Source organism: Diadema antillarum, unplaced genomic scaffold (genome assembly GCF_040938485.1).
Source record: "Diadema antillarum isolate AM-2024a unplaced genomic scaffold, OU_Dant_1.0 seq00001625_RagTag, whole genome shotgun sequence".
Taxonomy (NCBI): Eukaryota; Metazoa; Echinodermata; class Echinoidea; order Diadematoida; family Diadematidae; genus Diadema; species Diadema antillarum.
Window position 1 is genome coordinate 321,965 of NW_027272334.1, and position 72,089 is coordinate 394,053.

The 72,089-nt window shown below is 43.8% G+C and overlaps 1 protein-coding gene across 3 annotated transcripts; it reads right to left on the minus strand.

Annotated features, from left to right (window-relative positions):
* Positions 1-2,698: 2,698 nt before the first annotated feature.
* Positions 2,699-51,163, minus strand: LOC139711200 (uncharacterized). 3 transcript variants are annotated; one of them, XM_071623117.1, is made up of 9 exons: positions 50,864-51,163; positions 24,588-24,614; positions 23,279-23,377; positions 21,170-21,235; positions 16,673-16,738; positions 14,926-15,052; positions 13,961-14,104; positions 13,131-13,470; positions 2,699-4,490 (listed from the first exon to the last, which is right to left on the minus strand). In XM_071623117.1, the coding sequence occupies exons 1-9, from the start codon at positions 51,065-51,067 to the stop codon at positions 3,284-3,286; spliced, it is 2,280 nt and encodes a 759-aa protein (XP_071479218.1). In that variant the 5' UTR covers positions 51,068-51,163; the 3' UTR covers positions 2,699-3,283. The 3 variants fall into 3 exon arrangements, with proteins under 3 accessions (XP_071479218.1, XP_071479216.1, XP_071479217.1); XM_071623115.1 differs by lacking the exon at positions 21,170-21,235; XM_071623116.1 differs by lacking the exons at positions 21,170-21,235; positions 24,588-24,614.
* Positions 51,164-72,089: the final 20,926 nt, after the last annotated feature.

The window sequence follows — 72,089 nt, forward strand, 5'->3', positions numbered from 1 at the left end:
GAAAAAATAACTGTTCACCGAATACTCTGACCCCCCACAGAATCTAAACATAAAGTGATTTCTGTTTGATACGCAACTAAACAGCAGTGAACACTAAAGCCCTACAGTAGTGGTGCCAGAAGTGTACTATCCCATCTGAAAGCGATAATAATCACTGACAATGGCACGGCGCCCTCTCCAGGTCAGTTGCACCACATCCCGCTTTTCAAACCATTGTCAAAGCCGGTTTAGAAAGTATGACCCGTTGATGATTAAAGCCGCTAGTTTCAGAACGTCTCCTAATGAGGTGAAGTGAAACAAAAGGGAAGAAGCTCCAGCCCAAATTCAATTTCCCCACCTTATCTATCAACCCAATTGCAAATTGAATTCAGATTCAATCAAAATCACTTGTTTGTTTTCTCTGAAGGAAAGTATATCATCACTCAGCAGTGCCGTGATGGGAGTCGATGTGATTGTTTGTGACAGTTTTAAGTCCAGACAACCTATCCAAAACATGTGGAACTCATGTGGACCTCCGCCGTTTGGAAAAGTTTTGCTGAGATTAAGACCAACGAAAAAACAAGCAGGCGGCAAAAAAAAAAAAGAAAAAAGGAATTATAGAGAGTTGAATTACGGCCACCGGCTGACGGGGGTCTCGGACAGGAGAATGACTCCGCGGGTTGGGAGAGGAACTGAGGAGGGTGGGCAGCGGAACCACACGGCACGGGGTGTGCGTCACTCCCTCCCTGAGGGAGCGGCGGTGGAGCCGCGGACTGGAGCGGGGTTCTAACTGACAACAGGAAATTGGATGCGCACAATGGGGAGAGAAGGAAGTGCTCATCTTCACAAGAGGGGAAGGCATAAAATAACTTGAGGGACAGAGACGGGCTCTCCCAGATGCCTATCTCCTTCCCCCCCCCCCCCCCCCCATCCTATTCATCTCTACAACAAGCCACATTATCAAGAGTGACTAGGTAGCACCAGTCTACACACAGAGTAACTCTATAGTGTCTTGCAAAATCAAAGATGTACAAGTACTGTAAAAGCTGATATTTTCGTGTACAGATATTTTTGTGAATAAGGTCACAGGCAATTTTGCGAGATGTTGTGTTCGCGTTTTGACACCGAGGCTTATTGCAAATGCACTAATGCCTGTCTATTCGCAATATTTTCACGTTTTGAAATTCACAGCCTAACAGTGACTGGCGATATTTTTGTGAAAATTAAAGCCTCATGAAAATAACAGCTTTTACAGCATATGAAGGGATAACACATTGTTTCAAAACTTCTATCAATGTGACAAGGTCAGTTCTTTTTTCTCCTTATAGTTCTTTCCAGATATATCTCCCCTTTCTTTGGAATTACTCTTCCCTTTGTCAAGACTGTATGTTAGACATTGTACTGGACAAAATCTAATTTGAAATGTTTTACCCACAAGTCCATGCTTGTCATCAATCATCTAAAGAGACTGAACAGACTTCGATAGCAACGATTTGATTTCAACACAACAAAGGACGGTATCAAAAAGAATCAAACATGTGATGTCCATCCCATGAACAGGATTCAAAATGATTGAATATGTATGTAGGACGAAAGAAATTGAAGCAAGGACCGTATACCACCGTTGGACAGATTACCACCCTTGTCTGTGTTTCATGATGTCGATCAAATAAGATAAAAAAAACATCATGAACACCTGGACAAACAAAGGGTTCTTCAAGTCACATGACACCTTAATCACGTCACATGACACCCTAATCACGTCACATGATCTGGAACATTTTCATTTTTGTTTAAATACATTTATTTCAAATCCGAAGTATTTCACATTTCATTTCAGATAATGTCTTTTGGTTAATCGCTTCCACTTCCTCATCTTTAATTTACAAATAAACAAATTAACATCAGTGAGAGAAAGTGGAGCAAAAAAAGTCTTCTATGAACTATGATTTTTAACCACCAAATTGTATATCTATACATAATATATTTATAAACTCATGATCACATCTCTTCTTGTGTGTTGTCTTCCTTGTCTATTTACTTCAAAAAAGGAACAACAGAAACATGCTTAATGGAATGTAATTGCAATCTCCTCTTTCTCAAAGATTTGGCACATAAAAAAAAAAAAAAAAAACTTCCCCCAAAACTTCGTTTGTCATGGATACGGTAAAAAAAAAAAAAAATGATGGGGCGATTTTGGGCACACTTTGTGCCAATGACAGGAACACTTTGTTTTGGTTGTTTTCTTACTGATATACAGAAGATATTCAAATGAGCACCATGTTTATCTTATGCTTGAAGGGTGGATGGTATGGATCCAGTACTAAAGTCAGGTTAGTCTGGTGCTGAATTGTATGCAGCTGTCACCAATGTATGATGTGTCTGACCTGTAGTGATGCCAACAAGTGGAATGTGCAGGTGACATTAGCTGGTCTCAAACTCGGCTTTGCATATGTTCATGATGACATCACATAATGTGAAGGGGGGGGGGGGGGGGGGGAAGGGGGTTGCAAATATGCAGAGTAAATAGATATGGCTTGCTTAACAGAATGCATGTTTGTTTGTTTGGTTTTCTGCAAAGCCTGGATTATGACTTACATGTACAATTTGTATGTCATCATTGCTCAGTTATCAACCTGTATTAGAGTGTGATGTGAGCTTTCTCAATTTGCCCCAAAACTGCATGAACAGAAGAAACTAATCATGCTAAAATCCCCCCCCCAAAAAAAAAAAAAAAAAAAAAAAAAAAAAAAAAAAAAAATCTTCACTCATTCCCCTCTTCACATACAATAGATTCAGGCTGCTACATTGAAGTTATTTCACTTCCTATGACACACAGTTACCCTTGTCTTCTACTCTATGTGATCAGCAAAAGTGAGTTTGATTTAGTTCTGTGGAAATGTGTATGTCCACACTTTTGTAGGAAAGTAGTGTCACTCTATTTATGGTGAATCTTTACAAAACAGAATAGAAGAGTCAGCTTAGAATGAGATGCATTTGTCTGACTAGGCCAAACATTCTCGCCAGTCTAGTCACATTGAGCTACTGTACACACTCTTTGAGTAGGGAGTGCACACAATTCTTTGTGAAAAAGTCATTAACACCACTTCTAACAGCCACAATATGAGTCAATCACAACATTGACATAGAAATGTGAATATCACGTTATATTTGAAAGGCTTTCACAAGTGTTGAATTTCCACATGTTTGTTTGCTTGTTTTTCTCCAGCAGGTGTGTTTGCAGAAGAATGCAGTTGTCCATGACTGTTCCAAGTGCATTTGGGTGAGCCTTCTGGACTCAATCCTATCTGGAGTGCGCGTCCTTATCAGGGGTTATCTTGCCCTTTCCAGGGGCGGAGTCTGCGGGCGAACTGTTCCTGGTGGCAGACTGGTGGGGGTTGGTGCTGGGGGAGCCCGAGTGGCTGCGGGTCCCCAGGATTCCCAGCCCCAGGGAGGGCCCATTGGTGGTGGCTGCCGAGGGCACCAAGGGCGGAGGGGGTGCTGACAGGGTGGAGGGGGGCGAGCTGTTCTTGTGCAAAGAGTTTGAGAAGATCGAGCTAGTCCTTGAGTAAGGGGGGATGCCCCCCATCATGGCCCTGTTGAGTGGGTTGAGGGGGTCAGCCCCTACGTGTATTAGCCGGCTACGCTCGGCATCCTCCCGCAGCACACGGTCGCGTTCCTCCAGGTAGCGGTGCATTCGCTCCTGTTCTATGTGGCGCAAGGTGGACTCCATGGCCAGGGGGTTGTCCCTCGAGAAGTCGTGGTGCTCCCGCTCCCGCAGCCGGTCCGGGTGCTCGATGATGGGTCCCATCGGCTGGTGCAAGGCGGAGCGCATCAGCCGGTCTCGCTCGTACTCGCGCTCGATGCGCATCTGGTGCTCCCGCTGCAGCGCCTCCAGGCTGCCCCTCCCGAATGGGTCCCAGGGGCCTGGGAGGTGGGGGTTTGGGGGCCGCTCCATGTGGTGCAGCTGGGACATGCCAAAGGGCACGTTTGGCAAGCGGCGATCCAGGAGAGACATCATAGGACTCATGTTCATGGCGGCCTGGTGCAGCGCCATCGCGTCAGGCGGTGGCAGTCTCTCTGCCATTCTCTCTGGCATCACGTCCGTTAACCGCTCTGGGATCCTCTCGGGCAGCCGCTCCGGTAACCTCTCGGAGGGCCGCTCCTTCTCCGGCTCCTTACGCTCCTCCTTGCCCGTCAGCGAGTTCACGTGCAACACATTATTAAACGCACTGTCTGACCGACTGTCGTGACTTCGTGACGCTGAATGTCTTACGTCATTACCATGGCGATTGGGGGGTGACACACGCTTAAGATCATTTGACCTACTGTCCGAGCTGCGCTCCTCTTTTCTTCTCTCATGGTCGCGATCATTGTCCACAGAACGCATGTGATTGAGAGTCCTTGATTCACACTCCCCGTGCCTACTGTCACGGTCTCTGTCATTGGACCAACCATCGGTGCTCGTATGGTTCAGTGACCTTTCACCCTTATCCAAATCCTTGCGATCTCTGCAGGGATGAAAGAACAAAAGAAATACATTTACGTAATGTGACACACTTCACAAAGAGAGCAAATCTTTGTATATCACTAAGGCAATGGGCTCATATGACTCCAGCTAGTTTCACTACTCTAAAAGTGGATATTTTCGCAAGAGTAATCTTTCATGCTTCAAATTTTTTTTATATTCCGCAGAAACAGGACACTAATTACTGGAACATATAGCATGCAAAAAGATTTGCGTGCTTTTATTTTTGTGCTAGCTTCTGGCTATGTGAAAATTGACAAACCGCAAAAATTTCCACTCTCACAGTACATGTATATCAATTTTATATTCACTCTGCCACATGAAGAAAACGTAAACATACAGACTTTACAGAACACCTCTGTCAACATTTTTCATTAATATCAAGTAGCTTGCCTAAATGTAGGTGACCTGTGCAGTCCTTTCACGGTATGCTGCACGGATAATGACGATTGCTTGATATACCACAAACATCCCAAGCTACTGCTACAGTATTAATAGCACATTATGACAATATCTGAAATTCTTTTGTCTTGGAAAAAAAAAAGAGAAGAAAATGGGGAAGGAAAAGCAAGCTTGACTCCATTTTTTCCCCCAGTATGCTGCCATCTACATCATAAATGGAACAGTGCCCTCGCGTGCCCAATCTTCAAAACACAAAGACACAGAGAAATGTGACAGAGACAAAAACAACCAAGTTGATGGAAACAGTGTGTGTGCCTCATTATCAGCTACAGTGACAAATTGCTCACTCGGGAGGCCGTGTCTCCGGCTCACAGCTCCCCCGGGATGGGACAGTGACTGACATGAGCCGTAGGGGTGGGGGGGGGGGGGGGGGGGGGGGGAGGGGGATGATGAAGTGGGGTGGGGTGGGGCGAGTACATGAATCAGCGAAGGCCAGATTCATTGCAGCTCCTCACACATGGGGAAGGGAGAGGAGGGGGAAGGTAGAGTGATAAATGAAAACACACCACTGGTCACAAACAGGTGGAATGTGACATTCCGTGCATACTTCATGAAAACAGGTGACCCTCTCTCCTAAGGACGGGAGTGACCACATCAGCAACACTCGTCTATAACTGACCCGTCTGCTTGGGCAAGGAACAATTGTTGGCTCAGTGATAAATTTCCCTTCAAACCAAGCGAATGTCTGACTACACAACATAACTAGTGAGCTGAAACTGGCTCAACATATCCGGACAAATCCATGCTTCAATGCACGGTGACTTCATCATTCAGCAAAGCAAATTCTGTTGGTAAATAATAATTTCTCATCATTTTCACTGACAAGTCGCTTTAAAAAATATGTAGGACTACTAAGGACTGAATTATCAACCTGCGTGCGATCTTCAACGGCTAATTAAAAACACTTCTTTTTTATGTGTGTACTTGAATGTGCTTCAGATCAGATTTTTAAAGAGCTCTTTAATTGACACCAAGTATGAAGAATTGAGTAGGAGACTAATGAGTTAATGGTCCCTCGTTGACAGAGGTCCTTTCAGAAAGTTAATTTAGCGACGAGGTGACTGAAAACATACCCAAAAACGTGTGTGATGATAACAATCAAATTGGAAGTGACTCCTCCGGAAGAGGGATAAACTCAGTTAAACTGCCCACTGCAACGGAGGAAATTGGTCATCCGCCTTGTCCCTCTTATACCCCTCACACATGGTCATGGCTTATACTGCTTGCGTTCTGATATTTCTCAAAAAAGAGTATCTTTCCTGTGTACTTAATGGCCATTTACACATCCATCTCATTACAACGTATCCTCTGCCCATCCGATCCTCCAAATTAAATTTCTAGCTCTCTACTTTGGGTCCCCATTACGAGGTCCGTTTTCGGTCCCCCCCCCCCCCCCCTTCCCCATCTATCATCTCCACAATGCATACACAAAGGAATTTGTCTTTTTATCTCCCTTTCTCGGAATCTTTCTCTCTCCCTTATTCATATTTTACCCCTTCCCTCTGTGACCGATGCCATATTGGAGCCAAAATTAGCACAGGAAGGCGCGAAATGAAAAACGTCTTATGTGTGTGAGAACGCTTTCCCATCCATTTAATTTGTGCTTCCCCATCCCACCCACCTCCACCCCCCCCCCCCCCCCCCCCCCCCCCCTCCTCTCTCAAAGCCTAAGAAATTATTTCTTACAGTCAATATTAGTGGTTTCACTTCCTGGAAGAAGTCTATGTTGGTTTCCGCCCGTTGGTAATGCACACTGTCTGCCTAGACTGAAGAAGAAGCTGCTCCTTCCTTGGAAAATAACAATTTCAAAACTTGCTCTGCATCTTCAGTTCTCGACTGAAATTTTTGACTCATTGCGAGTGTGTCACTACCTGATAGAAGGGTTAACACACTGAGTCCTGGGGTAATTTTGCTGCAGAAATGATCATCTTAATGTCATCAAATTGGCAACTCTGAATTTGAAAGTGTATCTTACATTTGGAGAGAGATTACATGTAACTGGTTAAAACTAATCAAATCTGCATAAATCTGACATGAATGCACAAAGTCTTTGCCAATTTTGAGAGAGCAATAGGAACAGTAATATTCCTTATATTGTCTGGACCCACTGAGGACTTTCTGACAGTTTCAGATAACACAAGACGTTAATTCTACTGAATAGTTTTGATCACTGTACACTCTTAAATGATACTACATGAAACCTAACGTCAATTCGTCACATAAACAAACCCCCGGAATCAACCTTGCTTCACTGTTCAATTTGGGTATCGCCAATATGCAAGGCATCGTTGTAGAGCCCTGTCACAGATACACTGGGATAGCTCTGTAGCACTGTTAAGTAGCATTGTCCAGCTTGCGCCTCTGTCCATAATTACATGATGCAATGCAATAAAAGCATACACCTCTTTCATTACTACTCTTTTCCTCTGTTTGAATTTGGTGTCAGAAAAAAAAGTTTACGGGTTTTTAATTTGTCTGATTTGCGGCCATTACAGTCATGGGTTGATGGTACGCAACGAAATCTTTTAAGATATCCCTGGATGAATAATGTGACCTGGGTTAATTGGTCAGCAAAATTTATATGGACGATGTTTGCGCGTTAGTCTGGCAATTGAGATGTAGCCCAGACCGGATCCAACTTTGCTACGGAGCTATCCCACAATGCACCTGAATCAGGGCTGGCCGGGAGGCATTTGCGTTAAAATCGGCGCTACCCCGAACTGAATCTGCAGGCAAAGCTTCATGCTCAGTGTGACCTTTCACATCCCAGACTCCTCAGAAGCGATACAAAGATAAATAGAAAAATAAGAAGAAAAAGAATTGAAGACTTCCAATGCCTCTCCTGAGTAAGAGGGGCAATAATCATCACAGCGGGGATAAGTTTGAAGGAATGGACATGACACCATAATCCCCCTCATCTCCCCATTGGGCTATTGCAGTCACATGTCATGAAGCTAATCACCATCCCACGTTTCAATCTTCTAGCCATCCGCCTCTTTCTATCTCTGCTTCACTTCCCCTCAGCTATCCTCCCGTCCCCCCCCCCCCCCCCCTCAAAAAAAAGTAGAGGGAGGAGATAACGGCGCGATCATAACGAGCGATGAAGCACGCTCTCCTGGGGTAAAACCAGTTATCTGCTCTAATGGGTTAGGGCTTCTCGTGATGGAAATCGCTTCTTAACGTCTAATACTTCCTTAACCCACTCACTCTCTCACATCGCCCCCTATGGCCTACTGATGCGCTCCTTAAAAAAAATAACAACAACGCACACACGCACATTTATGATTCTTGCATATATCCAATGAGTCCATGGGAAGATGATTCGATTTGTCTAGTGGTCGCTGGGGGAAAAAACGGGAGGATATAATTTGAGGCGGGATCCGAATCAGGATGTGGAAGATTAAACCTATACGCTACCAGAGGTCATTGGCGTTTTGATACTGATCTCTCGTGCAAGCTCTAATCAGAGGGGATGGCACCCTAATGTTCAATTTCTGATCAGCGCCTCGGATCTTCACATGGAAAGGAGGAACAGTTCATGCGATGACCCGAAAAATCATTCGCTGGCGAGAAGCGACAATATTCTATGTAAGAGAGAAGTGCCTGTTGATCATGTGCGGAAATACTTTTTGACAAACCTTGCTAACACCGACAACCTCTAGCCCCACTACGAGAGAGAGAAAAAAAAAATAGCAGTGTTCTACTAAGAGTCTGTTTGGTTAATCTGAAAGACATACCACGGTAGATACCTGATTGATGCAAGGAATAATAATAGGAATAATCGGCTACATATGGAAAATATTGCGGCACATCGATGTGTTCAATCCATGCCAAACCAAACGAAGAGAGATCAGAGGAGGAAATAGTCTCACCTTGTAAAGACTTATATCTAAACTGTCAATGATGTCCCATTTAACTGCTGGTTTTTGCTATAACACACATTTCCCATAGACACCTGCTCACGTATAAACAGGGCTCGTCCTCAACGGGTTACAAAGAGCGTCGACATCTTGGAATGGATTAGCGACATGTGGCCCCTCACAAAGAGACAGAGCATCATGAAGAATACAGATTAGTATAAGTCCTTTAAGACAACCAGAGGGCTATCGAAGCCTGTATATGGCTAGACGAGGAGGGCTATTTCTATGAAACCTTCTACTTTCCCCCCTCCCCACCTCCCGGTATACATGTAGTTTGTATGATTTCCAGCACTCACATGTGACTGTAGCACATTTAGGTTCTCAGTGTACTGTACTGTACTGCATAATTTACTAAGGGTCCAATTTTTTTACCTTTCTTCAGTCATGTAAGCATACACAACTCAAATCCCCACAAGAGGTTTTGATGGCTAAATAGATACAACAACGTGTGACTCAAATCTCCACAAGGTTTCAAATTAGGCAGACATACAATGTATCTCCTCTTCAGCTGACCGGGTACTAGGTGGCTGACGAAACAAACCTATGTACAAAGCTCCTCTGCTGAAATGCATCTAGCTGTAATACAGGAGAGGAGCACGAGCACTTCTTGCCATCAGACACGCTCGTTCAAACATCATCCCTGACGCAAGGAGGCAACGTTTCCTTCGGCGTCGGATTCGACTCATTTTTCATGTAAATATGATCGTACGATATTGTCAACAATACTATCAATCATTGTCAAATTCACAGAGTGAGCGAGACAGAGTGAGAGATAGAAACAGAGCAAAAGACAGAGAGACAGACAGACAGACAATATAGACAGAGAGAACGAGAGAGAAAAAGAGAGAGAGAGAGTACATGTGGCATACATGCTATCAAATACCACGCAAATCAGTAGTTGTCTCCCAGTTCCTCTTAACAAATTGCTTCTGAAATACAGTGAATAACGCACTTTCTTCCGTCTCTAAAAATATATCAGAACTGTCGGGCGGAAAATGGGAACCTACGGGTCTAAATTGATGGCGTCTATGACTGCAATTTGCAAACGCTATCGGAGAGGATTTCGAGAAGAGTCTTTGGACATTCGCAGACAAAGGAAAAGACAAGGACGATGGCAGCCTCTGACACCGTAGTGCTTCTTGGGACCAGATACGATGGCTGAACAACACTCTTTGATGACACATGCTCCTAGCTTTCATTTTCCTGCTGCCAAATTGCTCCAACATGGCAGGTCCCCTGCACACCACAGCTCTTCGGGGCGAAATTTTGTCGGGCAGGGAACGGGGGGAAGGAGGGGGCGTTAAGAGGCATTGTTATTTGCAAAACCCATCACCTGTTTTTCATAGCCTGTTTCTTCTCATTTCCCCTGTTTCCTACTCTCTTTCTTTCTTTCTTTCTGCTTTTCTATCTCTCTCTCTCTACTGGATCATCTCCCCCTTTGCTTGGAACCGTTTTTTTGGTGCGTCTTGAATTATGCCCTGCCACAACTGGTGCAAATTAAGTTATCTGCTCTCTTCGCTGGGCCATGGGGCTCTGGGTATCCGTTGTCCACCATTTGGCAGTTCCGCATGCCCCGCTATCTATTCTCATATGCCTGAAACCCCTTTTGTGTTTAACCTGTCAGTTTCAATATCCAAATTGGTCATACACGATGGAAACATTTTTTTCCATCCATTGCGTGACCAAATCATCATCTCCCCTAAAATTTGTCAATGAAGAGTGACTATGCATTTGGCCCTTTTAAGAAAATATGGGGTATAACACAGAGCATCGCTCAAAGTTCTTTATTGATGGGATTACAGCTGAAACATTACCACCCACATGACCTCGATGCCTGTAGGGTTTTTCTTGTAAAAAAAAAGAAGAAAGAAAGAAACGAAAATGTGTTGGGAAATCTTGATGAGAAGTTAAAATGATCTCTGCCTGTGACGCATGGATCCCCAAAGCATGATAAACTGGTAAATGATCAGGTCTGTAGCAGGCGGTTAAAGTAACGAACACCCTGTACCCACAGACATCCTGTGTCTGATTGTTGCTCTGATCATCTGCACTGTACACTCGTCAGCACCGAGTCTGCACATCTGTCAAACTTCATGGTATCACTTCTTCCACACTGCCTACCGGGCAGAGAATCCGGGCCACGCCCAAAGGAGGGGAAACCCCTACAGAGATTCAGAGGGGAATTCCCTCAGAGATTTGGAGCGTCAATTGATCTTTGGAATTGCACACCTACAGAGCTTTTCAACGGGGGACTTCTGTCACTGATCTTTCAAAGAGTAATACCTCCACCAAAAATACAAATTAATAGAACATAATACACAAGAATCTATATTAAGCCACCCTGTTCAGCCTTACTCTCATAATCTTCAAATAGCTACAATTTGTTTGGTATCAGTACTACACAGATATGATTTTGTCTTTCCATTGTATCTGCATGAACAATCTTACTTCATTGCTATTAGGGTCCAATAATATTAAAGCCTTCTGTTCCTATTCCACCTGCCACATTCAGAGCAAACATCCTATTCCTCATTCAAAACACTACTACACTATTGCTATACTTTAACATTTAAATTTTGAAGTGTAATAAGTCTCTCTCATTTAATAAATTTGCATGATCTTGCAAACAAGATGGAGCTATTTAGACAAAATAGTAGTTAGTACAAATTGTAGTTTACAGTTTGCTGACTTGATTCTTTGCTAGTCAGTAAGAGAAAAAGTGGACTAACTTCCCTTTACTGTAAAGCAAGAAATATTCGCAGAATGAAATTTTCACGAATTGCAACTGGCATTCAATGCATATAGTGTACACAAGAACTTTCATGTGCAGTTTAATTTCGCGAATCTTGGCTCTTGTAAAATTTGTGAAATCAAGATGCGTGCAAAAATGTATGGCTTTACAGTATTGCGCTAACAATTTCCAAGCATGTGCCAAGACAAATACAGTTCAGACTACAAGACAAGTAGAATGGAAAGCCGGATAAAATAGTCTGTCTTCATAGTGAACATTAAATTAATACACTTTAGCAACATTCTGTGATCCCTGTTCATGTCACCATCCATTTCCTTTCTCTCAAAGCAGTTTCAGCTTTCGCCCTGGCTTTCACTGATGATTGAAGTGAGAGAGAAAAGAAAAGTTGCCTTCTCACGATAAGAGCTTTACTGGCTATCTGGCCATCAGGTCTCCCTCGATAACTGCAGCTTGATTTTAAAGTCTCCTCATTCCTCCTACACAGGCAGAAAACCAGCTGCAGCCGTTTGCTCCAACACAAACACGGCCTATAACGCTTCGGAATAATGACAAAAGATGTCAACTCGAATCCATCCATTCACCGATCACTCCTCGCACATTTGGAAGTCGCCCCCAGAACTACGTAAATATGGGTATCTCATACGACAAAAGGATAATTCCTCACCGGATGCTCAAGCAAATAGCAAAATTTGCCCCCCCCCCCCCACCAACTCCCCAACCACCTTAATCCAACACTTGGCCCGGTGTCGGGGCCTAATAGCTGCCGACGACATCACAAGCCTAGAACGAGACAATAGGAAACCGCATAACACCTGTTTAGATTTGCTGGTAATTTGGTAATGACGGATTTGGCTGGGAGACCTAATCTAATTGTGAGAGATGATTAGCTGAGTAATCGTTCCTCGCTGCTCCTTGTCCAACCTCGTTAAGGTGACGACAAGGTCCCCACGTCTCTTTGACAAATTCCTGCGCTTCCGCTCCTGAGCCAAAACACTTATCAAGAACCCCCTCCATGAGAAGACGAAAGGACAAAGGGAGGCATAGAAGTCAGGCAGGAGAGTGCATATGTTCACATCACTCTCTCGTCTCTCCGTGATGAGTCTTGCTCACGATAAACAGATCAGTTTTTTAAAGCTCCTGTTTTCTTAACTGCACCGACATCTTCTCTCCCGCTGAGTCAAAATTATGATCTCTTGTTTCAGATCCATGAATCACCTGCCCTATAACATGAAGTGCATAACTTTGTTTTATTGCACTGGCTCCTGAAGATGGCACCAAACTCAATTTCCTTTCACTGTAATTTGCATTCATCACATTCTAATTGCTTTAAAAAAATAGTCATGACACCACTCCTGTAAAACATTAAATTCCCTGCAACGACAATAAAGTATAAAGAAAGTGGGCACTCAAGCTTAGACATTTAATGATGCACATTAAATAATGCAGATAGTGTGACCCCCCCCTTTTGGGAAATAATAGCAATACAAACCTGTCCCGTTCTCTGTCCTTCTCCCGCTCCCGTTCCCGTTCTCGCTCTCGTTCCCTTTCCCGTTCCCGTTCCCGCTCCCTCTCTCGTTCTCGTTCCCGCTCCCTTTCCCGCTCCTCGTCCTTCAGTCGGTCCCGCTCGCGGTCCAGGCCGAATGGGAACCCGTCCTTTGGCCGCTCCGGCTCGGGCTTGGCCCAGGTGCCCGGCGGCACCCCGGTGACCACTGGGAAGCCAGGCGGAGTCCTGTGCAGACGCCCCCATTGGCCCTGGTGGGGGCTTGCGAGACTCGGCAGACCAATGGATTCGCGGCCATTGAACATGTTAGCACTGAGTGCTGCTGCATCTAGTGAGGGTTACAAAACAAAACAAAATGGATCAGAGTTATGAAACAACAGAAACAGTAACTTAACGGCTTCCACTTTTGTGGACACATTTCTTATTTCGTAGGGTGCTTGCTATGAATTACTGTCACATGCATATCTTTTGCGCATCCTATAACATTAGCTCCTTTATCTGTCATGACAATTCAGCCTTGGAAATGGCAAATTCTGTGTTGCTGGCAACTTATTCCGTCAAGAAAAGAAAATATGTCCAACAGCTTTGCCAGAAGGATATGGCTAAACTAAATACATCTCAACATATGGGCAGGATGGTCCATGAGGGGTTTCAGCTTGTCACAGCAACATTGTAAAATTCCTGCAAACAGTGACACAAAACTATGCTGCAGTAAGAGATTATACATTCCGAACTCCTACACAACAGGGTGAAATGAGATCTCAGGCAAGACTACAACCAGAGACGAGACTGAATTACAGACAAGGTGGGTCACTCACTGGGTCCACCGAGGGGGAAGCCCAAAGTGGCTGGACCATAGCTGGATGGTCTAGGCATTGGAGGTAGGCCAAGTTGAGGTCCTGAGGGCAAGAAGGTAGGATGGTGGGGCGTGCCTTGCAGGGAAAGAGGCGTGCCCGGCGCACCTGTATGTCAAACAAGAGAGAGAGAGTGGCATCAACATGGGAGGATGCAGATGAAATCGAAACAGGTGAGATTGATGCAAACAAGGAGTGTTTGGGTCTTTCATGTCAAATTTAATACCAACAAAAGTCTTCAAGAGAGTTCATGCATATCGCAGTAGTTTCTACCAAACAATGCATTCATAATACTGTTCACTGTTACTTTACAAAGAAAATTGCTAGATACAAGTTGTTGAATAACATGTGGCATGAATTTGAGATGCTTCCAACTACGATAAATGATAACTATAACGTACTGTCTGTCCTGTGAGCAGAATACACTCTGATATATGGCTGGAAGATCTCACTGGATAAATGTAACTGCTGGAATTTCATGACACTTGGCACCATGGTACAAATCTTTGAAATAAGCTTGTTAATGTTGTCATCGTACACTAGAAATCAAACTTATATTCTACGGCTGCTGCACCGAGCCTTCAGCGACATCTCTTAGAGATGCAGACTTGTTAGACTGGTAGAATTCACTTTCCAATCAATCATAAAGAGTGTACTGTCGAGATTACTGCTTGCGCATGACGTACTGAATATTCATGCATGCACTTATCCCCTGTGCATTTTGCTAAGCCATCTTCATACGGTAATCACGACCATTTCCACACACATACACACACACACACACATACATACATCACGCATAACCCTGCCCGTCCTCAGTGCACAGGATGAGAACATGGCATGTTGTGATGTGGGTGTGTGAGCTTGCAGTGACGTGTGTCCTCACCCCCCCCCCCCACCCCCCTTGCACTTTCGACCGCTGTACTCACTGTGCGAGAATATATTGGACTGTAAGTGAAGATCGGGCGGCCGCGGGGGAGAAAATATATGAGGCCCGCCTGGCTTCCCGAGGAAGGCATCTTGTTTCAGCGGATCCTTCTGAGCATCAACTTTGGCCTGCAGGGAGGGCAACGGAGGTTGATGGGTAGAACGAGAGAAAGATGAGAGGAGGATGGAGAGAACGGCGGGTGATGGAGACAGATGGACAGAGAGTGGATGATGACAATGGATGATATTTGAGAGGATGGATGGGTAGAAGGTGGAAATAGGAATGCAATTTAAGGCAAGAAGGTGATGTGGAAAGAATACACGCGATGAGGGATGGAGATAATCAGGATAGAGGAGAAAGTTTGTGAAGATTTGGAAAGGGAGGGGGCAAAATGAAGAGCAGGAACAGAGGAAGAATAGAAAGAGGAAGACAATGAGAAAGCAGAAGGGGTTAAGGGGATGGAAAATGGAACATGTGAGAGTAAAGCGTCCAGAAATAAGGGAAAGCATAGATTGATATTAGGACAGGAAGGAGACGGGAGAATGGATTGGGGGAATGAAAGACAGGCAGAGGGGGAGTGAAAAAATGATAACGAAATATTGAATTCAACCAGTCATAAGTCATGTACTCTTCAAACAATTTCAATTTGTGTGTTTGAAGGTTGCAAACAAGCTGAAGTAATCTCAAAATTCATTCACAGTCCTAGTTACAGTCAGCCTCAGCTAAAATACCTTGTATTAAAGAAAAAAAAATGAGGAGAGAGGAATATCTCAACATGGCTTTTGTCTGACTGCTCAAAATAAACATGAATTCACTGTCAACATTAGCGACTCAGCTACTGAACTGGGGCTTGTGATTGATAACACCATTGATCCCTGGCGGATCAGGGGGTAACGGTAGAAAAACAGAGTGACCTTTTGTTTGTCAGAATTCTTGGCGATAAACTAAATCCTGCTTTCCTTTTCATGATCTCCCTGAATCATTCATACAGTGAATAACAGGAGCCTGGCTGTTTTTCTCTGTTTGTTGTTATTCAAGCAAAGTGCCAAGTCTCTCTTAATACACTGTGGTATTTGGGGTGACTCAACAAAGATATATATGGGATGGTACCTGATTTACTATCACACATTGTGCATATATGCATACCAAATTCAACTTTCGATCAAAGTAGTGGATAAGTTGACTAGCTTGTCAATAAGACACACTCCTCTCTTTACCCGTTGAAGACGAGTCCCGAGTATACTCGGGCAGAGGTCTTGTAGCAAAATCAGCCCGTCCTCAACGGGTTAATCGGAAATGATCTTGCTTTGAATGAAACTTGTGAAGCACACATATTACCACAATTCACTTTCTATGTTTAGACAGGAAATAACCTAGGTGGGAGGAGTCTGAAGAGCATCAAACAATGCTTGCTCCAGTGCAAGTCCAGTCCCACTGAGTACAGCACACAGTTACATATGAGTGGGACTGATCACTCCTATCCACAGCACATCGTTTGAGTTTTGTTTGTTTGATGTTTAATTTTGGTACTTTTGTATTTTGGTATTTTGGTAAACTGTATACACTTGTTAGTAGACAATGACCTAAACCTTTACGTTGAATTCCTGGTATATATCATTTGAATCCTTGTTGCGGACTGCAACCGGAGTTGAAAGTCTAGCTGGAATTTAATAAAGAACAGCATCCTGTCCCATTACAAATCAGTGCAATTTGTGCGGGGGATTCCCCGCCCCGGACGATCCTCTTACCTTCTGCTGGTGGTGGTAAATCAACCAAGCCACGTTCACGTGAGCAGCACACCATTTACCCGGCTTCTACAGAGAGACAAAACACAAAACACACAGTGCACAGAGCAAGTTAGCATAATGCACATTAACACTCATTTACACGTACATGAACCATCAAAATGCCCATTTCTAGGTATCAAATGATGTTTGGGCTCAAAAGCATCAGATGGAAATGGTGAAAGCAGAGCGAAGGCAGAAGCAACGGCAAGACAGCATGGATAGATTATATACAGACTACAACACAGCAGGAATGTTGGTTAGAATTATGTGCGTGCATGCATGCATCATGAGGATTGAGTTTTTTTTGTTTTTTTTTACTTTTCTCCTTTAGTTCCATCACTGCAATGTGCAAAATACTTCTTGATTAGAACATACACAGGCAAATGCTTTTTTTCCCCTCAAAGTTCTTATGAAATAAAATAAAAGGGAAAAAACAGCAAATGGGATACAAACAATGCCATGAAAACCTTAGAATGTGACAAGAACGAAGATAGCAGTAGGTGGACACTACAATAAAGCTGGCACACATGTAATAACAAAGAACCTGCAATGGAAATTTAATGCAATTTTGTTTTGCTTTTGTTTTTGTTTTTGTTATAAAATCACATTTTTCTCTGATCTACTATTTTCTTGGGGGGGGGGGGGGGGGGAGGTAAATCTGAACATGAATTTCATGAAGAAATGCATGCAAAAATAGGGAAAAGCATCACTTCTTATCAGCCACATACACCCCAATTGGTGAAAGGGATGGAAAATGTACACAGGTTTTGAGCCCAAGGGTATAATTTGTATACATAGGACTGACCAATGTGTCTAAGAGTTGAAGCGAACAAAAATTTGAAATTATTTTCTACCACAGTAGGATCTTTACTATCAGACAAATAAAAGAAGCAAACAGATATAAGAGATATATGCAGAAAAAATGCTGGCAGATTTGGATCTTTTTTTCCTTAACTAATAATGCGCTACTCTATGACTCTTTAGACCCGACTTCTCTAACAGATTTGTTTATCTCCCAAATCTAAAAGTCAGATTGATAAAATCTGCAGTAGATATGGTCGGCTGTGTCATCGATAATTTGAAGTCTCAAATCATACACGAAAACTGTGAACCCCTAGTCTACATGACAGTGACCAATTACAGTTGGAAAGTTTGAAATCTGAGTATATCTCATACCCACAAGTATAATGTCCTCTTAAGACCTATTCCTTGTGAAACTTGAAGCGGAACCAACAATTCCCCGGCAAGGGGTAGTCAAGATCTGTAAATGAGACATCCTATGTAGTTTTCCTTTGTATCTGTTTCTTACTCAGCTGTTTTTTGGGATTTTTTTTTCTTACGGGATGACGGTGCCTTGAGGGTTGTGACCACAGCATCTCCTTAGCATCTTAAAGCAGCTTCCTTACTGATTTTGCACAGACCTTCTTAGCCAATTTTCTCCCACCATAATTTGTTTCCACCCTCATTAGGGAGCTGTAATGAGGACAAAGTAATCCACATCAGTCCCTCATTTGCCTTGCATTATTGGATTTGTAAGCTCACATATTTTTCCCCCCTTCTTCTACTTCCTTCATCTTTTTTTTTCCCCCTCTCACAACACATGGCGATTGGCTAGACATACACGGTAGATTATACCGAGCCCGGATATTTGGGATTTGAGCGCCGAGACCTCTGGTTTCAGCGCTCGGTTAGCCTCAATCCATCCAAAAACAAATGGATTACGTCCCCCTCTCTCTCTCATCCTACATTTACGGGATCCACGGGGGCTTTGGAAGATCAAGAGCTCACAGGACGTTTTGTCTCCCGGTTAATCAGAGGGGAATTAGAAGAGTCTAATATCGACAATCTCCCCCACTCCTGCCCTCTTACCATATGATCTCACTGTCTCTCTGCGTTTTTCTAAAATAATATCAACGCCACATCATGGAACACAAACACCATTGTTCTGGGCTTAAGACAAGCACCACTTTTTTTTTTCCCCTCTGGTTGCTTGTGGCTTCTTGGTTGCTGGCTTTTCTATTTACCGCCAAATTAGCCTCATTTCCACTCCCAAATAAGACTCCCATTTGCAGAATTGGCCTCGGGGCAATATTAAGCGCTAATGCGGGAGGGGGAAAAACAAAACAACACTAACGTAGGGCAACGAAACTGCCCGGGTTTCGCAGCCATTATCCACGGGGACGGAATTACGCCTGGAATACGGAGTGACATCCCTAATGCGATGACTAATGGTTATTTCTGGCCTTTCCTCGGCAGGAAAATGTTCTGGGAGGAGAATCGACAGGGATACTAATGGAAAGAAACTGGATAAAGGAATATGCCACAATGCACTGTTACTGTTAAGACAGAGCATGCAAGGACCATAACCCCCCCCCCCCCCACCACCACCTCGGAAAAAAAAGAAAAAAAAAAACAGTCACATGATTGATTCAAATCTACTTGATTTTCACAATCGAGCCACATACAAATTCCTCAGTACCATTCCTCACAGCTCTCTATCACGGGGCTAAGTAATATCAATGCTGTCGCAGATTACGACTGACACATCCAAAGTGGCCAAATTGACGAATGTGCACTTTCCGCGAGGGGAAAGAGAGGGGAGGGGTGTGCGTGTGTGTAAAGCAGGCTTTCGACTTTGGGGCCGTTAATGCATTGAAGTATTGCACAATAGGAGTGGGGGAGGCATGTGTCCTAAATTGTCAATTTCCTACACAAACAAATCAAGCTCGCCCAAAAATGGTAAGACTCTTGCACGAAGTGGAGGAACGCACTGCGATTCACTGAACAGTGCATAACTAGTTCACAAGCAGGGCACTACACTGATTTGGCAGACAGTCATAGTTTGGGATGTAGGCCCCTACCGGCAGATCGTACCTGTTTTTCACCTTGGCATTCACATCCACAGTATTAAAGATAACTATCATGTGCTCATGTCTTAAGACATCTCATACTCAATGTGTCTTACAAGCCAAGCAAACACGTATGTATATCACACTTGGAGACACGATGCCTAGGTTTTTACCTGCAGCTGGCATTTATCCAAATTTAACGCACACATCCAGGGATTTGAGATGAAGATAATATGCGCATGCAGATAGCAAGCGATAATGCTCTAACCAATGCGATGCAAACAAGAACACTATCTACCAAGCACAGGTGGCATGTATGCAGTTCGACATGGCCGAGCAAAAGGGCAATCAATCCAGGAGTCAATCATACAAGCACAAGTGATTGCTACTGACAGCATAATTCATTCATCATCTATACTGTATCAATGCAAAATATCACCTAAGTCATAGAAAACATTAAACATTTAAAACACTTGGTCATCAAACCCAGAAACCAATTTGATATATTTTCCAGAAAACTCCCAAGACCTGAGAATTATTGCCACAGGAGGCAATTCCTCAAAGAAAAATCATGCAAAGCTCTTTGTCACAGATACCCTTTTGGAAAGACAGCAACAACAATAACACTTATACAATCATTAAATCCAAAACATCTATCAATCACAAAGAAATGCTACTCTTGGACAGGGGCAGGACAGACAGCATGTAAAAGAAATCAAAATTCACAAAAAGAAAGAAAAGAAAAGAGTAAGAAAACAAGCATGCCACATTTACAGTAGCCCTCATTGTTACACTGAAAGCCATGCCAATCTCCCTTTAGAAATGGTCAGACCTCCTATTGCTAAAATGTATCACCGCCTAAGAGTATTTAATGCAGGAGTCAGTGCAAAAAGGTGCAGAAAGACTGAAAGAATGATAGATGAATAGAAGCAAAGATGCCACCTTTCTGCTTCAACTACATATAATTTGGTAATTATATGAAGAATAAAATATATTTGTTCAGCATTGCTTCCCTATCTTTCAACACTATCTTGCAGTTAGCACTTGCAAGTTGCCTACACATTTCCGGACACAGTACATTTGTTGTTGTTGTTGTTCCCCCCCCCCCCCCAGTATTAGATATGTGAAAGATACAATTACACATTCATAATTTCACACAAGAATCTTATGCCGAAAAGATCAAAGCCCCAATATATGCTTTTAACCTGGATTTGCATTTTGTTTTAAAAGATCCTGGCCTATTTGCTGTGTACACAACTTAGTCTGGAGCATGCGATTCCAGGGATCCCACAAGAAAAGAAAAAGAAAAAAAGAGAACAACTGCCAGTTAAACATATACTGCACCAACAACTAGTGGGAATATACAAACCTCGCTTTCTCCCCATGGTGGTAAATGATTTTAGTAATTACTACTTTTGTATCAACCCAACTAAGAATTGGGGAATCGGGGACAATCGTTTGAATTTGATCACGAGCATAAAGAGCACAAGGGGGATGGGGGACAAGACACACAGACTTGACAACCGCATGCAAACTTGACATCATCATTATTATCATTTGTTTGTTTGTCTGTCTGTTTGTCTCTAGCTAAGGTAAAAGCGTGGGGCACCTTCATCAGTGGTTTAGTGACGCGACTGTCCAGCCGGGGCAGGGGTAAACCACCATCGGGCCAACTCTAGTAGGAGAAAAACAAGAGAGAAAAATGACACATGGAGGATAGGGGGGGTGTTTGGTGAGTAGAAAGAGACAGATAGATAGAGAGGGAGAGGGAAAAAACGAGAAAGAGTGGAATGAGAAATGGAAAGATGAATAGGAGAAGGATGTGGAATGGTTAAAAGACAAAAATCATGTTTTAACAAGAACTGGAACATGCCTTTCCTCGAAGACACAGGTCGATAACATGGTGTCCTACACCCTAGATCATGCGCCCTTCCAGTAGATTATTTTCTCTTTAAAAATTGTCAATATTTCCGAAGCAGTTTCTGATCAAAGGATATGACGTGTATTCAGCATTGTTAACAGGCTTCATATGATGATGAACAGACAGTCATCTATGCATCTAATATTTTTTTATTCTCGCTGCGAGATGCTACCGAATGCCATCTGTTATCACACCCTTCTCTGTCCGAATATTTCTACATGCAAGTTGGATTACATTCAGAAGAGATCTATCTATGCAATAGTGTCCTTGAATTTCAAATCTTTCCCTTTCTTTGTCTCTGGTGGCTGTGGAATGATGAAGTGCAACGTTTGTATGGAATAGAATGTGAACCAATTTTCCTTCCACGACACATCAGCTGAAATTCATATGTATGTATGTGTGAGTGCATGTACACATGAACTCTATAGGCATGTATGCATGCATGTATGTATGTATTATCATTATCATTATTATCAATGTACATGTATGTACGTATGTCTGTCTTTTGTATGTCTGTTTGTATGTATGCATATGTATACATGATTTGATTTAGTCTTCTCTACTAGCTGCTTTATTGCTTTTTGTTCCCTACCAATGAATACTTCTAACAAAGAAGAAAGTAATGATGGAGTGCATGTTAAACAGAACAGCAAACTTTTCAAAGTGGCATAAATTGCAAAAAAAAAATCCCCTAAACAAACATAAGTTTTACCACAACCAAGCCAAGAGAGAGCGAAAGGTAGGAACGTCTTCGCAAATGAATGAGAAGAAAAAAGAAATGCTCACAAACTAGAGAAAAATCAGGGATGGAAAAAGTGGGAGAGTGTAAACGGAACAAATGATGGATGAACTGAAGCCAGGCAATTCCAATGGAGAATACACGTGGTAAAAATTTCATGAGCATGAATTGATATATGGCATGTGTGCTCCATGCATACAAACTGCAATATGAGTGTAAATCACAGATTTAGGAGCATCAAGCTTTGTCAGTGAGATTGGAGATGTAAGATACAGGTCTTTGTCATTGCTCACAAGAGTTATATACAATTTTTTTTTCTTTTTTTTGTGGTGCTTTTTTAGCAGAGCTTTAGAGAAAAAGAGGGATTCCAAGCAGAGTGATCCCCTAAATATTTAGAGTGTTCTGAGATTATAGCACAGTATGCAGCCGATTGAAGGGAATACAAAGGGAGGGGATGGCGAGATGTACAAATGATTCTATGGATGTGGAATCAAAGTGGAAGCAATGAGAGCTGGCTTGACAATAGAGGGAGCTATACAATGCCGAGATTGTCATTACTTAATTTTTGTTGCTGTTGTTGTCGTGGTGAAGTCCCTACAAAATCTTGTAGTCATATATGTGTATTCAGCATAATGGGGGTAAATATAAACTGCACTGTATGTATGTACAGCATGGATCTAAAATATGAGCAAAGGCTGAGTTAATCAACCATATAGTCATAATCTCTGCATTTAACCATTATTTCTCACTAATCTTGCAGAAATCATTTAATGTCATCCTGTTTCAAGATTTGATCTACATTCTAAACAGAGATTTAATATATCAAAGGAGTAAATATCAATGAAAGTGGGAGATATTTTCAGAGAATTTGGCCGACCCCACCCCCACCTCAATAATCTGATGCCCTGACACAAAATGTACTTGTCCTTCTGTCTTCCCGGTTAATCCCGGCAACCACTAAATCTTCATCTTTTACCGTAGCTATCGATGAGAGAAGAGTTTTAAGGTAAAGATCTGAGATGGTGAGGATGAAGGGGAGGAAGGGTGAAAAGTTGTACCTTTGGTTGAAATGCACCGTGCGCTCCGGATCCGAATCCGCCCGGTAGACTGGTGGGCGGGAACATTGCATTCATTCCTGGGGGCACACCCATACCAAGCTGGGGACAGAAATTGGTGTCAGAGCAGAAAAGGAGGAGGAGGAGGAAGAGGAGAATGAGGCGAGAAAAGGAATGAGCAAGAAGAAGAAAAAGAAGAAGAAAAAGGAGAAGAACAAGAAGAACACAGAGAGTAGAGAAGGAAAAAAAAAAGAATCTTGTTAGGAATGTGAAGCTCATAATTGATGAAAAATCAAGAGACAACATTTATAAAACATATAACCCTTGAAGACTTCACAAAGTCATAGGTAAACGACTGTTTTGACATGTGTATCTGCAGCACTTCTAGGAAATTAACCTATATTACAAATTCATCTAATTTAACTAGATTAATATCAGAATGCAAAATGCAGCCATGCACATAAACTTCAGATATGCATGCTTGATATCTCATGAATTTTTTACACATACACTGTGTATATAATTCATATTCATAGTAGCTTGTGCACCACTACTTTCTGTGCTCCTTCAAAATATATGTCACAGCTATTAAAATGCATGTGAAGATTATATGTGCACATGTTAATGTGCTAGTGTATCCATATATATTGATGAAAAATCATTTTGATTTACAAGTTTTCTGGGTGAGGTGCAATGATTGTGAAACGTCATTCACAAATGTCCTTTTTTTTATAAGTGAGGGAAATGGAGTGTAAAAACTGCTGCATGCTTGGTGTCATCTTTTACAAGGACAAACCTCAATTTTTATCAAAGAAAAAGGAGTTTCAGTCATTCTTCACAACATTTTGAGCTTAGGTTTCTGGTGATTTTTATTTTAAGATAAATGATGCCTACGGCACCACTTTGTGGCGGAGGCATAAAGATATTGATACTGATGTGTAGACATTGATTCATATTAGCTGGTGTGTCACTACCTTTTATACCCAGAGTAATACATTGGTGATTTGTTAGTGTGGCAACCTGAGCGGTTTCATCAGCATTTGGTCCTACTCACACAGCTAACTGATGATGAAAAACTCATTTTGTTTCAGGCTAAGGAAAAAAAAAAATGGAAATTCAAAAAAAAAAAGAGCAAATAAAACTGCATAATAATGTGTCCTTGAGTACTCAAATTACTATCTTTATCAAACTTTAAAGAAATGTGCTATGTATTGTGCTAAATGCCCATGATGCAAGCATATCATGAACATAGAAAAGAGCAAGAAAGACAAGTTTATAGACATTTGGGGGTGATTCCCACTTCTTATTGTACCTTTAAGATGGGTCTGCTTGATGGGTGCTGTGAAAAATTTTGAGATGGGGGAAAAAAACAAGAACATGGCAATTTAAGGTTAATTTAATCAAATGTGAGAGAAAGAAAAGATAGAGACAGAGAGATAGAGAGAGCTAGGGTCATATTTCATTAGTGACTTGGAATAATTGTGATTCACAATAATTGCAGTTACCATAGCAACAGCTAAAAAATGCTGACAAGATATTGGCTGTTGCTAGGGCAACTGAAATTGTTATAAAATACAATTATTGCTGGTCTTTAGTGAAAATGGCCCCACTGGAGATCAGAACATCAGGTATAAATATGGACAAATATTACATGTGAGCACAAATCAGGAATTATCTATGCACAGAAAACGGTATTCACATTTCTAAGCTTACTGCGACTTGGGACAATTTTAGCACAAAGAAATACAGAAATGTTGATGAAATCTAGTGTAATTGGTCAAAATTCATGGCACATGGTCATCCGCTGTGATTAAACCCATAGGATTCTTTGAGTACCCATGACCCCATAACAGCATGGCACGGTACACATTGTGCAAAGTCCCTGGCAGAAAAAGTGTTACAAAGCACACTGTATTATGGACATACTAAATTCTTCTACTCTGAATCAGAGAACAGTAGGCATTCTTTCTGTGCGTACCAGAGGAAAAATTTGACGGGTTTAATACGGTCAAAATTAGACCTATAAATGGGATTTAACACTGAAACTAGGTCACAACTGTCAATTTCAGTGCACTGGCATGCAAAACATTTGTATTTATTTATTTATTATTATCTTTTTTATTTGAGGGGGTTAGGGGTTGGGAGCATGCGAAAGATAAAGTCATCACATTCTGGTGCCAAAGAGAGAGAGAGAAAAAAAAAAGAAATAAGGCCACAACCAAATCCAGTCATCATCTGGCTGAGAGGGGCTCATCCAACACTCCTGTCACTAAATCTCTCCCCAATCACAGTGCACAGGCTGGGATCTAAGCCTCATCCACCAGCGTGGTCGGAGACCCGGAAAACAAGGAGTCAAGTACTCGACAACAATGACAACAACAATACACAAGAGCATCATGACTTGTTTGATTAATCCCTTATCGGGCTATATGACCTATTTTTGGAGAGAAATGGCCAGACAGACAGTTTTAGATGGACGGACAACTAACTCAGTCTGGTGAAAGATAAACCTGAGAAACAGGCCAAAGGCTGCTTGTGATCTTTCCTTTTAATGTAGACTGCCGACAAATGTCATGTTTCATCATGCCAGCCATTCTAAGTCATTTCACCATGAAATTGTATGCACACTGGGCTGGGAAGAGCTTCCTTGCGACCAATATATGTCAATCCTCAACTGTTATCAAAGATGCTTTGGTTAAATGCGGAGATTCTTGCAAAAGCTCCTCTTATTCATATCAGGTGGAATGGCCATGGCAGGGGTTTCATGGTAGCATTTTTTCACAGAATTGTGTGGGTTGGAATCTGAATTCTAAGCATTTCCCCCGTCATCACTGAGCAAACTAAATGCTAGCATCATCTTCACTAAATTCCCCCCTCATTCCTGGCTGCCACACAGCCTTCTCTGGCGTTGTATCGACTCGTCTGTAACTTTAACTGGAACTGAATCTGACCGTATCTTCCCCTTGAAGATATATTTAATAAGATCTGCCCACAAACTTAAGCAGAACATGGTGCTAATGAACCCCACCTAATAAAAAGTAAATGCATAATATGCAGCATTAATAGAATTAAAGAAGAAAAAAAAAACGGCTGAAGAGGGGGAAAAAATTCCTCCAAAAAAGATTAACTTTTCTTAAAAGATCTAATTTGATAAGGGTAATGAAGGAGCCATGTGCACAAGACCCAATCGCAAATTAATAAACAAAGTTCACGGCTTGATGACGCTAATCACGCATGTTGTGTGTCCATTTACCGCGGCATGTGTGTGTGTGTGTGTGTGTGTGTGTTTATTGGTTCCAGAGGAAGGGGGAGGGCAGAACGAGCGTTCTTGATAGTGACTCTGCAAACATTTCGCCGCTCACAAAATTAGAAGAAGATCGGGCGCGGGATGGAGTTAATTTGGGATGAAACTTTGATTGCAATATTGGCTCATTGGGACCGACTTGTTGACACGAAGGGGCATTAAAGGGATCATTCCCCTCTTGGATTGACAGCGACAGCGAAGATGATGGAATAACAACAACAACCAAATCATCCGGCCAACATCCTGCCAAGTTTGTTTGTTTGTTTTTTTTTCAAATCTTTGTTCAAAAAGAGTATAGAATGGCACCCTGGAAATTCTATATGGCATGAACATGTTTTCAAAAAGTAGTTACTCATAAACATCATGCTGTTGAGATTCAGTGCATCATGATCTTCCTTCTCCACCTCTTTACCATTGCTTAGTCCTTCCTCCAATGTTTTTTGTGTAAAGCTGCGGAGGTGATCTTTAAGGCCGGCATTATGACTCGACAGTATACCGTCTCTCGATGAAATTAACTCATAATCACCAACAGATAAGGCTGGTGGGAACGCTTTGATGCAGGAAATAAACTGTCATATGTGTAATCCGGCAGGGAATGATGGTATAGTGGTCAGCCTGTCCTTAAAAATAAAAAAGGAGTTAAAAAAAAGAAGGAAAAATGAAATGCAAAAGATGTCAGTGCAAGATACTAGGTCAGGGAGTTAGTCTGCCAACTGCACGGATGCGTTCAAATTGATATAGTTTTTCGGGTGCGTCACCGCACGGCAACGCAGGCGTGGAGGAGTACTGGGAACGGCCGTTGGAGACCACCTCAGGAAATAAGGTGATTACTTCATTGCGATACTTTGAATGACAGCCTGCCTCCAAAGACACACCACGTGAGGGCACCCACATTTATGCCAGAGGGGGATAGAAAAAAAAAAGAAATAAAAAAACCAACCTGGCTCAACCTTCACTTTGCCACGAAATACTGGGCCATCTCCGCTGCGAATCTCACGCCGCAAATTATGGCACATCATTAGCAAATTAAAAAGAAAACTGCGCTGCGGTGCCTTGTGCTGCAAATATAACTTATTCATTCCACATTTGTGCGACCAACTGACTATTTGAGACAACCCAATCGTACAAGCATTAGCTGTCAGCCAAAATTTCACCACAAAGATAGACGTGTGGATATAGCAAAACCATCTTTACCTAAGCATGTTCTCTTTGTTCATGATGTAATCCTGGACCACTCCCTTGGGTGTGGTCCAGCAAATGTCTGGCTCATTTAAGTTCTTTCCATTTTCGATTCATTCTTTGGGCCAGAGGTACATGTATGAAAATAAAATTAAATACTAGTCCAGAGTGTTGAAAATCTAGACAGAGTAATATGCCGTGCATCATCGTACAAACATCCTCAATGTATCAATCACTATGCCCTTCACTTTATTTAATTTTTATAATACTGAAATTCTTCAAAATACCACAGAAAGCCATAAAAACAATAATAATGTGGGCCTTATCTGTCATCATTTAATGACGAGAACACACACACACACACACACACACACACACTCACCTTACTCTGCACCTCTCCCTCCCCCTCCCCCCTCCCCCATCCCCCCCCCCCCCCCCCCGAAAAGAAGTTCAAGTTCAAGACGCCGCCTCGTTAAATTCGATTGCGGCCAATAAATGACGCTTGACCTTTGTCAGTACATGACATCATAAGGAGCTCACATTGAGCGTAATTGGTACCATCAGCATCTTGCCAAATTGCCCGCCCCTCTTCCTATCCTTTCTCCTCCTCCTTCCTCCCCCCTCCCCCCCCCCCCCCCATCCACTGGCTGCTGAAGGAAGCTTGCCTCGCATATTAACCCAGGCTAGGGGGGCATATTGACAGAATTTATTGGCTCTTAATTGGCTGACTTTGTGAAGACGCAAGAAGTTGATGAGGCCTTGTTAATCCTTGCTAGGGAGCGTAACAAGAGGATGCCTTGCTCCCACTAATATCATCCCCTCCGGAGCCGATGGCACTACTGAGGATGAGACCGCATGTTTGCACTTTTTCCGGAGGTGCTTCTCCTTTCCTCCCCCCCCCCCCCCTTTTTCTCCATCACAAGATGATGCCCTGCCTCAATATTTTGACTGGTAGGTAGGTCGGGCGTGTCAATTTGGATAGAGCGAAAAGCGTTGAGAGCACACATTAATTTTCACTGTAGAAAAAGTGACTGTAGGAAATAACTGAGTATGACATCCCCAAGCATGAGAAAGGTCTTTTAATCCTATAATGATCATACATTGAATTATACAATCCAACAGCACTGTCACATAACCAAAATGATTACATATATTCCTTTGAATTTTTTCCCTCCAGAAATATGTTCCTTAGAGTTTCTTTAAGATGTAAAAATGATTGCTATAGTTAAAACTTCTTTATTACAAACATCTAATATAGCCTGAATGTATATAAAAACAAACCTAAAACATCATTTTCACCAAAATTTCTTGAAAGGGATGGGACGGTCTGATGGTTTGCCGCATAAAACACCCCACAACATCGTGATCAATCCACAAATCTATCTCGGGGAATGCTGGGAGCAAAACTGATGTGGATAGCGCTCCATCGTCAGATAAACCACGGTCTCATGCGCTAGTACCAATAAATTAAAACCAGCTCCGGCACCAAATTAAGCATGCTTATCGGCTGAATCTATCCGAGCCCTGTCACTTCCAACATCTTGATCACATGACTCGGCAAACGTGATGAGTCTTTGGAGAGATGGGAATAACTAATTGGAGACATGTCCTTTCAATTCCTTCTCTCTCTCTCTTAAAAAAAAAACAACATCAAAAACAAAACCTCAGTCCTCTCAGAGAAAGATCTGCACACCGCCCTCAACTTTCCCCGAAAAAAAAAACAGAATTCTCTCCCCGACGATGCTAATTGGGTCAATGCGGATATCCCTCGGATAGACGGGATTGCCCGAGTCTTTCCTCACGTGACAGTTTGCGGCAATAACCTGTCACCATTCCCTCTGACTTTTCTCACCCCCCTCTTACTCTTATCTCCCCATGTATATACCCACCACATACCGGGTCAAGCCTGACATGCCATAGTAAATGGTACCATTATGCCCCCATCACAACCCCCCCCCCCCTCCCCAATGACATCCCGACTTTCATAATACTGCATACTACAAAATTCATCCGGCATACAGGAATGGAGGAACAATCGTTCACTCAAACATCCCTGGAGACAGAATAGATAAAATGATTTGAATACAAGCTGCTCACTAATGGCTGACATAAACAAAACATCCAGTTAGAGAAAAATGCACACGGCAGACTTGAAATGTGGAGCTACCATGCTTGAAATCAGGAAAAATACAGATGTGATCAGAATATGAATGTCTCCAAATATGTGGACATTAGGAACACGAGAGGACAACAAGAGATGGAACTCAAGATGAAAGTGTTATATAGAAGATTGACACTGGATTGTGTGGAGTGAATGAAGATGGAGAAGAGAAGAGGAGGTGTATAGATAGAGGAACGGGAATGAAAGAGGTACTTGAAGTCTCTACAAACCTCACAGGAGGGCCTTGGGGTCACAAGGCACCTCCCCTCCCCCCCCCCCCCCCAGGACTGGATATCAACCCTAATCCTACCCATATCCACCCAAAGTCCGGAGCCACATAGCTGATGGCATCCCAGCTCTGAAGCTGATCCCATTCTTCCCCTGCCACTGCTAGGAGCTGTATACAAGGAGAAATGGGGAGGGGGGGGGGGGGGACGGACGATGAGAGGAAATACCAGATCACCTGTGCACAGGTGGAGGCCATTTTACCCTGCCAGCCCTGAGCCCCTCTCTATCCAATAGCACACAAATAATATCATTTTAATGGAATTCTCTGCGTGTCTGGAGAGACATGGTGACATATGTGGAAAGTACTCTGTATGCCCGGCGGAGCCATACCCTGCTATGATGGCTGGGATGAGATGGGTTGAGGGTACAAGGGGGAGTTCTTAACCACTGAATCATACTCACAAGACTCTGAACGAATCACGCGTGTAATAGATGCCGAAATAGGCTCACAAGGAAGGACAGTTGTCAAGCTTTCACCCTCCCCATCCTCTCTCTTTTGCTCCCGTGGGGAGTAACCCCAGTCCCTTAGTCCCACTCATGGATTATGGTGTCCTCATCCTCCGGGGGATTAAGTTGTTGTGAAGTGTCTGTCAATGGGGGCCTATCCCACTAAGACCCTGGCTTTGGTCCTTACACATACAACACCTGTTCCATTTTCTCCTATTGCTTGTTCGCTCTTGAGAGAGCAACCTCCCCCCCACCCTAGTGCCTCCTCGGTTCGTGTGAAGGGGGATGTGAGCACATGACATGACATGCAGAAGGGAAATACAAAACCTGGAGGGTTGGCTGTTCATGAGGGGGGTGGGGTGAAAGATCATGGGTGAATAAATCCTTCTTGGCCTTCGGTGCTGATACGAGGGAGATCCGACTAATACCGTGACAAAGCTTGTGTAAAAGCCACCCTAATGCGCACCCATAACAACGCAAGAGGAGTCAGGGTGCAGACAGACGTACAGCGAAATCCCTGCTCATCATCTTCAGGTGATCGCAGAGAGGCATGGGAGTGGGGGGATGTGGGTGCAAACGAGATGGAGAGAAAGGCCAAGGTACAATGGTGGCAGATTGGGGGGAAGAGAGGACAAAGGTTGAGAGGAGGACTACAATGAAAACAATCTGGTAGAGAAAGTGCAACCAAACCCAAGGCCTGTGAAAACACGTTCTCTTCTTTACCCTCCCCCTCCCCCCAGCCCCCTTCCCTGGGGTAATTCTTTAGTTTCTATCCCTCCTTACACCACCGGCCATCAAATCCGGAGGACCTCGGACCTTAGCACAACCTGGAGGAAAACTGGGTGGTGACAGGGCCTGTCTCCAAATCACTCCCAGAATGCTTTCAGGGGGCTTTGCTGCTCCATATTGGACGAAGGAGTTCTTTCACCAGAGAGAAATAGATGGTGGCAGAAGCTCAAAGCAGCCCGTGCATTTCAACTCCTTACTAGCTCACCCTACCCCTTATCCCCACCTCCCTTTTTATTCAATCTCTTGCGACTCCAAAAGGATTTTTACACCACTGCGAGAGAAATTTCCGCTGAAGAAATGCTCTGGCCGTGGCTTGTGTTACATCACCATCAGTGCCAGCCCGCATTGCGAGAGAAGTGCGTCTTTATCTGCCAGGACAGGAGATAAACAAGAAAACAAATGAATGCTGGAGGCCTCCTGACAAGGACACAATGATTGATACAGCGTAAAGTGCAATGCCAACAGAGCTCTTGGCATCCCCACACGGGCGGCCGCAGCACTCTCGGCGATTGAAACCGATCGCCGTATTGACCGGTGCTTCTGTACCGACATCCGTCCTCATATCTTAGCTCTAAACATCCCTCCTGCCAGAAACGAGTCAAATTGTACCAATCCTGCTGACATCATTCCAGCTGGCTAACGGTACAAAAAAGGTCTGTTTTCAATTACCCAACACGTTTTGTAGTGTAACTCAGCCTTTTTTTTTTCTTTCTTTTTTGTTTGTTAGTGGTGCCATTGGGCACGCAAAACAGATATGTCCTCGACACAGAATCATGATTAAGAACGCTCATTAGTCCCTGGGGCTCGTCCTACAACATCCATGCTCCCCTTCCCCTGGAGAGCATTTGTCCTGATCCATCACCAGCAGTCTTGTTTGCCTTGTCGCCACGGCAACATCAAATTACCCGATGATGAGTAACCATAAATGATAATTGTTGACAAATGTGCACACTGATGCCCCTTCACACGCAACACTGTGCTGGAGATAATGTTCAAAAATACACATCCAATCACCAGAAATTAACAACCACATGGAAAATCAAATTTGCAGCAACCCATCATTGAATTAGTGGGACTCATGCTGTCTCTTGCTTGTTGTTGCTGTTTCACCGTTCCTGACCTATTCCCTCGCTGCCAAACAATTAAGCGTCCCTGGCGCACTGCCACCAGTATGACTTTATAACCATCTCTCTCTTTTCTCTCTTTCTTTTACCCTTAAATGTAATTCATGACATTTGGCCCTTAAGAACAAAGTGCTGATTATTCAAACAGGCACAGTGGGATAACTAATCATGGTGGTTCGGTTACCTAGTGTATCTTGAATTGGGAGAACTTTGCAAGAATCTTTTTTTCTTTCCTACGACTCAAGGGATAACAAAACGTGTTACTGAGTTTCATGTTAAAGTGAACCTTTAACACAGTAAACTTATGGTATGACACAACCTTGCCTTCTTCAAACTACCTACTCCCTCCCAACAAGGAAAGGGGAGGGGGGACCCAGAACAGGTGATGGATGACATAAGACTGGGAATCGATGCCCCTGGAATTCTTTGGAAATTAGTTATGTTCCCTGTTTTGGCAGCAAACTTACTTTGTTGGCAAAAATACAAAAACTTGCACCCCACAAATGTGTGGCTTGTCACTAGAGTTGGACAGATGGATTCTCTGTAAGGTAAACTCAGAGACCGATCTCCCACAATCGCCAGAATCGATCTAAATCTTGACGTTTTACTAACAGTTTCCATAATGTTTTCGAGAAACCTTTATTCCACTGTGGTCCATTTGTCACCATACATTAATACTCCTTTTCCTCTTCTAATAAGTATGCAACTCCCTACATTTAACAGAAGCATGAATTGTAATCAATTTTAGCTTTATTACTCTCGAAGTCGCATTTATTCTATTGAGAGATAGAACTGCTACACATCACGAGATATCATTATTGGCATCGAAACCCAGAAGGAGCGTGCTGCTAATCAATTTTGTGAGTGCTGTCACGACAGATCTAGCACGAAATTAGACAGCAAAACTGGAGATCTAGATTTTCCAGAACAAAGGAATTCTGAACGAAAAGAAATGTGCAGCTGACAGACAAAATCAGCACCCATCGCTGATGGCAAAGATTAAATGCTGTAACTTAGCTTGAGAATAACGTCAAATTTCATAATTGTTCATATTGCTATTGAATTAGATGCTGCATTATGTGATTAGAGCAATCAAGCGCTTGTGTTGATCTCACGTTGGCGTAAGTGCCGCGGTGCCCTGAACACATTCCTGTCACACTTCTGACTGAGGTGAATACATTCTACACATCTAGGGCATCGGAAGCCGCAACTGCCACAGATGCTGGGAGTTTGCTCCTTTCAAATCGATTTGTCTTGACGGAAATCAGACAAAGACACTCTCCCGAATTTGATGTCAAACTCAATTGTGCGCGGTTAGGAATGGCAACAGACGACATGGAATTGTCGTTTTCACATCTGCGAATCCTGACGTCACGGCAGGGTATGTAAAGGAAATGTATCACGGCAGAGAGAAAGAGAGAGAGAGAGAGGTAGAGAGGCAACAAGCTCTGAAGCCAGGGGAGGCATCTAGATAACAGGCGTTGTCGTGACTGCGGCTCGCATTGTCTCCCCCTTTCCGATGACAGCACAAACGAACTAGAACGTCTGTCAATAACGGGGGTGGATAAAAATAAACCTGCGATCCGACGGAGGTGAGCGTGATTCAGCCAGCCACGGCGCAGTAGGGCTTGTGAGAGGGGAAAGCTTGAGACGATTTGCCTTTATCATTTCAACTCCACTACTCAACATGCAAGTCCATTACATAACAACACACACTTAAAATGACTGTGACATTATCCTGCAAAGCTTACACATCCAAAATGCCTCCTTTAATATTTTGGCTCTTCACTGATTTCCCTTAGTTATCCCTTCACATGAGAGAGTGAGAAAGAAAGAGAGGGAGAGAGCGGGGGGGGGGGGGGGGGGAGATAAAGAGGGAGAGAAGATGAATACGTGTGCAAATGTACAACTGTATGTGTGTGTGTGGGGGGGGGGGGGGGGTTGAAGAAGGGGTGGGAAGCTGGTGTATCATATTAATGTGGCAGTGAGTACCCCAGAGCTAAGAGGAGTCAAGATGGGTATGTGATGTCACCACCTTCCATGAGTGACAATACAATTTCCTATCACCCAAGATCTTCCCCTTGATCTCCTTCTCAAAATCTCTGATGCTGCTCATCACACTGCAGAGAGATATTTCTCATCGACTTCCTGGGGAGAGCCTAAACGTGGGATCTCGGCCTTTAATCCCAGTATTTCATCGCATCATTCTGTTTTTTCCTCTCTCCGCTGTCTATCACAACTTCATGAATCACGCTTCTCCAGTTTACTCACAGCAAGACACAGACACTAGTCTGCATTTTGGTCCAATTTTCTTCTTCATCCTCCCCTGCCTAGCGGCACGATTTCATTTTGAGGACATCACTTCCCATTCGGCATGCAACCTTGCATCATCATCATCATCATCTGGTCTCCACGGTGACCAATCACTCGAGTCGCAGGAGGACCTCTCATGTCGTCCCGCTGGCTAACTGCTCTCTCCACAGGCTGGAGGAGGCGGGCAGGTTGTGTCAAGGGCCATTCCCGCCCCTATCACACTTCAATTTGACACTTGTTAGGGTCATTCTCTTCCCCCCATCGTCCTTAGACCTCATCCTACGTGGATCGCTGGCACTCATCTGCCCCCCTCTTCCGCCTGCCCTCCTTTTCGGTCATTCAGATTGCTCTCTCTGGGTCAAGCAATTCCCCCCCCCCCACAATGCATATTCACAGACAAATCTACCTCCAGTCCTTCCAATGCCCAAATCCGCAGGGACAGAAAATATCTCCTCCATTTCCATAACATGTTTGCACGTAGTCTATAACATGAAGCTAGGTAGTTTCCCCAAAGCAAAGACGGGATGAATTTGACAACAAAAGTCGTAGACCCACTGTCAATTATTTGTTCTTGCTTGCTTCAGAGAGAGAAAGAAACAAGGATAAAAAGGTAAAAAAGGCATAATTGTGTTGAACTGTGATACATTTCTCCACTTCAGTTTTGAGATGCTTTTCCTACACAATCACACTGACATCCATGTGATTACTCTTGTGTTCATTCCACACCTTGGGTGGGGTGTAAGTAGACTTCTGAGGGAGGTAGGAGCCAAAACAGAGGACATATGCATAGCGATTTGTCATTGTTGTCCATTGCAAATCTTCATGACGTTTAACAATATCACACCATTGTGAACTGCATGTCAATGCGGTGCCTTAGTGTCCCAATCACAACCCCCCCACCTTGAATAGGTGTGAAAAGCTGCCATGAGCAAAACAGTCTTAAGCTCCTAGGACAATTGAAAGGAAGACAAATCTCCTAATACCATCTACTCCCAATACCATGGGCAAGAAAGATGAAGAGAAGAGGTGGTGGAGGAAAGATATCACAAATTAATCCCCGCCCCCCTCTAAGTATCCCTCCAGCCCCTTGTTTCGGTATGTTACTGAGATCTCATGTGCAAGATGCCATGTTTATTGACTTCCTGAAGCCCAGGAGGACTCCAAGGCGGTCTTGAAAGACAAGCGAGGGGGCGAGCAACAAACTGACACCTGTCAAAAATGCCTACATCTCCCTTCTTGCCAAAATAATGAGGGGGGGGGGGGCATCAGATTAAAAAAAAAATGTTAGAAGAGCCGATCGGTGAGAATACGTGTGACCCCCTTGTGCTGCAGAATGCTACAATGTGCAGTCCCCCTAAAGGTGTCAACGTCGAGTTCATTTATAGGCCGCTGTGTCACATGACCCTCTCTCGTCAAGCTACGCTGGGGAGCAACATTAATCTCCATGACAATGTTACTCTCACTTCAGAGCAGCGGGTGACACAAGGCCCTGAGATTTCTAGTGATCCAGATACATTTTGACACAAGGGCTCCCTTACCCTTGTTAAAGGATGGCGTCACAATCAAGCAATGTATATCTATCCAGTGCATGTTGGTACATGGCTGGCAAATTTGTTAATTAATGCAACATACGCACTATACAAATGTACATTGCAGAGATGAAGCAGGTATTAGTACACTGTACCTCTTCATCTCAATTATTAGTTTCCTTTGCAAGCTCAACATCACTGCTGGCCGAATTGCCCAGGACAAATCAAAACTCATGTTGGGCAAGCAGACAACTATATATGATGTTTCCATTACCCGGATTTGGGGGGGGGGGGGGGGCATAACTAAACGTGACATGGCCATATCCACTACCAGCATCAAAATCAGCATCTGGTACTACAGCTTCACAGGCTGTTACAAGAGAGGTTGGTAGGCCATACACACACTACATTTCTCACTTTGTGGCCGTATACACACCATGATTCAGATGCCAAAGCACTAACAGGATAACAGTCGCATCCCTGATCAATATTCCCGAGGATCTACGCTAATAGAATCCCCAAAGCCCGCGGTATTTCGCCAAGGAAAGAAGTACCTCCATAAGACTTGCGAACTATCGATTACCTCAAATCGCACCTTTCACCACCGCCATCTCGTGCCCAGAGTGCCCTGCGGCACGCGATTACTCAATCCGCTCGACAAAACTCCCGAGTAAACTATCGTGTTACAGGAAGTTCCTAAGCAGACGATCCTGCAGCATTTTCCATGATTTCCACCCAAAAGCTTGATGAGAATCCAGACGGATTTGGAGGTCGACGTAAATAGCAAGTAATAGTCAGTGCATGATCACAGGAGAGGGAAGGGGAGTTTCAGCGGATAAGACCTGGAGCCCTCAATGGGTCATCATAGCATATTCTCTACTCGAAGTTAGCCAAGTTCCTGTGACTATGCACAATGAAATAGTAATTTGCTCGGCACTCTAGCTTCACATAGAAAGACAAAGAGTTGTGTGGATAAAGGAGAAGGGGAAGAAAATTTGATGTGGCTGGTTTGCTGAAAATTGTGATCATTAATTTCAAAAGTCTTAAAATCTAGGACATTACACCTTTGTATATCGGCATGAAGTTTAAATTCTTACACATTTCACTTACTTATCCTCAAAGTAACATTCACTGATTCCAGATGGAGAAATTTTACATGAATAACCCATTTGTTCCATATCAGCCCATTACTGTTTGGACAAATGTCACAATTTGATAATTTTAATCTACTTTATGCATGATTAATATGTGTTTTGATGACCTTTAATTGTTTTCATTAATCCACACAAACACAAAACAGAATTGCTGAATATTGAGTAAGGCATGTTTTCTCTGTAAAGTTAATGAGCATTGAATTGATTAAAAACACAATCAACAAACAGTAAATTGATCCATTGTTTCAACACTATAAAAACAGAAACATATTCCATTTAAAAATATGCATACTATTCTATATTTTCCCACTCTACATGAAATGACAACACCCTGAAATCTACACGTACGTAGTTTAAACTTGCTGGTCGAAGATAAAAATGTTAAGGTAATATTTGTGAAAGTTGGTGAGGTAATGATACGTCTTGGCTGATTTATGTCTTATAATAAGCCAAATATGTTATGAAAACTCATAAATTCTTTCAAACAACAGGGGCCTCATCCAATGGAGACAGGGGAGTACAGCCATAAATACTCGTCTGTCACCGGCATCATCCGGCATTCTTCAAGGGAGGCACAACATCGCAATGGATTTCCTTACTTTGATTTGCAAAGACGGGAGAAAGTAGGTGGCATTTACGAGGACTTAATTATTTACCGAAACTTCCTTGGGAGGTTTTGTTCCTAATCTTCTTCCATGAAATCATTCTGCTTATTATCCTTGCGGATTCCCTGCGAGCAGATGAAACAACAACAACAATAACCAAGTAAAAAATAAAAAATACCTTCAATGTACTCACCAATAAGTAGTGCACCAAAATCATGTGTCAGAAAGTGTATTGACTCATAAGATTTCTCCTGCAAAAGGGGTGGGGTGTGAAGGCATACCTAACGCAAAAACAGCCAAATCCTCCTAAAATCCAGCCGGTACATCCACCGTGTGATGATTCAACTTCTTTTTTTCTCCTAAAGTCAGGGCTGCACAAGCGTAAATCCCACTGTTTATAAATAGATGAGCAGGAGAAGAACAGGAGAAAGATGGTGGTGGGATTATGCTGGGCAAATTCCTCTTAGTAAAACCCCCCTTCGTTTAACCCCTTCCCTTCATACCCTCCCCCTTCTTCTGTCTGATATCAACCCTTATTTTCTCTCCAACAATGAGGAATCGGAAATAATACCAGTGAGTGACAAGCTGGCAGCTGGGGTAATACCCGCAGTCAGTGTCGAATCTCTCGGCGGACGCCACCGTGCTTGGCGACTCTCCTCGTCCCCCCTCTCCCTCCTCTCTATCTCGTTCGCGCCACTGTGCGCAGAGAAACAGGAAATATATATGCCTCCAATCTAACGGGATGGATGAGGAGAAAAAAAAATGTTTGTTTGGACTTTTGCCGGCTGGTTATTTTATTGGGCTTAAGACTAAGCTGCCTGCCTTTCCTATATGGGATCAAGACACCATCAAAGACAGCAGCCTTATTGCCCACCCTCTGGAGAAAGCGTCACGCGCCGAGCAGCCGTAGCTGCAAATATCTAGGCCTAACATTCAAACATTCTCAATGACTACAGACACTAACTGCCCAACCTCTGTGACCTGATAGAATGGTTTAACATAACCACTCCTATATATAGGCTTTGCACAGCTCATGCCGAAATCCGCCACTACTTCTACTTTTACTGCCTCATCACACCAACGAGCGAAACCGACTGAAGAGTTTTTAAGTCAACCTCACAATCAGGCCCAAACAACACTGGGAGATTAAATGTCATTGGCTAAGCCGCTGAGCTGCGCCATAAATCACCAACTGACTTAATCTTAGGGCTGGCGTTCCACTCTGTGAATTCAATCTGCCAACTTTTTATGCACCTCTGCTTTCCTGAGTACCATCAAGAGGCATACAAATTTCTGTTGTTGAACTGCTTCTGTCCTTGCCAGGGTAGGCCCTGTAGTGACTTCTCACTAACGAATCCCTCTGTGTGGGGGGCAGATAGGAGATATCGTCATCTACCCGGCCATATTCTCTACACGCTGCTAATCTGAAGACGGATCTCTCCCCAACCTCCTTCTGTCGGATCGCCCGTCGCCTCTCACTGCAGCATGAGACATGGTGCTATTTTTCGCAAAAGTTTCTATGAAAATCGGTTTGGTTAAGACCTCAGCTGTTCTGTATCAGCCTTTGCTGAGGGGAGTCTTTGCTTTTATTAAATCTTCATCATTTCTTCCCATTCAAAGAAAAACAAAACAAAATAAGAGAGCTACATGTAAAGCACTGCAACTCTGTTTAGCCCTATGACCTCTGTGCATAGATCTAGACTTCTATTTCATCAGGGAAACTTGAGTCATCATATCCCATTAACAGAAGTACACGTGCGACTGTCATCACATGTGCTGTCAGCAATATGAGATAAAAATGAGCGAATTTCCACGCAGCTCAATGTCAATTCAAAGCCTTAGCTCCTCCTTCATGAACACCCTCCCGGATGGATCAAGCTACAGCATTTTCGGTTCTCTGCGGAAAAATGCACCAACATCCATCCAGCTGGCGGTTGATGTTTGGCAGGGACCCAGACAGAGTCAGAAGCTATCCGACATCGAGTTACGACGGTAATATTAACCTTTCTGCAGACGGCAACAGTCTCGATGACGCATTCGTCGAGCCCATCAACGTGACGTTCGTTGACTGACAGTAAACAATGGGGGCAGACAGCTCGCCTTACCATTACGACAACAGGCTATAAACAAACAACAATGGTGATCAAGAGAGAAAGAAAGAGAACCTCTTGGAAAACCTTGAAGACCTCGCCACTTCCAAGCCTGACAGATAGGGGTCAGAGGTCAAATTGGGTTCGTAACCCACCGATAATTCTGTTTGACAACCTCCCACCCAAGGAAGGGTTTCATCGCGTGCAGGAGTCACTGCCGCGTAGTCACATCCTCCGTCACATCCTCCTGTGTGAAGGGGGGCAACGGGGGTTGTCCATCTCGCCTTATTTACTGACGATGTCGCTAATCCTGATGTGACCGTCCACATTTCAATCTCATCCGTTCCCTGGGGTGCCATATTCTCGCTCTCCCCCTCTCCGTAGGGAGAAAACAAACTGCTTACAACTGTTTTCTCACTGCGAGGAGAGTAATTAGCACTGGCAATGAAATAAATCTCTGAAATGGAAGGCGGAGGCAAAGTCACAACCAACAATCTTTCCCCCGAAGGCAGTAACCGATCAAATATCACCAGCCCTTGAGACTAGAGCATACTTTCAACTCCACAGGAAGAATCCACAGGCACACTGGAGGGGTTTATGCAGGGTGAAGAGAGAATATATCATTTTGGAACTTATAGACTTGTAATACAGTTCCACTAAGTGCAGATGGTTGAGCTTTACAGATAAGAAGAGCCAATCATACAAACTTGAAACCTGAACCCCAAATGCAAAAACACTGGCGACAAAAACAATTATTCTGTAGTAGGAGTTCATGACCTCAACAGGATAGAATCACGCCAGTGGTAAAGTTATGCCAAACGAGATCAGTAAAGCATGTGAACATCACCAGCATCATAACCACCTTGGTGTGGACGGCAGCTTGTAGTGTTTATGCAGTATAGAATTCATGTTGTTAATAATTATCTCACTTGGGCTTGGTCTACCTGTTGTGCTGTGACTACTACAACACATGGATGAATGAAGTGAGGACATATCTCTTCTTTCTGGGTGCTACAATGAAAAATAAACAAAAGCATTCGTCCTATCATTCTACACCGCATGTTGTTTTTTACCAAACAAACAAACATGAGGGACAATACCATGGCTGCCTATACCCGCATTTAGCATCTTTCAATTCTGTGAAGTACCATCTCAAAGCAGTACGGTTTGGGAAATGACTTTGACTTTACTGTAACCATGTAGGGGTAATTTGCAGATGCTGTATCCATGCAGAGCTAATTTTGCCCCTGATAGCAGGGACTAATTGGAAGTGATTAAATGGCGCTCGATAATCAATATTACATGCACCATGCCCTCTTTGAGACTCGCAGATATTTCCTCGCTCGCAAGAGGAATCCACCGCCCTTTCAAACCCCTTCACATTTTGTACTAATAGCTCACAGTGATTCTGAGAGGCTTTGGGGACTACGAAACTGCCTTTGCTGAGACTGCAACAGATCCAGTCATGGCGTCTTAATTTTCTCCTGCATTTTACATCCCAGCCAATGTGACATTCGTCTTTCTCTCTCTACGCTCCAAACGACGCCTCCCCCCTCCCCCAATGCGGGCTCCTGTGTCACTTCAATTAGCCGCTCGGTGCGCGAAAAGTGCAAATTCACACGGCTGTAGATTTCGATTTTTCACGCCCGTTCCTCTCGGCACACAGAGGAATTTTAATTCCTCTTGAAATGTATTGCCCGAGATACAATCGTATAATGCTAAACTAATTATCCGAAATTGATTCAACAACCTCTCTGTGTCCTTCCAATTTGCTGTTCCCTTCTCCGCCTTGGCTGGGATTCCCAGTCGTGCCGCTATCAAAATATTTTCCAGCTCCGGCTCAAATATTTGTCTCTTATTCTATTCTCCAGGGCGCACAAAAGGCAGGAAGGGGGCGGCTCTCATCTGTCAGTCAACCTCTCCGTTGCTCCGGAAACGATTATCAGATGCCATCGTTTCTCATCAACACTCGGCCCGAAACGTCGCGCCGAATCTGACAAGCTCGGGGTATTTCAAGAGGTAGCCAATATCCGAGGGGCATGTTTGAAATCTTCGAGTACACTTGTTTCAAGTTTCCCAATTTATGTTCGGAGCGGGGCGACAATGAAGACTTTGCCCATTTCTTGGGCGTATCAGCTTCAGGCATGAACACCAGTGGAAACCCGGGAGACGACGAGGCTCTCTCTGTGGACCCACTTTCAAGAATGTTACGTTTTAGGAAGGGAAATTTAAAGCCATGTTGCAAGCATTTCATTTAAAAATTTCCTCTCATCGGCTTCAAATTAGAATTATTCCAACCACCGAATCATCTGTGAAGGCTAATTCTACATGCATGTTTTTTTTTTTTTTTGCGAGTTTACAGCAATGTTCGATCAAACACTTCGTACTGCTGAAGGATACCAATCACTATAATGTGACCCTCTTGTGGGCTGAAAAGATTATGTTATGTTATGTCAGTGTGGAACACATCTATAGTTTCTTTACTGACACACTAATTTAAGTTTAATCCATAAAATGTAAGTCACACAAAAGAACACAATCACACATTCCAGAAAATACCCTATGACAGAAGTATATCGGGTAGTGCTTCCTACTAAACAATGTGATCATGCACAATCAAAATACAAAAAACAGAAAACAAAAACAAAACAAACTAATGTCCATGTCTGTATCTGGGTGGGACTTAAATGACATAAAATAATATACAGCAGCAACATGTTTTTTTTTTTCTTATGCATATTTATCCCATCCAAACCCTGAATTAGTTTTCAGTATCTCTTCACATTTTCCAATGATGCATTTTCAAAATTTAATGAGACTGAAGCTGATTATTCTAATAATGAAGAATGTTTGAATGCTCCATAATAGATAAAATACCATGTTCATTTCTATTCAGGAAGCTGTTTCACTACACAGAGAGTCAGCCACACTTGTTTCCTGGTTTTCTCCCACCTTTCTAATGAACATGATTTGTAGGAACCCCTGACAGTGAGTGAATGGATGGGATATCCTTGTATTTAGAGTCGAGGTGAAACACACCATGAGGTGGAATTGGGAGAGCGTATTTTCAGCACGCTTTTACCATCTCTCTGGATGGCGGGCTGTGTGATTGAGGGTTGGTGACTGGCCACCCATTACCAACCGAATCTCTGCAGGACCCTTTTAACGACAGGAAGCCTGCTGCTAATCGGAGGTCAGAGGTCGTCTGACCCCCACCCTCCCTCTTCCCTGTGATGTTACGCTGTCACAGCCACCTCTCCTGGCTTTGATGGGGGTGGGGCGGACGGACAGATGCAGCAGCGGGGGATGCGCCATCGGTGAGGAAATTGGCTAAATTTCTGTCAATTTTGGGAAATTCGGATGGCTCAGCACGTTGCATGAATGACGGAGGGGGAGGGCCAAGAGAAATGAAGGGAGACTACGGACGACGTGTGTGCAGAGCAAACAAGAACAAGGGGATTGAACAGACATTAAGTACATATTTACATCGTAATGACTTGCACAAGCCAAGTGCAGAGAGCTCCAACTGGGATGAGCTAGTGAACATGGAGGACACAGAAGAAAAGAGAATTAAATCCAATTACATGTCCCTCCCTTAGGCTCCTTCCCCCCCCCCCCCCCCCAATAAAGGGAGAAGCTGAGAAAAGACCATGGGTAGCCGACTGCAAGGTCATAGGTCAAGAATACAGAGTTGGCCAGAGCACCTGCACAAATTAATCCCGCTGGGCTCGTAATGAAATTTGTTTGGAGGGCATTGATTAGATTTTACAGTTATGAAGGTGGTTTGGCAGCAGAGCTGGGATGTCTTGGGTTCCAAGCGGCAGCTCCAGGTGTCTAGGCAGGGTATCCATGGGGTAAGGGGGGGGGGGGTAGTCTACTCTAGCTCAGTAACAGACTACCAGCAGAAATTCCCTACCCCCATCTGAGCTTACAGACACAAGCTTGCATATTTCACCCTGGGTCTGCCTTCTTCTCAAATGTTTGTCACATCCTATTCTGATAACAACTCTGCGACATGGGTGTTTTTCTTATATCACCTCAGATATACAAACATATCAAAACAGGATCTCCTTTTTGGTCGTCACTCTTCTATTCCCTACATATTTTCTTCCATTTGGTAATTTTTTGCATCATTCTCTGCATTAGTGTGTCAGTCAGATCACTTCCCAAGAGAGAGCAAAGATATGCCTCTCCATTCATATGTCTCCCAACTAGTCAACAAACCATTCTGTCTTCACAGCTATCCAAATTTCCAATCAACCTTTGACCTACAACCTGACCTCTAAGCTTGTGCAGAATCGTTATCCACACATGCACACACACACACACACACACACATGTACATGCGACAGCTCTCACAGTCAAGAGTGCAACTCCGGACCCGGGTTGAGCCCTGTGAAGCCGGTGGGCTTCAGCGAAGACGCAGGGCCGAGGCGGCCTGTAACGACTTGTGATCGCGGGGCAGAAATTGAATTATTTTTCCTGTGATTTGATTCTTCCGTGACAAATGGCCTGTTCCCCAAAGATTACTTGCCACAACTCTGACACAGATCCTGCTTACAGAGGGAGTGAGGGTGAGGTACAGTGTAGGTGGTAGAGAAAGAGAGACAGAAAGACAGACAGACAAAAACAGGAGAAAGAGAAGACAAATTACGATGAGATGCTACACAAAGTGACCAGTAAGAGAAGCAAAGACGGCAACCAGCATGGACAACACAGCTTCACGTTTGCTGACCGTATGTCAACGGCGACAGAAAGTCGGTCAAGTCACCTGCTGATGGCTTTCACCATCACATCACATCTGCTGTTCTGTCTAGATACCAAAATCAGATCGTATTGACTATGGCTGTTATATGAGTTTTTGATGACTATCAAAAAGAAAGAGTCAAAAGTGGAGGGCCTTAATTCTCCTACAAGATGACTATTTTGTTGAGGCATAATCCTCTGTAAGGAATACTTTGAAATGCATCTCAAATGATGCCAGGTTTTCTCCAACAATTCCTGCTGACTTCGCTGCCCAGCACATAAGGGAAAAGGGAATCATCCTACCACAAGTTATCTGTAGGACCACATGTGTTAATGTTGCAGCTGCTTCTTTGCAAAACATTATTTGCCTGGCAGCAAGCTATAGCCAAATTGTGTACGTATTTGCTAAGAATTAGAACACCATTGATGTGGGGCAGATGGACTGTACAAAGTAAAAGCAGACATGCTCTACCTTTGTGGAGGCTAGAGCACAATTTTCATTGACGCAGCCCCAACTCCTGTAAATTGTTCTGCCACCTGTTATCAGCATTTGGGACCGCTTATCGGCAGATAAAACACATTTCCTACTCCCCTTCTCAACCGCACCTTGCCGCGAAATCGCATCCATTACCAGAAGCTGTCGCGATGATGGCGCTAGCAGGCGGCCCTTTGCTCCACATCAGCGCAGTAATTGTGATGATGATGCTGATGTGTTTACCATTATCGCATGCCTGCCACTTTTCCTATGTTTTTATTTCCACACATTAAGAGCATTGAACACTTTCTTTGCCCTGATGAGGTTTGTATGCTCGAGGAAGGCTATTTTGGGGTCCAATTCTCGCTAGGCGCAGCGAGGGTTCGGCCGCGCCATTTTCAACCTAGAGAGAGATAAATGCCCCACTTTTTTTTCTCCATCCCAAATTGAATCAATTAAGGGCGATAAGGTTTCGCCATAATGAATTAGATCAACATAATTAATATGATATTCCATAACACATGAGATCGTCGCGGCATTTCCATCCCTGGGCTCCTCCGTTTGGCACGCTGCATCATGTAAGAAAGCCGCAGCAGCTGCTTGCATCTCTCTCTGTGCTACACCCAACAGAAAACCTACACCCTTGGGCACCCTACCCAACAGAGTCCGGTTACGATTCATAGATTTATATCACCGAGCCAGAGCATAAGGGCGTAGAACATTAACTCCCCCTTGACCAGTAACCCCCTCTCCTATAAACTGGTGATGAGTGATAGATGACATGAAATCATGAGAACACGTGATGACAAGTGTGCTCATCTTCTTTTGTACATGCATGAGAGATGGGGGGGGGGGGTGGGAGGGAGGAGGGGTCGGCGGGGGAAGAATCAATCTCTCGTCTTTTCCATTAAAGTGACTACGACAAGGCCGAGATGAGAAACAGGTGCCCCGGGTTGCAACTTAGTGTCACGTCTTGTTTCCCTGCCCATCTAGCTGGAAGGACACACCGAGACGGGGGATGCATTACTTAGCATAAAACGACATCATCTGGGACATCAGCAGACAAGCTGGAGATAACGGTGGAGGTAAAGCATGAATAACAAGCGTACCACGAGAAGATGTCACTGAGAGAAACGGTGTGCACTTTCTTGCTCCTTGTTTGTTCCTTTTTTGAGGGAATCATTAAAAAAAAAGACATGGCATAATTTGGGCAATTTTCTATTTTTTTTTTGTTTTTGAGGGGAGCAGGCACTAGCTCACTGCCACAGCATGGCTAGTTTCTCTCATTTCTAGCATTAAAGTGCAACTTGAAACGGGCAGATATTTTCCGTCAAAGCCTGCGCATGCAACGCGACTCCGAGCACATGACGCTGCGTTGCCGTAGCACCAGTTGGGAGTGGGATCCGAAGATGAGTCCAGTGACATCCAGAGGAAGCGGCACATCTCTGCCCTCCCCTCCCCTCCTCTCAGGAAGAGGGGCAACGGGGAGGAGAAGACGCTAATAGATGCAAGCTGTGACTGTGGCCTCTCCAGAAGACTATTGTCCAATTAGGATCACTTAGTGCACCCCTGTTCATGAGGGTTAACAACAAACCATACTTTTCATATCAAGTCCTCCCCCCCCCCCCCTCGCCCCATGAGTGGATTCCTTTTAACTTTTACTTCTAAGGCTCTCTTTCAGTCTCTCCTTTGGATTTGTCCCATACTTAATTGCGTGAGCTCATTTTTTTTTTTGCTTTCTTTTTTTGTTCTATTCTCTCTCTCTTTATATTCTTCTCTTGTGCAACTGCTCCTCAGCTTTCTCTAGCCAGCAGGAAGCAGATTGTTTTCTTGCATACTTTGTTCTCATCTATCACTGGGTGGGGAGGAAAGATGAGTTATTCGAGCCAGTCTCTTTAGGAGGGGAAATCAGAGGCACCTTGAAGATGATAATCTGTCACAGGTGCATCGATAACGGCAGGGATGAGAAATGTGGTGGTGGGTAAGGGTTGGGGGTGGGGGGGGGGGAGGGAGAAGAGGGGTAATCGACTCTGGCGTAGCACAAAGTGGTAGGGAGATTCGCCAAATCATGGCTAGGTATTTCATGAAAATGAAAGAAGCGTGTTGATGAGTTAGTGAAAGATTTTAAAGCAACTTCAAACAAAATCCTCCATATGCCAGCTGCTTCATGGTAACAGTTTGAATAACTCATCCTCATGATTGCAGTAGAAGAATTGAATATGATAGTGTCCATCTCCTTTACTTCTTTTTTTAATACAGAAAAAGTAGACTTACACCCTATTCTCTGCATGAACAAAAAAAAGAAAACTTGAGGTATATGGAATGTGATATTGCCCTCCACATGGAATTCAACTCAAGCTCTTTGGAAATGTATGATCACATTCTACATATTACAACATGAAAGAATTTGTCATTTCTTTTTGAGAGTTCTTGCAACACTCTGTAGACTTGAAATGCTCTCCCTATTTCAAGAGAACAATTCCTGATGGAAAAAAAAAATATGAGTGGCATGAGGAAGGCCTGCAAGCATTTCTTGCCCGTGTAATAACAAATTCTTGCACTCTTCATGAGAAGGTACTTAATGCCATGGCAGTACTAGTAAAGATGGCACTTGAGAAAGCAGTACTAAGCAGTGTTAAGAGGACATACTTGAAGAGCTACTGTATGTTTCATTTTGCAACCTTTTGTATTAAGTCTCAACAATTCACAAGGTGAGTGTGGCAAAGCACAGCGTGCAGTGGAACCAAAGCTCATGCAACAATAACAAAATGCCTTAACAAATATTTCCATTTTCGTTGGAAGACAGAGGAGAGGGATGGCATCTGCATCTAGAAGGTTCTTAGCGCATACTCTCATTTCTTGAGATTGTACTATCTTGAGATGTTACCGCCTTCAACAGACTGAGGCAACCGAGAGAAGATGATGAGGAATTACATTAAAAATTGATGAAATCTATGATTCTCACACCCTCAAGTCTCAAAGGACTGAATATCAGACATTCCTGAGGTCCCATCTGGTGTAAGGAACACTAGGATGCATCGGGCACGTTGGGTGACGAGGCACATCGAGCCGGTCTAGACGGCACTTTCTGCAGGAAATGCACCACAATTCACCTGGGGTAGAACAGAAACTGCCTCTCTTCTTTCCCCCCACTTGGCCTGCGACAAAACACATCTTCACACCCATTGTCATCCGGTCCATTGGAGAAAGGGGGAGGGGAAGCAGGTGTGGCGGGGACGGGAGGGGAGAGGGGCTGGATTGATCAGACCTGAATATATCACTTGCACATGTTGCACATGGGAACTACATGAGACATTCACCCCTGAAGGGCTGGACAGGGAACCGCCTCCCAGCTCAAGCATCTGTCTCTGATTGAGAGGACAGAAAGGAGAGGGGGAAAGGATGGAGATTGGAAGGAGGAAGAGGGAAAGGGGGAAGGGGGAAAGGGGATAAGGGGTTTGGGTGAGCACCGCTCCGGGATTGGTATCACCAGGTGACTGACAGCAGCAGCGCCAACCTGCAAAAGAAGCACGACATGTCAAGATGTCTGGAATGGGTCGTATCATTCCTACTATTATCTTGACCCTTATCTCCGTCATAAAGTGTAAATTACAGACCAATCTTGATGAGTCCTGACAAGACACTGTCAGCCAAAGAGTAGGGAATGCCACTCGCCTGCAATTTTTTCCCCTCAAAGCCAGCCACAAATTTGTCCTCAACGTCGATCGTCGTCATCGTGTCCTCATGGAAAATACAAATGAAAAAGAATTGAACAAAGATGTCACTCTATCAGGGTGAATGCCATCCCGCAATCACCACCATCTCCGCATCCTATTTATACCGATTTGGGGAGTGAGATGGACTCAGCTTGCCTCCAAGCCTCTGCGAGCAATGACCCACATATAAGCAGGTCATCACCATGATTGCCTCAGATGACGAGTATTGGTTTTCAACCACTCCCCGGCTTATCCAGTGACCATAACATGATAAGAAATCACAGAGCATTCTATTTCTTTTCCTCGGTATGCAACTAGTGCCTTCTCCACCACCAATCAACCCCTCCCCTCCACCCATCCCGCCTCCCATTCCACAAGCTTTTATCCTTGGTAGATATCTCCGAACAATTGCCAGTAACTCGAACCATGCGGACAGGAGAGCTTTCAGAGTCAGTTGTGTGTGGATGAGAAGCATAGCAAATATCCAGTCTGTGTTGCGGTAGGAGTTTCTGCATCTCTGACAGCAAACGATCCCCAAGAGGACTGCAATGTCTCGGTCTGACGACAAGTCTCAGTGGCTGGTCGTGGGCAGACTGTCAAATGAACATCCCTCTTTCAGGTCTAGTTTCTCTTTCCTTTTTAGAATACAAAAAAGCTCTCCCAGGGTGGAGAATGCGATGTCTTCATTGCAAAGGTAAATGATATCATTCCAACCCTGCACTCGGATGCTTATCTCTTGACCAATACAAGAGAGACTGAAGCAAATGACAAATCATAGATATAATTTCCAATCCAACAGCAGCAATTTGAAGAAAGAAGATCTTTTAGAGATTAGGATGATTAATAACACCATCTAACAGCCGGCCGTAAACCAACCAACAAAGATTCACTAAAATGCGTCAGATTTCAGGTGACAGTAAATCCTCACAAATAGTGTTTCATGTTATCAGCAATACCTCCTTTGTAATCATTGTATCTCCCGCTTTTGACATTTGACATTTCAATCACAGAAAACAGGAGGGATCAAAAAACACCACTTCTGATAGAGACAGGTGCAGTTTGCAAAGCAGCCTATTTCCTTTGGGAGTCATCTGTGTCAAATATACTTTCCATCACCTCTTAAAAGCAACAACAATAAATCACTAAGGTGCATCCAGAGACAAGCTCAGAGCATTGTGTTGAAAGTGCTACCTCCCCTTGTCCACGACTGTGACATCAACAGCCGACTTCCACACAATGAGAAAGATCATCCTTGCGTTCACACCAGGTCCCACGTTCACAATAGGTCCTGCTTCACGAGGAAAGTCCCACGCTGCAGGACTTTTTCTCTCCAAAACCACAGTGTGACACTCACCGTGAACCACAAACCAGGTTGCATTCACGCCATGCAGCAGCAAGAGTGCTGAAGTAGGGAATTATTTTCTGTGAGGGGCACATTCAACCTATGGAATATTTGGGGAAAAAAAGAATTTCTCCTGCCCCCTACGTGTATTTCCACCCAGATTAACAGGGGAGAAAAATCATCCAAGGAGATCTTTTTTGAACAACCAATCCATGCTCTAAGCACCAAAGGAAGAAAGTGGAAGCTATGACCCATTCCCCAGGAGTCAGACTAGTCTTCACCAAGAAACCTTGGTGATGCTGGTCGTCTCTGCATGGGGTGCTTACCCTGATGGCCTGCTGGCGCAGCCTCTCGGCGTCCCTGGTGATGTGTGCGGCGGCGGCTGGTCCAGCCGGCACCAGCCCCGGTGCAGCTGTGGCCCCCAGTGGTGCCGGAGGCAGGAAGGAATGCTGGTGGGTGTGCTGATGCTGGTGCATGTGTTGGTGCATGTGAGTCTCCTGGCGTAGGTACGGAGGGGGCCCCACCGACATGCTGGGGTTGTGCGACGCCAGGAAGCGGTTGTTGAGCTCTTGCCGTAGCAGCTCGTGTTGTTGGTGCTGCGGCGCTTGGTGGGGTGGTTGGGGCTGATGGGCAGGTGGCGCCGGCTGCGCTGCCGACGGAGGCTGGGCCGATGCCGCTGGTGGAACGTGCTGCGGTGTTGGCGGCGGCGGAGGTTGTGGAGGAGCCGATGGTGGTGGTGGTCCACTTGCTGCAAGAAGATATAAAAGGAAAAATACACACAATAGAATGGAATTAACACATCAGGCTTCTACATGATATCACGCCCTTCTAGCTTATAAAAGCTGTTCAGAGATAAACAAAACACAGAAACCCCGGTCAGTTACTGATTCTTTGCCTTTAGCTATCCAAATGCTTGCCTGTCATCTCCTGCAGGCAAATTGTCCCAGCAGCAAAGGAGAGAAAATCCAACATAACTCTACATCACAGAAGATAGAAGACATACAAAGTCAATGCTGCTTATGACGATAGTTGCCTCTTTCACATTAATTATGCACACGATACAGATAATGTTTTGATGCTTTCATGCTTGTCACTGGAAAACAAAATGACAGCAATTGAGATATTCTCTGTTGAGAGTAGCACACTCACGCAGTAGAAAGTGTCAAACCACCCACACACTCACAGAAGTTGGTGGCACGATTACATCTATGGCTTCCGGAATACCCTTTGGCCGTCAGCAAATTTTTTGGTTAATTCTCCTTACTCTGAAAATGGCAAAGGCCAGGAGTGAATACCAGGATCCATTTGCAGGGGAAAAAAAGAGGAAGAGTAATTCATCCGAGGTTCATAAAGAGCAAGCCGACGGATAAGAGTGGCAAGTAGCAGTTGGTAGTCATGTTACAGTTACAGCTGGGAAAGAACTGTGGCATAATAATTGATGGAGCTTTAAATGTCTGAGGTTAAGTGCTAAATGCAATTCGTGTATCAAATTCCCTGATCCGCGCTGTTATTACAATGTGTCGACTCTAACTTCATCAATTTAGCTGCATAATGGCTTAATAATAACAACCCATCAATTCTAAATTGAGTACATTAGCGATCCCCGAAGTCTGCGATGTTTCAAATGCGTCAAGCGGCGTGACGAGTAATTCCAATTATAGCCTCGTTACTCAGACGTGGTCGTCATTAGCGCCGCGTTGCCAATTTGTCTAGCTCGGTTACACCCTCACTCTGGCTATAACACACATCGCGCTGCTATCTCCGTCAAACTCTGGTTTCGGGCCATTCCATTGTGGCTTCCTTTCACTGACTCAACACCCTTACCGGTCTAATCCCTTTTTTATTGGAGGCTTAGACAGGGGCTCAATGCAAAGAAAATTCAATTTGCTTGTGCCCCCACGCTGACAAATACGAAGAGAAGATAGAAAGAATCCCCCCCCCCCCCCTTACTCTTGACACCTCACCGTTTGATTTCAGAATCAGATGCTGCTTTCCTTATTGAATTATGAGCTAATTAGGCATGATTTGTCCCCATTTGATGACAAGAAACTGGAGATGGACTAGCTAGCTCGGCCAGTGCCAACGAAGCAACCCTCTCTCTTGTCTCAGGCTGCTGGACAAATATAAACACCGGTAAATACAACTATTAGCACAGGGAAAGAGAAAGAGCGAGAGGGAGAGAGACTGTGTCTTAAATGACCTTGCCTCCAGTGCTACCATTGCCCTGAGGTTTCTTGTTCAACAAATAGCAGATTAATTGATAATCTATTTTCATATGACTGTCGTCTGGCAGTCTGGTGTGTACTTACGGGGATTGAGCCCTTACATATCTTCATGCTTAGAGATTGGATGGTGGGTGGGGGGGGGGGGGGGGGGAGAGGAGAGAAAGAAAGAGAGAGAGCAACGGAGAGAGGGAGAGAGAGCTGACTAGTAGATATGCTCATCTACGATAACATTCTCTATAGATCTTCACGTGACCATCACCACAGAATAGAATAGAGGCTATTGTACACAATGACTATACTGAAGGGGAGCTACATTCATTCTTTACGAGCTCATCTCATCTTCCTCAAAGAATATATAGGGTTGTCATGCTCTAGCTTACACTTACAGCTTTTGAACAAGCAAATTAGATGTTGTAACTTGTTACTGTTCACTGATTGCTTCTACCTCTAGTGAAAAGATGCAGTATGTTTAGTTATTTTAGTCTCTTTGTTGAAATAGTATTCAAACTTTGTATCATTATCTGCATGTTCACAGCCATACTTCATTCGCCATGCTACTGTTGTGGCCTACCTGAAAATGGTGAATTCAATGTGCAGAACTGCTGTAATTGTTGAATGCTTTATATTTAAACCCTGTCCCCTGTCACGCAGTCAGAGAAACTTTGCAATGCATAACAGAAAGCCCCAAGTATCAATGCTACATCTTATTAGGACGGACTTGGAGTGAGGCTACATAGGCTCAGTGGTTGGGGGCACTCTTGAGCTGGTGTAGGATCAACAAATGAGACATCACTCGCTTCAAATCTCAGCTGGCAACCCTAAAAGGTAAGAGAGTCCATTGCCAACAAGTCAAACAGACCAAAAAAGAAACACCAAAAAATATGACAAGGAATATAGGAAACAAGAGGAAGAGAATATACAGCAGCCCCCCCCAAAAAAAAATCATATGCTAATCCCATCTAATCCACCTGGATTAAGGGTGATAAGGATGCCCCATGATAGGAGTGAGTGGGGGTTGTTGTGACAATAAAGCATGATGGCTAGCAGCTCCTCCCTTTGTTTCAGGAGTAGACCCCTCCCATTTGTCTCACCTGTTATGAGCAAGTCATCATCATCATCATTAAACTTTCCTCCTTTATGACGTCAGCAGTCATGTACCGGTTACTCATCTCCCAGCCCCCAGCCCCCTCCCCCCTCCACACGCTCCCTTTCCTCACTCACTTGGCAGATTTACGTCTTTTATTTGCACGCATCTTGCTTTGGTGGAGTACACGGAATGTGTCATATCAGAACACAAGGAAAAATTATCAAGTTAATTGCCCGGAAATTGTCAAATAAGTTTTCAGTTCACGCCTTGTTACCTAGCATCGACATTCACCTTCTTTCTACAGATTTGATTGTTATGCTCATATCGTATTACGGGACTGCATGCTCCTTAGCTTGCCTTTCAAAATTAAGCAACATAGCAAGAGGATGTGAACACAACAATTCTAGTGAATGATTCTAACATTCTTTAATTTGTGACAAATCATTTCATCACTTTTAGAGACATTGATTTACTGTCCATTCTACAAGCCGCATTCATTACAACATGAATTGTAAAGTGTGTAACACAGCCGTGTTCTCCACTGAATTCAAAAGTTTACATACACGAAAAGCAAGTTCATGAATAGCAAGCTGGTACAAGGCTAGTCTCCGGACAGTAGAGCCAAACTGAAATCACACAAGCTTTTTATTAATATGTAAAATGTGCTGTAAGCCTCATTCCAAGAATTTTTCGCTTGCAGCACAGAAAAGTGAGGAGAAGAGATGGTGTGCGAGAGAGCAAGAGTGAATAAAAAAAAACAACCCACCAAAACAACTCATCATATTTGTATCGATTGGGAATTGAGTTGGGAGACGAAGAGCTGGTAAAATTTTTTGCAACGGCGGAAGCAACGTAGTCCCACTAGCTTTATTTCTCTGTGGTGGCGAAGAGGAAACAGTTCAATTAACTCTCTTTCCCTTCTCTCCATGTGCCCCCCCCACCACCCAAACCACCAATCATGTTATGCTGTCCGACAATGAAGTTGCTCCCATCGGGAATCTGGGCAGCGAGAAATTCGAGATCTTGCGAGCTACCGGTAGGGCTGATCCCCCGTCTAATCTCGGGGATTCGGGGCAGAATAGATCGTAATTTGTGATGTCTGAAAATAGAGCCGCAGTAGCCGCGCTAGGCCGAGTGTTATCAGCATTCATGCGTCCACGATACGATCAAAAGGTTGGCAACATAATCCGATACAGCACATTTTGTTTTAGTGCAGGTCATGTAACCAGAGGGTATTCATTTTGCGCTTGCGATACTCAAAAGGCCTCAAGAGTTCACGATAGCATTTCTGTGATGATAAATCCTACAAACTAGAGGTGCAATCAATTGTTAAAGGGAAGAACGAGTCTCAAGTGCTTTATAGAGAGCAAATCTTTGAAATAGTAAACTGACCCCGTCTTCACAGAACTGTTTGACAACTCTGGCCAGTCTCCATCTGACATCCCTATCCCTGAGCTAGTTTTACTGCACAATCTGTCTGACAGACAACCAAGCACATTGGTATATGAGTGATCATCAAAACTTCATACCCACTGGAACCAGAGCTGCAAAATAAGAAATAAGAACAATATCCTCTGATACCAGTAGTTTTTTTCTTCATCTTCATTTTTTTCCCCTGCTTATACTCTGATTCCAATTTCATTACACTACAGACCCTTAAAACTCTCAAAGTGAAATCTTTCTACCACCAGAGACCCAGTTGCCAATATAAGCAAGAAACTGTTTTTGTTTGTTTGTTTGTTTGTTGTTTTTTTTTTTTTAGGGGGGGCGGGGTGTTCATCTCCTACACAAGAAAGAGGGAGACAGGGAGCGTTAAAGGCAGAGGAAAACAAGATGTAAACAAAGTACGAAAACAAAAGAGACTACTGACGCATAAATCTTATTCGCTGTGCAATCAGACTTGGCAGAATTGCTGTTTTGACTGCTTCGGTCAAAGTACATGTGAAATATGACAGGAAACGAGGATAGAGTCTGCACTTTCAAGTTCAGCGGTGGCGGCGATCGTCCTTATCCAAGCTCCGCTCGGAGCGCCCCTCCGGTGCTAGATTTGGACAGACCGAGGGGGAATTGTGAAGCCTCGCACCGCTACGAGGGGCTCCACAGCCAGATTTGGACTGCCCAGATATGAGAGCTTCTATATATAGGAGTAATCTTCAGTCCCTTTTCCCCCGTCCAACATGGATGTGGGGTTAGCCCTGACAAGGTCACGATGGTAAGCCAATGGGGGCTTGCGCGCAGCACAGAAAATCTCGCAAAAAAGCCCCAACTTTTTTTTTTAACGTATATATATGAATAGATATCTTCTTTTTTTTTTGCACCCTCTCTCGGTCTTCTATATCTCACCCTGTCTCTCTTCCAATCCTTTTTGGCACAAATTCTGGCTTTTTGGGAGGGATAATTTGTGTGTAAGAATCACTTCCTGATTTCAAGACTCACAAATTCTTTCCGGAAAATTTCCTGCGATCACCGCGAGAGGAAGGGCACTATTTTGCCTCTCAAATCTCTTCCTTCCACTGCACATTAGGAGAAACACTCTCTTCCAGTGTGCCTTGCCTCAACATTAACTCCACTTTCTTTGCTTTGGTGGTCCAGTGGTCACCTGCACTTTAATTGTCAAAAAGAGTTCAAGTTCAGCTGTGCTCTCACAAGCAGTGAGTACCTGGTACCAAGTTGATAGGGAATTCTCCTGCATAGCAAAAACGTTTGTGTGCATTTATGATTGATGCTACAGTACCTCTAAGCAGTGACTAGAGTGGAACTGCATACAGGATATCAATCCCGTAAATTTCATATTTACAGAGAGTACACAAGGTCAACAGAGCTACATGTTTACAAATCTCTTAGCATTCATTATCTGTCATCAATCCATTTTTTCTTTCCACAACTACCGTAGATCCTTACCAACAGATGATCATGACAGATAACAGGGAAGGAATGTTGCTACAATCCATCAAATTGCATCAATTAATCATACAGAGACTCATCCACGCCAATCTTGCCAATCAGCAATTTGCACGGTGCATCATTTCCATGGGGACAGGAAATAACCCCCCAAAAGAAAGAAACAAGATAAAAATTTAATAAATATATGTATGAATTGCAGCTAATGCGATCAATAAAGACTTACTCTCAAGCCATTCACATATTTTACACAATAACACATCTCAGTCATCTTTCAGTTCTTTGTATTTCCTCAGCTGGCAGTGAGTCTCAAAAGCAAGGCACTCCTTCAAACACAGAATTACACAGACTTTTGCATTAGGATCATCAGCGTATGAATTCTACGGGCAATCAAAGATGAATCGGAATACAATAAGATTTTTCAAATTACTCATGGAAGTTTTTGGAGTTCCACAACAACATGCAACTGAATTGAAACTTGAACGAAGTACAGTATCATTTCTACACATACCATATTTATCAAATAGTCCTTCTCTTAAGAGGAAGAAACCATTCTTTTTTTTCTTCTTCTTCTTCCCAAATGTCTCCAGGACAGCAAAATCCTGCAAAACCATGGGATCGCATCACCACATAACAAATTGCACTTTGGACATCCCCCCATTCCTTCAGTAAAAAAAAAGGGGGGGGGGAAAGGGGGGGGGGGGGAGACAAAAAAGGAAAGTACAAGTACAATGGGTGATGACTTCTGTTGTGCTGGTGGGTAAGGCCATTTTGAGCTTACTGTAGCTAGGAAAGTATGGGTAGATTTGTTTGGGTATGAAGAGAGGCTATGCAAATTGTCAAATTGCTCTCCTTTTGCGAAGATCAGTCTATGACTCTTACATCCACTTTGGGGGATACACGACTATTGGGAGAGATCGTACTCAATGCTGAAGTTCTGCAAATCCCTTAAAACCTGTAATGGTCATTCTGTTTCTCTCGTTTGATTATTTGTTGTTGTTGCTGTTGCTGTTGTTGTTGTTGGGTTGTTTTTTGGTGTTTTTTTTTTAGGGAGAGCAGTGATGCAAGATGGGATGGGAGGGGTTGTAAAGCTTAATAGATTGACCACTTGGGTAGCGGGAATCTGAAAAGCCATGGCTATGCTGCGATGAATTTTATTACAAGAACATTCTTTTGGTATTCAAATAACAGTCTGCTTTAATATAGACAACAACAAGTAGAGTTCTTTTAGAGACACAGAGAATAGGAGAAAGAGAGAGAGAGGGAGAGAAGACTTGCATAACATATGAGTTGCTTGCTTTTTGTAGGTAACAAACTAAAAAATTAAAGTAATAGTCAAAAAATCATTACTATACGCTTTGCAAATGTGCACTGTATTTATTTTGCTACTATTATTTCTACATGGCACACGTTTCCTATGGTTCCTACATTTCCCATTCTGTACACATATATTTTAGACAGAGTATGTTAACTCTGAAAAAGAGCATCTTCACATGTCCCATTATATCCTGTCATTGCTAAAGTACCATCAATGTTTACGCGGAGCTATTGATTTTACAGCCTGGCGTATAACCTTAATACAACAATTAGGACAAAGAAACTGAGATGGACAGCCACTGACAAAAAAAACAAAACAAAGTGGACAACGGATAAATGGGGAAAGGGAGTAAAATCAAATCAAAATGACCGCAGATTGACCTATTCCTGCCTGCTACTCTACCCCACTCTCTCCTGCGTCCGTCTTTTCCATTCTCCCACCCCCCACCCCAAAATTTCATGAGCTGCACACGCAAAACTCAGAGAGAGCACTGACCAATCTCGTGACCCACAACGAAGATTATGATGAACGTTAAACCAACCGCAAATATGACACGAACCGAGCAATCTCCATTTATTTACTCCAGGACAATCTCCCGCCGAATTTGCCTTCATTACCGCGGCTGCAACAGCCAAAGCTAGGGCCAATGCCTCTTTGAAGGAATTAGAGCCACATTTCTCTCAGTTCCCTTGCACTATATGTCTCTCCTTCTCTTTCTCCCCCTCACACTCTTGCCTGCGAAAATCGTGCATATAAAAGAAACAAAAAATACTTTCACTTTTGCCACATTCCCCACTAGCCACGGCATCATCTCATCAAATTCGTCAAATTTAGCCTCATTTGGACAGAACTCCCCTCCAATTTCGGCTGGCGTCTTCAAAAGGAAGAAAGAAGGCATGCATAGATGCATCAGAAAGAACCTGACCTTGTCTTCTTCTGTACACATACGCCCACCCTGCAATCTCTACAATCGTTGCTTGATTTGGAGAAATGCACTTTCTATTAAAAAAGCGGTCCTCCATTTTGCATTGACGAGTGTGAGGGCGCTATGCTACCAGAGCAAAATGTCACCTGCAGGTCAAGTCGCAAACAAGTACGACGTGACACCAATTTCTAGCCAAGGGCACTTTCGCATCCAGTAACATGAAATTCGAAATCCTGCCTACGCTATTTCTACGTCATACCACATGGCTACCTCTTAGAGAGTGAATAATAATTTGCTTTGGTAGAAAGCATGAAAACATTAGGAAACATGGATTCAAACCTTGTAAACAGCAACTCATAATTCTGAGGGCTGAAATGGCATACTTTGGCGGAAAAATACATTTTCCTTTCCTGCAGTAGAAATTGCAATAATACAATTTACGGAAAAACAAGCATTTTCCTTGGAACCTTCTGAATTTTGGCAAAAAAACAGTACAAAATACTGCAAGAAAGTAACAGCAGGTGCCTCTGTCAAGGCCTTTTTTGAATCCCTTAACATGAAATTCAAATCTTAGGTCTACATTATTTGCCATAACTTTATCTTTCCTGCAAATAGCCATATGTAGTAATACAATATGGAAAATACATCATGAAACCTACAGTTTCTGGCAAAAAATAGTATGCAAAAAATAGTATAAAATACTGCAAAAACAGTTGGCATCTCAAAAGGAATTTTCCCAGAGAAGATTCCCATCCCGCAATACAGTCCTTAGTATTTTGCAAACAGTCATTCTGGCATCGCCCTGGTTCTGTATGCTCGGTGCGTTAAAATCTCACGTACACACTGAACCGTGGTGCCCAAGGAAATCGATCACCCGGATACATCGAAATGGATGGCATACCACCGGATGATACCAAGTAAATCATCATGGTGTGATCCTGCTCAGTCTCTGTCATGACTAATCCTAAATGGTAATTTTTCAATAACTGAATGAAAAAGAGGGTGTTCTAACAGTTCAGTAGAGTTTTTTATGGTTAGATTTAGGGTATCATGGCGTTAGTAACAGACTCGAGGAGATGTGCTTGTAACGGTCCTTGTCCCAACTTATCACAGTAATTCTGTTTTAATTGTGATTAATGTGTTTTCACCGTTTCAAATGCTTCAAGTCTTCAAACACAGTAAGGTCTTAGAACATAACAATTGGTAGCAAATCTAAAGGTAGCCTGGTATAAACCCACTGCATCTCTGATCCAGCTACTTATTAAAGAGACTTTTGAGATCGATTCCTGCGAATTGAGCAGATGGTAACTTACGTGTATAATGGCTCTGCGTCTCCGGATAGATGGGCGGTTGCCCGGGTGAGGGCGCCGCGATTGGCGTGTTCGACGTCAGTGGTGGCGGAGGAGGCAGCAGGGGGGACGAGAACATGTGCTGGGTAGGGTGAGGGGGCGCCTTGGGCTGGCCGTGATGGGGGTACTGAGGGTTGGGGTAGGGCTGGAGGGCGGACCGGGTTGGAGTCGCTCGCGCCCCCGGATTGGGCGGTCCGATGTGACTGGAATTACTGCAAGATACGAGAGGACAGAGAGAGACAAATAAAAAGATTAGAAGAATATTTGCAATGATGGTAAAAACATCCAGTGAAAGTATATTCCACAGGAAAACACATGTATGTAATTTCAAGGGTGGCTGCTTTTAACAGTGCTGATAACAGACCAATAGCATGACGTATCTGTACATTTACAATGTTAGACAAACAAGGCACATCAGAAGCTAATTCAAATGTCTACACAATATTCAGTCTGACTAAAGAAATCTTTGCATGAATATTTCAAAGAGTGTTTGAATTCTAATCTTTCATTGGCAAATATGCCTTTGCAATAAGGAACATGTGTACAAATACATTTACAAATTTAACCCACACAATAAGTTTCAGGCTATACTAACTACCATGGTGAATGAGAACCCTGACTGCAGATGAGTCAATTTATTGTTTCGCTCCTAATATGATAGAGAGGAAGGCACCTGTCCTCATCCAACTTAGAGTATTCTGTCCACTTACGATGACCGCTGCAAAGTGTGTATCATAATATTGACACTGGGCCTCATGTGACTGTTGTCTGCACTCTACACCTTGAGGAGGCATGGCACGCACTGTGAAAGTAGCTTTCGTTCTGTGAGACATTTGAGAAACATTCCGGCATCAGAACACCCCTCACTGGAGAAACCCAGAGATGAAAGGCGGTTTCCGACAAATGTCAGATCGCACATCAACATTCATGCTATTCCAGCCGTGCATAAAATCAATCACCATTTTCACTGTTTACACCTTCCCAAGCAAAAAAGAAAGAAAGAAAAAAACCCACCAAAGCTGAGAGGGAGTTGCACTATTGGTAAGGATTGTGCAAGTGTCGAGTCTCTGACGACGCATAGCACGCTTGCAAGTCGCAGAACCGTATTTTGCACTGTCAAGAGAAGTTCGCGGTTTAAAGACACGAGTCTGGGGGAAAAGTCCAGCAGAGCATAAAGAATCGGATGCCAGACGAAAGTGTTTGCGTGTGAAGCGAGTTTCAGCGGGCGGGGTTCTATGAAACAGTGCACCTGGAGTATAGTACTGCGGTACTGATATGAACCAAGGAACCTTCATAACATCTCCCCCCTGTCTCTCACCAACCTCATCCTCAGCCACCCCCCCCCCCCCTTTCCCCTTCCCAACATCCCCAGAATTACACAAGGAGGAATCTCCTGCCTCCTTTTGGAATAATTCTCTATCAAAATGTCATCACACTGAACCGGGAGAAGATGCGACGATGTCTTCGGGAGCATGCTTCCTCTTCTCGTTTCCTGGCCAGAGCCAAGCGCTTTATTGATTCCATCGATTCCCCCAGCCATCCCAGAATGGTTCCCGTTACTTCCCCAAGCCTGCACAGAAAAAAAAGAAACCCCACACACACATACTCACTCACAACCACACACACACACACACACATGAACCTTTCTTCCCCATTCCCACTTCTGCTGCACTGTATTAAACAGAGTGGGGGGGGGGAGGAACTGTGAAAGATTACATGCCATTATGGGTGAATGTCCATTTGATAGAGCAGGCTGTGAAACCAATATCTCCATACAAAAGAAAAAAAAGAAGAAGAAAGACAGAAATCCAAGCCACTGACATGGTAAACCGAGGAAACTTCACATTAATTCCACATCAGCAGATCTTCCTTGCACAGCAAAGCACTACTTCGATATTGCCGTATTCCAAAATTATGTCCTATGGATGAAATTTTGCAATCCACAGAGGAAGTGGCTAGGATGCCATGGTCTCCCTTTTCCTCCGCAAACTGCATACAGTGTATGTGTACTGGTTTGCTTCTCTACCTCAAATCCCTTTCCATTTATTCCTTCTTTTTCTCCAAGATTGCCAACACCTGGGGGGCGTTTCATCAACGAGTTCGTCGGAGTTTTCACCGACGAATTTGCTATCAGCCAATCAGACGCAAGGATTTACACTGACAACTGTTAAAAGCTAATGAAATTCTTGGTCTGATTGGCTGATAGCAAATTCGTCGGTGAAAACTCCGACGAACTCGTTGATGAAACGCCCCCCAGGATGTGGACTGTGGAAACTCGCCAAAGGACAGTCAAAAACATGAATAACTTCAAAGAATGTTTGATGTACAAACACTTTATCACTTAGAAAAAAACCCCAACAACCTCGAAAGATGGATTAACTACTCAAATCCTCAATGCCATCATGATGAGCGTTGATGTTGCTCCTTATGGTGAGTGCATTCCTCACTCATGTGCACACCTTTTATCCACAAGGTGATATTTGTGGGGTCATCTCTGACGCGCGCTGGAAGAAGTGGCGGCAGTGCAGGGCAATCAGAGTGAATGTGAAGTGCTCTGCATGGTGTGCTATGCTATCTCCATCACTTTTGACATTCTGCAGAGAAGAAGCTTCAATCAGGTGAATCTAATTCTCAAGACACAAAAGATGGTAAAACCTGTGACGACAACATTTACTTGACCTCTCTGTCCTCACGAATGTGATGAGAGATAACGGCAGAAGGAGCACAGATCTCCTTTTCAGACAATAGGACATATCACCAACACATGGCTTCCTTACTGTGCTAACACAACCTTCTATTCCTCCGTCATGTTCTCTGGCATGAAGACAGCCAGCAAACAAATTTGCTGCATTTGTTTCTTCCTTCCTGCAACTTGCTGAATGAATAATCCCATCCGTATCAGATATCAAACACAAATGAAAAATAGTTCAATGAATTCTGCAAAGAAGTAACATTCCCGCGGGCGGCCACTATCAACACTTACCCCCTTATAGTGGTTAACATCAAAAGGTTATCGCCAGAGGCAATAGTGTGAAGCAGATCATAATCCAGCGCCTCTCCTTGCGACTCTATATGTGCAATTTATCCACGAGGAGAATCCCGCCAACGACTGAATAATGAGGAATCGCGGCAGACGCGGCACATTCTGAACCGAAAGGCACCTTACAGAATGACTTCCTGATATCACATTCCAGCGGCACTTGGAGAAAGCTGGCCACAGGCAAAGTCGGAGAAACATCATCGGGAGGGATATTCCACAAGATTTAATCCAGAAAGGGCTGCTCGAAGGCAGACCGACGACATGTTGCCTGAAGGGTGGCTCAACGAGAAAGTGTGCAGTCCTCTCCGGCGTGAATTTGAACCCGCGCACAAATCCCCGCAACGCACTCCCCAAATCCACGCAGCGATGACTTGTCATGCTCTCGGAGCACCAGCCAAGTGCCTTTTACAAGCAGCTAATAATACCAGATCAGCCCTGCATCGCCCGGCCACCCCTCACCTTTCCCCTCCCCTCTCCGTCCTAAAGCCGAGGGAATTTACAGGTTTAGCCGGCCAGATTAGGGCGGTGGAAGCTGGGTAGCTTCTCCTTGATCCCAAGGCAACTTAATCTCACCCCCTGCTCATCCCCGAAGAAAGCCCTTCACCTTACCCCCAAGAAGAGTTGAGTCGCCCGCCGCCTTCCCTGCGAGTCGACGTATGTGGCTTAATGCAGGTGATGGCTGTGCGGCCTCTTCTGCTAGGCACTCACTCACTCTCTGCTGGCAGGCTGCCTGGCTGGGAGGTGTCAGGGAGAGACACGCAGCGCACAAGACAGCGTCTTATCACAACTGAGCCCCCATCCCCCCCCCCCCCCCTACTTCTCTTGGCAGAGACGTGTGCATCGCTGACATTCGAGCGCATCCATGCAGTCATTACGAAGATGGGATTAATGGATGAATAACGTTCTCAGCTGTCTCTTGGGCATCTACTCATCACACTTCGTGTCAGTAGGCGTCAGTGGCATGGTATCATGAGAACATACAGACATTCACAACATGGGTGGGGGGGGGGGAGGGGAAGGATATCAAAACTCTTACCCGACAGTTCTTCCAATGTTGGGAGAAAACAGAAAAAAAAGGCAGAGGACTCAAGGAGTCATTTGTACGCACATGATAACAACAAACGAGATTCAATTATCGATGTGGAGATTTCTCACAAACTGGAACAAACTCAGTTTGTCATATTTCCTGCCCGGCCTAATGTAATAGCCTGAAAGCTTATCTGAGCTGTGACGGTGTCGTGAGGTCTGCCGTAATGGGCTGTTAAGCACCAATCCGGAATGTGAGGAAGAGAGAAGAGATAGCGAGTAAGAGACTGCGTGAAAGAGCGAAAGAGATAGAGAGAAAGAAAAGGAGATAAAGAGAGACAGAGGGAGAGAGGGAGAGATAAAGAGAGTGAGAAGGAGAAACAGAAAGAAATGGAGAGATGGAAAGAGAGAGGGAGAGAGCCAGAGAGCAATGATCCTGTGTAGTGGGAATGACCCAATTTACTCACATTTCCTCCTAATTACGGCCCAGCATAAACACGTGTCTATTTAGATCTTTGGCCGCGGAACCCTCGGCAGGCAAGATGCACCGTCCCCTAGGGCTCCCATCTCATCGTTTTGATGGGGGTGTGGTGAGGAGGGGGATTTGTTTCCAATTTCCTCATCGCATCACCCAATTTTGGCTCGGCTGAGTGTTTCCCCCAATGCGAGCCTGTCTCTCTCATTCCAAACCCAAGCCCTCAAGACGTACCAGCATGAGCATGAAGCGTCACAATTTGCCAAGAAACGAGGGGCTAAATTTTGTCACTGCTCTGCCCCGTTCGCTCCTATAGCCCCCTTCCCCCATCGCATCATCATCTTTCCCCCTCCGTAATTCTCCCTTCTTTCCTTCCCATCATTCTAGGAAATTGAGAATTCAAAGAGACCATTGATAGCGGCCAGATTCAAAACAAATGTGCCTGAATATCATTACTCATAATTTGGCGAGACGGTTGATCACCGCATCTCTCCGTCCCACTTCCGTCTGATCTTTGGGACATGAAATGGGCGATTAAAGATGCCTCCCCAAAACATATCAGACATCATCATTCACACTACTGAGAATGTAAACCAGGCCACGGCTGCTTCTCTGCCTAGTGATGCCGTCTCGAGTTCTTAATGAAATAGTGTCTTACTGGACACAACCTGTGTGTGCACACCTTTAGCGTAGTTTGTACCAGAGTGCTGCACAAAACTCTCAACACATGCTCTTCCGGTCTCCACTAAGGACTTTATCAGCAATGTCATTTATTTTAATAATAATCCATTCTATGATACAGAAGGCAGATCAAACTTACATAAGTGTTGCATAGTTTACCAAGGTCTAGTTGAATTAGTCTGATTTGTCATCAAATACTAAACACACACACACACACACAAATTTACCTCCTTATCAATCACAATCCAGCACATCTGACATGAATTTGATTTCAACTTTATGTTTGAATCCATTTTTTTTTGGTGTATGTGGGAGAGGGGGGAAACCCATCAGCATGTCATCTACAGAAACCACTGGAACACGGATTCAATTTTATGTATCATCACTGGAGTAAAAGAAGAGCACTTCTGCGGCACCCAAACAGAGTTGTGTATAAATGAAGACGCGTCCCTTTAAGGGCACACGTCAGGGTAGCGGCTCCATGACATAATCTCCTGTATTCATTAGCCCATGTTAGTGGCTTGTCACACTTGGTCGGCAGCTTGCACCAGAGGGAAGGTCACTCCCGTTTCTACTTAACACCGTTTCTGCTTCGTCATGACTTAAAGGTTTCTACCTGCTCACATTCTAATCACAAAACTATGTACCTATGCCGACTAGGAATTAAAGACACATAAAACAGAACATAGCAACTTCTCGACAGTGCAGGACTTAATACACAAATATTTGGGACGATCTGATGACATCTAAACACAATCGAGGTTGACCTAAATAAATCGTGTTATCGAAAAAGTCTACTTATAGTATCGAAAAAGTCTACTTATAGTAGGCATATAGCCCCTAGACATGGAAACATCATTTCTTTGTCACAACAAGAGCGGGAAATTGAGATTGCAAATGTCTGGTTGGAAGAAAAAGTGAATGTTTCTTGTCTTTATGCCTCTCGACAAAGAAACATCATCTTCTCTGTCACAATAAGAGGGTGGAAATTTGTATTGCAAATGCCTGGTTGCAGGAAAACTGAATCTTTCTTATCTTTATGCCTTTTGACATTAACAGCTTGCACTGTAGAAAAATTGGTTTCTTTTTCTGTCATGTGAAATAAGAATGCTCACTGTTGGAAACATCCAATGTAATATTGGCCTAGAATTCTGGTTTACGGGGCTTTTGATGAATGCACATTCTCAAGTAACTGTCCCTACATCGGTTTTATAGCACAGTGTCTACTCCAAAATTTGTTGTACAGCAGAAGACAAGGGGCACAGAGTCACATATGGTGCAAACACAACACCTTCCAATTAAATTCCAATTTAGCATACAGTCTCTGACATTTTCCCCATCTACTCACAGTTCAGTACGGCAAGGACAACAGCCCTGCAAGCAGGGAGAAGAGATTGAGCCAGGTGTAGTCTTATTTCGTGAACTACTTTACAGCAGGATTTGCTACCTTCAATAACAGGCTGTCAATGCGGCTGCAGCAAGCCAACATCGGAGCGAGCTGTGAATATTTCAAATTGTTGCCATGGCAACCAAAATTATTCTATCATACAGTAACAGCAAGTTTATCTACAAACACGCGATCAGGCCCGCTGTCAGCTGAGACGGCTTCTTGTCACGGTTCACACGTTCTCATGTGAGCGTCGACCGATCTATTCCCTCCCCTCATCAATATTCATCATCGGCTCGCTCACTCGACTAAATTCGCATCAGGATGAATAATTCCTTCGCTCGTTTTCACGGAAGTGGATCCCATGACTCATTGTGTGCGGCAGCTACCTTTAAGGATTCCATTACCCCATGAGGACCGGGCCACTGCCGGTGGTTGAGTGGCTCTGGTCCAGCTGAAGTCACAGAATTCACACCGCCTACAGTCAGAGGAAAAAGCCCCTGAAGTAGGAATCAACACAGTCAATCAGTCCAGGACTGGAGTCTTTCCTTGCTCCCCCCCCCCCCCCCCCCCATCCTACTCCCATTATAAGCTCCTTTTCTTTCACGTCATGACCACCCTCTCTGGGTTTGTCAGAGACCAGCTGAGGGAGATGCAGGGGTGTGACAAACTTCCTCTGCTAATTACAGGGAGGTAATCCCCCGTATCAAGGCATAGTGATGAGAATAAAACCTACGGGATTATCATCGAAGAGATCGGGACTTATGAGGTCATGGAGAAGTAAAGGGGGCATGGACATGGCTTGAATCTGTTCAGATGGGGAGGGGGGGGGGCTTGAATCTGTTCAGACTTGGACTTCAGAAAGGACTACATGACAAATGAGGTTGATGAGGATAAGACAGATCGAGGGATGCAGAAGATCCTGGGGATGATTTTTAGAGAATGGAAGATGAGGATTTTCAGTGGTGCAAGAACAGAGATGGGATGAGAAACTGGGCCTTACATTAATCCTTCAGATAACACTACTCTGATGGACCACTGGCATCTTATGCAGAACAGTCGAGGGTGTTCATGACATGGCTAAATGCTACAACTGAGATTACGTAAGTTAATGAAGACAGAGGAGGGAGCAGCACTGAGATGGTATGGAAGAATGAGAGAACATCAGCCTCAACTAGCGGTGGAAAAACTGTCGAGTGTTTCAGCATCCACAACTGCAATCTCTAGCCGTCCCATATCAATGTGCTAGAGATGCATGAACCCGAGTGAAAACTATTATTTATATACATGTATGAACTGCCACAGGGCAAAGGAAGGAGAGCATGAGAGGAAATGAGGTAAGGGGGAAGAAGAAAGGGAAAGAGGAGGGGAGAGGAGGAAGGAAGGAAGGGAGGGGGAAGGGGGGGGGGGGAGACAAATGAGGTGGGACTGGGGATGTCTCTCCCCTGCATATGGGGCATGAGGTGTTGCATGCTTTGAGGTAGATGAAAAGATTAGACAGGGAGGTCACACAGGGCAGTGATCCAGGCTTATGACTCCGGTGGAGGGATTTCTTCTCGTACAGCCGAGGTCATCTGACAGGGAAGGAGAAGGGGGATGAATTACTTACGAGACAATTAAGGTAATTAACTGTCCGGTAAATCCTGAGATTACTGCTGTGTGATGAGGATATGGGGGATGACTATCAAACAGGCAAACGCCTTCATTGAACTGACAGGGGTACATGTCAACTGCAGAGCAAGTCGGAAGGAAAGACACACCAACAGACGTGCAGACTAGTTGTGACATACCGTGAGCCCTCTACACGAACTGAATTATAGTTTTAAAAGGAGCAAAGGCAGTGGACGGTCGCACCGAAGACAGTCTCTGAAGCTCCTAGCTAATTCAAGAGGTCTCCTGTGTCACACGGGGGCAGCGAAAGTAGCACACTCGGCAATGTTGCTCGGGGATCGGATCTCCAAACCCAAATACTGCTACACCCAGTGCTCTTCATACAAGAATCTACGCGAGTCTTCCTCTGCCGTGGATCACCACAGACGGGGATAGGCTGGGGGAAAACCCCGCGAGACTTAGCTGAAACCGGCCACTTCCAAACTCTTTGGAAAGTTCAAATGACATCACAACAAGTGTAGAGGAGAATAAAGAGCTGCCCCGCCCCCAGATTTGTCAAATGTCACAGTTATTGCTCTTCTATCTATAACTATTATCATGCATGAAAATCTCAGAGACAGCTTTAATTAGAAATGTTCCAGGGTATACTCTTACCTCTGAAAATTGCTCTTAATCTATTCGTATCTCATAGAAGTCAATTGCATGATCCCCATGCATCAAACAGCTCTTTGACCAACAATCTCAAAGATATTTATAAGCTTACTGGATGAACAGATTTCATAAAATTTACAACTGCCCTCTACAATTAAAAGACAGTTCTTGAAATCACAATGGTCACAGTAATCTCGATAAATTCCAACATAAAATCTATAAAAATAAGCAACAACTTTATTTCAAACAGTTGTCAAAACCTTCCAGAATATCTCTCCTGTGTTCTCTTGCATACAACTTTAAAAGCACAGTGGCTCTGATTTAAGTTGACAATTCCCTCTTTGTACCCCCCCCCCCCAAAAAAAAAATATATATATATATATCATCTGGACTGAGAAAAAAAAAGAATAATCTAAACAGATTAGTCTATTTTTTCCAGTAAACTTACTAGTGTGCATTTAAATTTGCCTTCAAAATGAATGAACAGTCATTGTTCAGTTAATGACTAATGCAAATGAATGGTTTGAAGGACAAATGAGATAAGATGATACAATTCTATCTTATGCGTCTGACACCTGTGCCAAACTGTCATAAATAAAAATATGCTTTAATATCATAAGAAGTTGTTGTCTTATCATCTTCTTGTATTTGAGTTTGACAATTTTACCTTAAAAAAGCTTATTCTGCCTCGACACTGTTTCCATCATCAGAGCTATGTTGTGAAACATCACAGCTCTTACCCCTATCAGCTGTGGGGAAGGCCAACAAAATGCATAGCCAAAAAAGCCTGTCTGCTGCCATCACATGTTCAACTTTTGCACAACTGAAAATCAACTCTGCTCTGGAAACATGCAATGTGCCATGAAGTCCTGACGGCATGGTATGTGTGATGAAAGTGGCCTTTTTTTGTTCTGTTACACGATTCAGCCTATAAGCTGAATATGAATTGAACACAAACACTCCACACAGGTCATTCTTGACCTATGCATGTTTAAAGTTTATCTTTGTATGACTCTCAACCTACGAGAAGTCCTTGCGTTCTAGAAATGGCAGTAGCCAGTCGCTTGTACAATGAGCATAAATGTTCCTGGACCACTTTTGACAGACTAACTCATGATATGTACTTTATGCTCTTTTCAAGATGGAGTAATTAATAACCATTAAATGGTGAAGACTACAAGGAGCTCTCAGAGTTATGTTTGAGAGGCTGATCAGTCTTTACAAAAGAGTATAAAAAGGAGTGCATGAAATTGGATGTTGTGCATACTCCTAAAGCATCTTTGCCTTGAGTGTTTATTTGCCTCTAAACATTTACAATCTCAGGAGAAGGTAATAACTTTGATTACTAATATAATTTATGTGTATGAAATGAAAACTTGGCTTTGAGTGTTTATTTGCTTAACTATCATTATCGATCTAATAAGAAGAAAGTAATACTTAGATATGTGTTGGTAATGAAAGATAAGAAGACCTTTTTTTTTCTCTCTCTTTTTCTTAGACCTATGTACCCTTCTTGCTGTGATGAGCCAGAATGCCCATTATTCCAGATGATAGTCTTTGAAAATTCCTTTATAGAAAGAGAATACCTCATACTGCTGCTGAACACTCAAATGGAGACACTGCTAAACTAGAGACTGGTACTCATAACAAGAAAGTATAAAAAACCATAAAGATATCATAAGAAGAGAATCACCGGAACTATCTCTCAACTGCCACATCTCCGACAAGTAAATCTCCACAAACCTATCCATTTAGAGTTACTGTCTACGTATTTCAGGTCTAAGGTATCATCCAACAAGAGGTTCAGCCACCATGGTGGTATTTCTAAGGCCTAGGAGATAGGAAACAATCATCTTCCTGTGAATGAACAAGGAGGAAAGCAAACCAATGAGAGTAAGATGTGATAGGATGCTTACCTTGTCCAACCTGGAGCCTTGGTGAAACTGCTCTCCCGACTTTCCCGTTCCCGGTGCTCCCGGTGGAGCAGCCTCTCCCGCTCACTCTTGCGTTCCCGCTCCCGTTCCCTCTCAAGCAGGGCGGGGTCGGGATGTGGGTGAGGGTGAGGGTGAGGATGGGGATGAGGATGAGGGTGGGGGTGGGGATGGGGGTGGGGGTGGCTGTGGGTGTGTTGCCCGGTCTCCTGCGAGCGCAGGTCCGGGGCGGGGTGTGGCGGTCCCCCTAGACCCTGAGGAGGGGGGATGGGGTGGGTGGGCCCGCTCTGAATGACATTGTGGTTGGTGACGAGGCTGCTGGTGCTGTTGTTGGTGGCGTTGCTGGCTGCCGCAACAGTGGTGGTGGTAGTGGTGACGGTGTTGACCAGAGGTGGGCGAGCAGTAGCGGCGGTGGTGGGAACCGCGCTGTTGCTGCCGATGAGAGTTGACTCCGCGGAGGCGTTGACTTGCGGCAACTGGTGGGCCGTGGGCGGGGGCACTGCTGGCTCTGAAGGGGAGGGGCTCGCATCCCCGTTGGTCTGCGGTGTGTTGGAATTAAGGTTCGGCACCAGGTCTCCTATGGCACAGACACACACAATAAAGACATGAACATGTGATTTCCTGCCATCAGCCTTGTGGGGCCAGAGAATGTTTGATGATCTTGATGTGTGCAATCACTACAGAGTCAACATACACTTGCATCATGCCCATCTTACTTCATTTCATTCATTCATTCATTTCATTGATAATAGCAAATAAACTTACATGATATTAGGCTCATACAAACCCTATTGGTGCAAAGAATGATGCAAAATGTCTGTAGTTTGCTGATGCTGGCGTATCATGGTGAGACATGCTCCGGTGGCAACACAATGAAGCAAGACCGTAATTTAGTATAAGATATTACAAATGCAAGAAGACATCAGGGTAGATGTGGTATAATAT

Bases quoted from the DNA above. Each gene is read 5' to 3' on its own strand.
- LOC139711200 (XM_071623117.1), bottom strand. From the start codon at position 51,067: ATGTCGGTGGGGCCCCCTCCGTACCTACGCCAGGAGACTCACATGCAC. The intron at 14,105-14,925 runs GTGAGTACAGCG...TTTGACATACAG, and splicing joins GTCCAATATATTCTCGCACA to GTGCGCCGGGCACGCCTCTT. The intron at 13,471-13,960 runs GTGAGTGACCCA...AACCCTCACTAG, and splicing joins CTTCCCCCTCGGTGGACCCA to ATGCAGCAGCACTCAGTGCT.